Here is a 72,089-nt window from a genome sequence, read left to right as displayed (position 1 = left end):
ACTGATCCCGCTTTAACAAATGCATATTCGCTATTCATGAATCTTTGGACAATGACGTCACACCTATAAAAAGTGAAGGTCAAGCAAAACATACAATTGTAATTATTTCAATATTTCTGTTTCATAAGCAAAGTTTGACCGTAGTCATACCACATAGGTAAACTGTATGCAGCGTACCTTCATTTCAGTGTAATGAGATTCAGTCATTATATAGCATATATATAATAAAACAGATTTCAACTGAGTTCAATATTTGCATACCATACTAAAGAAAAATATTCATATATAATAAATCAGTTAAATAATTTATAACAAATATATAAAAGCAAACAAGTACTCATTTTAATATGCAATCTGAATAAGTCACAAAAGCAAGAAACCTTTTCATATACAGACGACAATTGTAACAAGGAAAATCTTTTAAAAAGCCCTTCTCTACATAAAAGACTCTTATCACACCCTTATTCATGTGATACGCAGACCGTATTCAGCTCTTTGTTTAATTTGATATATGTTGGTATTTGAACAGGTTTTTATCATATTTATTAAACTTACTTATCATTTTGAGATATATCAATATTCTTGCTAAATATACTGAGCCAAAGTTAGCTTTAAAACTGTGAACAGCGTCGTTTAGGATAAACGCTTTGTCTACATTTCACTCAGCGTAGCACAATCAACAGAGTGAAAGAAATTGACACTTTTGTCCAATCAGGAAGAGTGTTGCATAAATCTTCCATTTTGATAAATTATCTATAATGCGTTATCAAGTAGTTTGATTTGCAAACTGAAGTCACGTGGCATAGGTAACGTAATACTGATAATTTGCTGACAATAACCAGACTTTGTCTTTTCCTACACTCTTTAATTTGGACATATTTAAAGCAGAAGAAATGATTCATTATGTTATTGTGTTATGTGAGGAATAAGCCACGCTCATAACATGTAACTGCACTATATGCGCGGTAATGTATTTATTTCTTTTAATTGCTACTGTTCTTTATTTCTATAAATAAATATGCAAACTATTAATTGTAACACAATCTGTAAGAACTATTAATGAGTTTTATATGCTAACTTATATAAGAACTATTTACATTCAAACAAGCATATGCAATATTCTTTATGAATCCATATCTTAGAAGATGATAATTGAATACCTTTTTTATTGGCTTCTCCCAGTAAATTCAAAACGTAGTATCATATAAAACATCATTTATTGAGTTAAATTACTCGTTAATTCCGTCACATGTATTTTGCAAACTGTTAGAAAACTCTACGTGTATTAGATTTAGACATTTTCCTCGGCGAATCTTGTGCCATTTCCTAGATAATAACATCGGCAAGTGCATAGTAGGCGGTTACTACAGAATGATTGACTGAACTGTTACTATGTTACATGTAGATAACCTCAGCCACTCATCATGCATTTTGATGCTGATGTTATCTGTGAGAAGATTATTTTGAGTTTTAAGGGGCCAGTAGTTCTGTTTATAAATACGAATTAACATGTGGTTCTGATATTGCTGATAAAGAGAATTGTAAGACCATTTGTAAATTTGATCTACCTATGGAGGACTTAATGCATCCCAATAATTATGTTCTTATCATTACATCCAAAACTCTAAACAATAGCTTGGTAATACATATAAACATATATTTAGCAAAGTTTAATAATAATATATCTTATAATGTAAAACAGTACCTACAGAAAAAGATGTGTTTGCAAGTTATCAGAATTTTAGATCTTATTTCAGTAGAGTTTCAAGAGCTTGTATCTGATCGATTTCACAAGGTCACTTAATCATTATATATCAAATTATTAACATTCATATATTCTAAACTCTGAATAAAACGCTGAAATGATTTTCTTCTTAACTATTTGTTTGTATTACGCTTACGTTCATTAAATTGTTTCTGTCTTATAGTCTTTTCATAATCCGACATTGATTTAATAAGTTTTACTCTGTTACTATCTGACCTATTTTCTCAAAACCTATTTCAATCAAAATAAAATCTGTCTCTTTTTAATGAACATTCTTCATCAAACTATGTTTTATTTTAAATCCGTGGCGGAAGGTTTACGTAACTCCGATTTTATAATCTTTTTTAAAATGTGGTGCGCAAACACTCTGCATAATGTTTGAAAAATGTAAAAGATTTCTATCGATTGAAGATGGATTACTTTCATCATTTAAACAGCTTGTTAAATTATTCAATTCTGAGATGAAATTCTCGCTGTTTTATTTTCTTCATATTTTTCAGTTTTATTAGTATCCAATTTATAAGAGGTATCGGTTTTTCTGTTTTCATCTGTAGAGATAACACAATGTAAAGTAAAATTCTAAACACAATGATCGGACAAGATACATGGTCCCTGAACATTAAAACTCTGAAATAAGTCCACAATTGACGGACTACATATGACATAATCAACCAGACTACTTACGTTTCTACTAATATATTTTACCTTTCCAGCATTATTTTTGAAAATGTTTTAGCGCAAAAATGCCGTGTTAGTTCTTGGAACTGCCACGAGATACCTGGTAGCTATCATGATAATATTCTAAACTTTCCAGAAATGTTGTGCATTTTCCTGAAAACATTATCGTAATAAATTACTTTTTAAGATATTCTTTTCATTTTCTAGGAAACTAGACTATTGAGAGATGTTTTCAGGAAAGCTCGAAATATCAAGATAATTGCTGAAAGTATCGACATAGCTGTCTTGCTAAGTAACGGCAACTGTGGGCACTAACACACACACACACACACAAAATCGAGATACTAATTTAAATTATTGCATTGATATAGACTATTGAGATAATCTTTTAAGATAACTTCGCTTTATCAAGATAACTTCTTAAAAGAATTGCGCTGGCTACTTATTAGACTAGTTCCTAGACTATGATATATCTTTTTACATTTTTATGATTGAATGTAGTGAACTGAGCCAGTCTATATCCTATATCCAGTATCATAATTTAATATGATAATTGAAACACCATTCCTCTGTGTAATTCTCTAAAATGTACTGGATTTTGTCCGTATGAAATCGATTTATACAAAAAAGGGAATAATGTAGAAATATATTTATTACCAGTCTAGTGGCTAGTGTAGCTACCTATCATCTCATGTTAAAAATGTGCCACCATACTCAACAGTTATTAATTTTTATTAGTTAACCCATGCCATTTAGTTTTAAAGGGGAATAAATTTTTCAGAATATTTCAAGGATCCATCGTACGGGACAGCACTGCAGTACATGTAATGTAGACTGTCGGTAAAGCTGTTGTTTGTTGATCAACTATTTCTTTGTTTGATAAACTATTTACTCCTTAACCTTTAAGACCAACCAAAAGCTAATAATCACATGAACGTAGTTTTATGCCTTTACCGCGTTAACTTGTTTTTAAAACATTATGTGCTAGCTTTTTTACATTTGTTATTCAGTCAAATTGTTTTACTGTTTTCCGTTTGGATCATCATTTTTTATTACTTAGCCACATATCTCGAAAGCCGAAATCACGACACTACGATGAGATGATAATAACAGTCGAATCACTACTTTGAAAACTCAAAACTACGATAGTGAAAGTCGATAACTTTTCTCGTTTTGACTATCGTGGTTTCATGTTTCCATCATCATGCTTTCGACTTTCGTTATCGAAGTTTCGATTTTCAACATCTTAATTTCGATTTTCAAGTCGAAACAACGATGTTGAAATTCGAAACTACAAGGATGAAAGTTGAAAGTTCGATTGTGAAAGTTGAAACCACGCTGATGAAAACACTTAAGATGGTTGCTACCTACACATGCAACCCAACTTAGGCCAATTAAAGCGAAGTGTTCTGGCAGACTGCAAATAGTTGCATATCTTCTCAGATTCTTCAAAAACAGAATCATATAAATACAATACTTATATCAAATTTCTGTTCTTGATTCTGCTATCAGTAGGAAAGTAGAAACTGATTAACATAGTTATGTTAAAAATATTAATGCTTAATACTTTTTCTTTTCTCATCGGTGGTATTAATTATATGTGAATATTATTGAATTTATTGTAGTTGTCTGATTTCCCGTACAAATTAAATAACATATATGCCTAAACACCAGAGAAAGATATCATTTCTGGGATATCTAGATGTCTTCATATAGTTCACTCATTAATGATATCATGACTTAACTTGATATTTCATGTTCATTTTTTGATATCACAAATGATTTATATATCTATATCGTAACATGCAATTAAAGATGTCCTTGAAATGGAAAATTAAAGCTATTTACATTCTGATATTTTAAACCTGTTTTCTGTGTGCTGATAGCTTTGATTATTTAGTTCTTCATGTAAAAGAATGAAGTTTAGATAGCATAAGAAAAAAAAAACATTGAGAAAACTATATAATAGAATATATCAACTAATATTTCGCAAATTGTTAATTGATATCTAAATTGACTTCACTTTCTATGCGTCTATGTATGTAAGAAAACACATTTTTTAAGTGAAAAGGGTATCAAAATATACTAACTGAAAAACATCAAAACAACATACATTTTTACAATACGTGTTCCAGCTGGTTAATGATAATATGGCCGAAATCGTCCTAAAATGTTGACCTAGTTGCCACACTGTAAACATGAAGTCATTGGGCCAACGACGAAACCCGTCAAAGGATAATCGTGGTTGGGCCACTGTTGGCCCAACAATGATTAATAAGTATTTAAATACAGCTGTTGGGCCAACGTTGAACCAACTTTGAATTTCAGTCACAGATATATTTACATTGGGACAATATTGATTTTCAGATAATTATATATTTTACAGGAGACTGTTTTATCACAAGCCCCTACAGGTATACACGTTATGTGTGTGTGTAACATGCAATATTTAATTAATAATTAAATACTTTTCTGCACCAATTCGTAAACAGTTAAATTTGGGCTAATTAAACCTTAAACTTATCTGCAGCCGTAATGACATTTTAAACTATTTCAAATCTACTACCTTGAAAAAAAATTGTGAAAAAATTGAAAAAAAAAACAAAACAAACTCACTACTAACTCTATAACAAATATCTAATTTTATACAGTCATAAAATGTTTACAATAAATCTGTTGAGTATTCCAGAACATGAACTCTAGTTAACCCAGGTTATGTAAGAAATCCCAGAAAATGTGGTTAATTTTACTCTCTAGGCCAGATTTCTAGCTGCATATATGTGAAGTAAAGGAAACTATTATACATGTGATAGATCTAGAGTTAACAAAAACCCGGTCTACCAGCTATAAACTGTAAGTAGAAATTTTTGAATATTATTGATAAAGACAAAGAAAAATATCAAACAGGGAATGTCACGCGCCAAAAGCGCAGCCTCCTCAAAACGAACCCCCCAGCACGCAAACGCGTGCACCACACAAACACACACACACTCAAAGCTTACACATCAGGAAAAAACGAACATCACACACACACACACACACTCAAAGCCAACACATAAGGACAAGACGAACAATAAGCATACACACACGCGCGCACACAAAGTCAACACACAAGGACAAAACGAACAAACAAAGGAACACAGTGGGGCACCGCCTTGGAACGGTCAGTGGCAAAAACACCACTGGGGAGCTTAAACCGGTTTATGGTGCGCACCCAACCTCACTCTTACCCCCACCATGTTCCAAAGACATGGGACAGTGTAAATAAAAGTAATCCCCTCCAGGTGAATCTCTAACACACGTAATGGAAACAAAAAGGCATAGCATGTAAAACACAAAAATGCTCGTATATAAATATATAAAAGCAAACCTTAAGAACCAAAAACGTATGTACTCAATGCCTTTTCAAAAGACAGAGCAACAAGAAAAACACCCTTAAGGGCCCGACGAAACAGGCCAGAAGACAAATATCAAAACAGTTCAGTCCTGGTAAGATTTAAAAACTGCTCATCATAGAGTCCTCCCCCTCTTCCGTCAGACGCAATCGAAGAGGGAAGCGTAGTGTCCAACTGTAAACGGGTTGAACACTAAACATGCGGTATGTCTCAAAACAGTTGGGTCGTAACCTCTTTTAATAAAACGTTTGATAATCTTTCCAAATACATTTGGAAAATTACCATGACCCAAGATCTTACGAAGTTTGTAAACCACATCCCCATAAAAGACGGGTTTAGAAATACCTTCTCGCAGAAGTGTCTTAAAATTACTATTGAATTTTAAAACTAAATCAGAATTACGATAATAAAATTTAGTAAAATATTTACGCAATTTGTAATAACGGTAGCCTTGCTGAAGAAGTTTACTTGTAATATATTGATTACGTTCATTGAAATGCTTGACATGACTACACGCTCTGGCAAACCGAATTAATTGAGAAATATATACCCCATAAGATGTAGCCTGAGGTACATCCCCATCCAAATGGGGAAAATTTACAATACTAAAATTAAAATCATCCCTCTTGTCATAAATTTTGGTATGTATAATATTGTCATAAATAGAGAGATGTAAATCTAAAAATGAAGCATCAGTATCCGAATTGTTAGTTTTAATTAACTAAAGCTCCCTAGGATGAATAGTACCCACCAAATGACCAAAAAACGGATTATCCATATTAAGAATATCATCCAGATAGCGTGATGTATTATTAAATGCAGTTATAAAGTTGTGGAATCTTGTAAACAGAGAATTTCTTAATTTTATCCTATATGCAAGTAATATTCATGTGACTTGAACATATGTTAAATACTTTTATCTAAAGCTAGCGGATGGCACTTGTGTTGAGTATTAAATTCTTTAAATAAAATAACTCATATTCTCGTTAATTCTAACATATTTTTCTCAGTTAAATACAGACAAAAATAAATTTCATACATTTTACGCAAGTTTATGTCCAGAGGTTTATGTGCATTTCTTTAGTTATATTGTTATCAATTTGACGTAGATGGTTTAATCAACATTATAATTTTTTTTACAGGGTGCTGTTCAAGAGAGTAATAATGGAGTGCCTAGCACTGTGGTGCACAAGAAAAAACAAGAAGAAAAGAAAAGAAAGCAGCAACGTCAGTGAGAAAAAAAAAACAATCAAACAGAACTTGGATATATAATGAATTAATATACAGACAGTAATTCACTTTAGTAGGATTTAATCAGTGACTGAAAAAAAGAAAAAATATTTAGATTTATAAAAGGCTGGGATCAATATTTGACATGTTGTAGTTATGAAATGTTCTGTTATATTTCTTCAGGAAAATTGCAAACAAACTTTAAATAAATGTTAGATTTCTTTTTGTTAAACTTTAACAAAATCACAACTATTTGAAAATAAAATACGTAATAAATAATGCTAGTTTTAGTCTTTTTTTCAGTTTCGTAATCGTTGGGACAGCGTTGCCCCAACGCTGGACCAACCATGATAGACGAAAAAATGCTGTTGGCCCAATGGAGAGCCAACGATAAGTGCAGGATACAAGTTGTTGGCCCAATGGAGGGTCAACGATAAGTGTAGGATTCCAGTCGTTGGACCAACGATGTACCAACCGTTGGGCCAACGTTGCGCCAGTTAGCAAAATGGCATTGGGCCAACGTTTGAAATCTTCGTTGGGCCAACGAAGAGTCTGCCGTTGGCCCAACGTTGGGCTAACGCATGTCTGCTATCTGGGCAGTATATGACACAAGTTTTCAAGTGGTCCTGTTAGTGTAACACATATAGTATATACGTTTTAAACTATTAACAGAATGAACACATCTGTGCTTACTGTGCATGATAAGATATTGTGGATTCTATTTTGCAATTCAATTATATAAACGTCTTAGGATTCTAATAGCGTCAATTTGTCATTCTTCTGAATTAATAATTGCTCCTCGGAACTCAGTTTAAAAAAAAACAAACAAATTTATTGATACAGGGGAGAATCAAAAAAGAATTATCAACATTCAAACACGCAAGGCAATTATTTCGAAAAAGGTAAGTTTCGATTATCAGAGTAGAGTAGCTAGGACAACTGTCTTTTATATCTAAATCTAGTGAATGGATCCAGTCTATGCTCTCCGTGATAGACTAGCTCCTAGACCATGATATATCGTTTTATATATTTCTGCCTTACTGACCTGAACGATGAAAAGACGGTTACTATTTTGGCAACGAACATTGTATAAAATTGACTGACTAGATTGTACAATATTATATTAAGAGAACTACAGACAAAAATGAATTCGGGTAACCCGAGGTAACTTTAATAGAAAAGCGTGTTTATAAGGGAAATATTAATTTTCAAATAAAAAACATTTCAGACAAAACACTAACAAAAATGCAAATATTATGCAAAAGAAGACAATGCTGTTTTTGTTATTTGGCGTCACACTGGCGAAAGGAAAGGATTTGAGACTATTTATCTCAGACCTTTAATAACTTCATAATATCATACATATTTAAACACAAATGATAACATGGAAAAGGAAATGTACAAACTTCCTGATCTATTTGAGTATCTTAGACATGAAAACAACAGTATAATGTTTTTATAATTGCAAATAACAGATTATCAACATTAAGAAGCCACTCAATGAGCTCATTGTTTGCAGTAGTTATGCAATTAAATGAGCTCTCTCCAGGCAATAGTTATTTAATTGAGAGAGCTCTTTCTATGCAGTAGTAATACAAAGCAGTGAGCTCTTTCTACTGAGTACTTTTCCAATTCAGTAATATTTTCATGCAGTAGATATTCAATTCAGTGAGCTTTTTTATGCATTGGTTAGTTAATTCGGTTAGATCGTTCTAGACTGTAATCATTCACTTCAGTGAGATGAGTAATTATTTTTTTTCAATTTAGTGAGCTCTTATTGTGCAGTAGATATTCAGTTCAGTGAGATCTTTCTAGGCAGTAATTATTCCAGTAGATGAGCTATTTCTATGCAGTAAGTTCTTTCTATGCTGTAGTAATTCAATTCAGTGATATCTAGATCTTTCTATGCGGTAGTTAGTCAATTCGGTGATATCTTTCTAGACAATCGTTATCTAATTCAGTGAGATCCTTCTACGCAGTGGTACATTAAATTCAGTGTGATCTTAATCTTTCTATGCGGTTTTTATTCCATTCAGTGGCATCTTTCCAGGCAGTATAGTTATTCAATTCTGTGAGCTCGTTCTATGCAGTAGTATATCAAATTCAGTGTGATCTAAATCTTTATATGATGTTTTAATCCATTAAGTAATATCTTTCTAGGCAATAGTTAATCAGTTCAGTGAGATCTTTTTATGCCATAGTAATTCAATTCAGTGTGATCTAAATCTTTCTATGCGGAAGTTATTCCATTCTGTGATATCTTTCTAGACAGTAGTTACTCAATTCAAAGAGCTCATTCTATGCAGTAGTTGTTTTAATACAATTTCTATATGTAAGCTATCTCATGTGTTTCTCACACAATACAAACATTAATGTTTGGTATACAGAACAGAACAAAATGTACATAATACCGGTGTACCCCATAAATAATATCATATTGTATTGATATCTCGTTTCTTTTCTATATTTTGTTGCTGATTATTGTTTTATAGAGAATAACAGGCTACTGTCTTTTAATATCAATGTTATCAGATCGAGGTTGATTTGGGCTGGAAGCAGTGAGAGAACCTAACCCCTTCCGCCCATTATCATCCGAGACCTGATCCAGACTCAGGTCAGGGATACTTTAAAGTTTTAAAAAATCACTAAAGGACCATATATGATAAGGGTGTTTTGGGCCCCCGATCCAATTCTGTTTTTTTAATGCATCATTAGATTATAAAATATGTCTATTTTCTTGATTTAGTTGCCAAATATCTTAATTTGGTCAGTATTTTTAGAAAAAAAAATACTGATTTATATATACATGCGTCCAAGAGTGTGAATATTTGGTTTATGAGGGGGTATGCTTAAAAAGTGCCATACTGAAGTTATTATTTACTTAAATTAGAACTTGACCTGATCATTTATTGCTAATACAGTGTACAATTCATTTTGACATTTAATACCCATTAGAATACTTTAATAAGAAAAACAATAAAAAGGGAGATAACTCTTCTTTACTCAAAACAGCTGAAAAGTAAGGTAAAAGTTGTATTTTCTCAATTTTCCAAAATAAAGACACATCAAGAAATGTTTATTGTTTTATATCTATTTTATCTTATTTTGTAAGTTTAAAACTTGTCATGGTTACAAATCTAATTATTTGTTACCATGGTAACAGACTGACTTTTTATGCATTGTTTGTTAAAAGGATCCATTATTTCTCCTCAAATGCTTGTAAATGACCTTGTCAAATCAAGGTAAAACAAACAGCAGGTTGACCTGATACTATAAGATTTTCAGCAAAGCATTTGATAAAGTGAGCCAGGAGAAAAGTGTCAGCTGGACTTGGACAAGGAATTCAATTCTTCCAAGTGTCAAGTTATCTGCGTCAAAAGAAGGAAATATCCTATTCCCTCATAATACCACCTGCATAATACATTACTAGAATATGTCGCCTGAACAGATCTACCTTGTCGTGGATATCTCAAACGATCTGTCGTGGGACGCCAATATAAATAGGTCAACCAAAAAGACAAATCAAACTCCATGTCATATCAGACCCTCGTCAGACCACAGCTGGAATATAGTTCCGAGGTCTTGTCTCTATACACACAAACCAAAATAGACCAAAACAGAAGCGGTCCGAAGACGGGCAGCACGTTGGGCTATGTCTGACTTTGGCCGCAACTCCACAGTCACTGACATGCTATACAGTCTAAAATTGCACAGGCTATATCTCCGGCGCCTTTACAACCGACCCTCACTAATGTATAAAATCTCAAATCAACTGGTTGCATTCGCCATGGAAGATTATCTCATCCCCTTAACAAGGCAATAACGCCATTATCATTAGCTGTCTTACAGGGTAATCTCTGTCACCACTGGCAACCTCGAATATTCCTTTTTCCCATGACTATAGTCCTGTGGAATAATCTTCCACCTGACATTCCCTACCTTCCAACCCTTGAGTAGTTTAATGCCGCTGTTTGCAAAATTGAACACACAGATAGTGTCGGAAAATAGTTTGTATGAGCGGTTAGAACAGGACCTGACAAAAATATGAAAGGAGTTCATGTGACTTTAGCCAAAATTCGCTCAAAACACAAATCCAAGGGTACAACAAGATCTTACATAACAATTTTAACTTTTCAAAAGAGACATAATTAAACAATCCAAGCCCTTTGCGCTGTGTAGTTTTATAAAATGAAAAATAAGACAGGAAAGGTTTACAATATTAATAACAAAGTACGAAATATATTTTGTTTTCTGTCTATTATACATTGTAACTCAATAATTTACTATGAGATATGCATAAACAATATGAGATTGAAACACAACACTTAAACACTTGACCCAGCTTGTGGTGTAAAAGAGCAAAATGATATACGTTACCATTTACTTCCTGTTGCAATTCACGTTTAAAATAAGTGGTTGAAACTAGATGACTTGCTGTAAATACATACTGCATTGTCTTCATTTTATTCAAGTGCGCAAGAGAAGTCACTCTGTAATTTTATTGTACTCAGGAACTGACTCATGAAAATTAGGTAAAATTTATATAGTTATCTTTTTATATAGCAGTTTCACTCATTTGATGATCATCAATTAAGATCAGATTAAGTTTCATATATACATGCTTTTTGAAAACTTTGTTTTATGCTGAAAGGCTTTTCTAACTGGATACCTGGCCTTGTTGTTAGTGACATACATTGAATCCCACCAGGATTGTATTAATTCTTTAATCTATTATTTAGGATTTCAGTAATTAATGGTGTGTAAAAGATAAAACGAAAATGTTTATTCCCATCCCAAAGTGCAAGTATTTCAATTTATTTTTAAGTATATTTAATTGTTCAAATTTCTTCTTTTTAGAATACCACATGCATTTGTATTCTTTGTACTATTTGTCATTCTTTCAGACAATTAGTCTATACGGACATTTGACATAGGGATAGGACACCAGCACTTGAGATGCATCGTGTTTAAAAGCCATCTTCTTAGAATACCACACTTGTCTTCCTTGTTTTACTATTTGTCATAGTTAAAGACAATTAGTCTTACCCCCACCATGTTCCAAAGACATGGGACAGTGTAAATAAAAGTAATCCCCTCCAGGTGAATCTCTAACACACGTAATGGAAACAAAAAGGCATGGCATGTAAAACACAAAAATGCTCGTATATAAATATATAAAAGCAAACCTTAAGAACCAAAAACGTATGTACTCAATGCCTTTTCAAAAGACAGAGCAACAAGAAAAACACCCTTAAGGGCCCGACGAAACAGGCCAGAAGACAAATATCAAAACAGTTCAGTCCTGGTAAGATTTAAAAACTGCTCATCATAGAGTCCTCCCCCTCTTCCGTCAGACGCAATCGAAGAGGGAAGCGTAGTGTCCAACTGTAAACGGGTTGAACACTAAACATGCGGTATGTCTCAAAACAGTTGGGTCGTAACCTCTTTTAATAAAACGTTTGATAATCTTTCCAAATACATTTGGAAAATTACCATGACCCAAGATCTTACGAAGTTTGTAAACCACATCCCCATAAAAAACGGGTTTAGAAATACCTTCTCGCAGAAGTGTCTTAAAATTACTATTGAATTTTAAAACTAAATCAGAATTACGATAATAAAATTTAGTAAAATATTTACGCAATTTGTAATAACGGTAGCCTTGCTGAAGAAGTTTACTTGTAATATATTGATTACGTTCATTGAAATGCTTGACATGACTACACGCTCTGGCAAACCGAATTAATTGAGAAATATATACCCCATAAGATGTAGCCTGAGGTACATCCCCATCCAAATGGGGAAAATTTACAATACTAAAATTAAAATCATCCCTCTTGTCATAAATTTTGGTATGTATAATATTGTCATAAATAGAGAGATGTAAATCTAAAAATGAAGCATCAGTATCCGAATTGTTAGTTTTAATTAACTAAAGCTCCCTAGGATGAATAGTACCACCAAATGACCAAAAAAACGGATTATCCATATTAAGAATATCATCCAGATAGCGTGATGTATTATTAAATGCAGTTATAAAGTTGTGGAATCTTGTAAACAGAGAATTTCTTAATTTTATCCTATATGCAAGTAATATTCATGTGACTTGAACATATGTTAAATACTTTTATCTAAAGCTAGCGGATGGCACTTGTGTTGAGTATTAAATTCTTTAAATAAAATAACTCATATTCTCGTTAATTCTAACATATTTTTCTCGGTTAAATACAGACAAAAATAAATTTCATACATTTTACGCAAGTTTATGTCCAGAGGTTTATGTGCATTTCTTTAGTTATATTGTTATCAATTTGACGTAGATGGTTTAATCAACATTATAATTTTTTTTACAGGGTGCTGTTCAAGAGAGTAATAATGGAGTGCCTAGCACTGTGGTGCACAAGAAAAAACAAGAAGAAAAGAAAAGAAAGCAGCAACGTCAGTGAGAAAAAAAAAACAATCAAACAGAACTTGGATATATAATGAATTAATATACAGACAGTAATTCACTTTAGTAGGATTTAATCAGTGACTGAAAAAAAGAAAAATATTTAGATTTATAAAGGCTGGGATCAATATTTGACATGTTGTAGTTATGAAATGTTCTGTTATATTTCTTCAGGAAAATTGCAAACAAACTTAAATAAATGTTAGATTTCTTTTTGTTAAACTTTAACAAAATCACAACTATTTGAAAATAAAATACGTAATAAATAATGCTAGTTTTAGTCTTTTTTCAGTTTCGTAATCGTTGGGACAGCGTTGCCCCAACGCTGGACCAACCATGATAGACGAAAAAATGCTGTTGGCCCAATGGAGAGCCAACGATAAGTGCAGGATACAAGTTGTTGGCCCAATGGAGGGTCAACGATAAGTGTAGGATTCCAGTCGTTGGACCAACGATGTACCAACCGTTGGGCCAACGTTGCGCCAGTTAGCAAAATGGCATTGGGCCAACGTTTGAAATCTTCGTTGGGCCAACGAAGAGTCTGCCGTTGGCCCAACGTTGGGCTAACGCATGTCTGCTATCTGGGCAGTATATGACACAAGTTTTCAAGTGGTCCTGTTAGTGTAACACATATAGTATATACGTTTTAAACTATTAACAGAATGAACACATCTGTGCTTACTGTGCATGATAAGATATTGTGGATTCTATTTTGCAATTCAATTATATAAACGTCTTAGGATTCTAATAGCGTCAATTTGTCATTCTTCTGAATTAATAATTGCTCCTCGGAACTCAGTTTAAAAAAAAAACAAACAAATTTATTGATACAGGGGAGAATCAAAAAAGAATTATCAACATTCAAACACGCAAGGCAATTATTTCGAAAAAGGTAAGTTTCGATTATCAGAGTAGAGTAGCTAGGACAACTGTCTTTTATATCTAAATCTAGTGAATGGATCCAGTCTATGCTCTCCGTGATAGACTAGCTCCTAGACCATGATATATCGTTTTATATATTTCTGCTTACTGACCTGAACGATGAAAAGACGGTTACTATTTTGGCAACGAACATTGTATAAAATTGACTGACTAGATTGTACAATATTATATTAAGTGAACTACAGACAAAAATGAATTCGGGTAACCCGAGGTAACTTTAATAGAAAAGCGTGTTTATAAGGGAAACATTAATTTTCAAACAAAAAACATTTCAGACAAAACACTAACAAAAATGCAAATATTATGCAAAAGAAGACAATCCTGTTTTTGTTATTTGGCGTCACACTGGCGAAAGGAAAGGATTTGAGACTATTTATCTCAGACCTTTAATAACTTCATAATATCATACATATTTAAACACAAATGATAACATGGAAAAGGAAATGTACAAACTTCCTGATCTATTTGAGTATCTTAGACATGAAAACAACAGTATAATGTTTTTATAATTGCAAATAACAGATTATCAACATTAAGAAGCCACTCAATGAGCTCATTGTTTGCAGTAGTTATGCAATTAAATGAGCTCTCTCCAGGCAATAGTTATTTAATTGAGAGAGCTCTTTCTATGCAGTAGTAATACAAAGCAGTGAGCTCTTTCTACTGAGTACTTTTCCAATTCAGTAATATTTTCATGCAGTAGATATTCAATTCAGTGAGCTTTTTTATGCATTGGTTAGTTAATTCGGTTAGATCGTTCTAGACTGTAATCATTCACTTCAGTGAGATGAGTAATTATTTTTTTCAATTTAGTGAGCTCTTATTGTGCAGTAGATATTCAGTTCAGTGAGATCTTTCTAGGCAGTAATTATTCCAGTAGATGAGCTATTTCTATGCAGTAAGTTCTTTCTATGCTGTAGTAATTCATTCAGTGATATCTAGATCTTTCTATGCGGTAGTTAGTCAATTCGGTGATATCTTTCTAGACAATCGTTATCTAATTCAGTGAGATCCTTCTACGCAGTGGTACATTAAATTCAGTGTGATCTTAATCTTTCTATGCGGTTTTTATTCCATTCAGTGGCATCTTTCTAGGCAGTATAGTTATTCAATTCTGTGAGCTCGTTCTATGCAGTAGTATATCAAATTCAGTGTGATCTAAATCTTTATATGATGTTTTAATCCATTAAGTAATATCTTTCTAGGCAATAGTTAATCAGTTCAGTGAGATCTTTTTATGCCATAGTAATTCAATTCAGTGTGATCTAAATCTTTCTATGCGGAAGTTATTCCATTTTGTGATATCTTTCTAGACAGTAGTTACTCAATTCAAAGAGCTCATTCTATGCAGTAGTTGTTTTAATACAATTTCTATATGTAAGCTATCTCATGTGTTTCTCACACAATACAAACATTAATGTTTGGTATACAGAACAGAACAAAATGTACATAATACCGGTGTACCCCATAAATAATATCATATTGTATTGATATCTCGTTTCTTTTCTATATTTTGTTGCTGATTATTGTTTTATAGAGAATAACAGGCTACTGTCTTTTAATATCAATGTTATCAGATCGAGGTTGATTTGGGCTGGAAGCAGTGAGAGAACCTAACCCCTTCCGCCCATTATCATCCGAGACCTGATCCAGACTCAGGTCAGGGATACTTTAAAGTTTTTAAAAATCACTAAAGGACCATATATGATAAGGGGTGTTTTGGGCCCCCGATCCAATTCTGTTTTTTTAATGCATCATTAGATTATAAAATATGTCTATTTTCTTGATTTAGTTGCCAAATATCTTAATTTGGTCAGTATTTTTAGAAAAAAAAATACTGATTTATATATACATGCGTCCAAGAGTGTGAATATTTGGTTTATGACGGGGTATGCTTAAAAAGTGCCATACTGAAGTTATTATTTACTTAAATTAGAACTTGACCTGATCATTTATTGCTAATACAGTGTACAATTCATTTTGACATTTAATACCCATTATAATACTTTAATAAGAAAAACAATAAAAAGGGAGATAACTCTTCTTTACTCAAAACAGCTGAAAAGTAAGGTAAAAGTTGTATTTTCTCAATTTTCCAAAATAAAGACACATCAAGAAATGTTTATTGTTTTATATCTATTTTATCTTATTTTGTAAGTTTAAAACTTGTCATGGTTACAAATCTAATTACTTGTTACCATGGTAACAGACTGACTTTTTATGCATTGTTTGTTAAAAGGATCCATTATTTCTCCTCAGATGCTTGTAAATGACCTTGTCAAATCAAGGTAAAACAAACAGCAGGTTGACCTGATACTATAAGATTTTCAGCAAAGCATTTGATAAAGTGAGCCAGGAGAAAAGTGTCAGCTGGACTTGGACAAGGAATTCAATTCTTCCAAGTGTCAAGTTATCTGCGTCAAAAGAAGGAAATATCCTATTCCCTCATAATACCACCTGCATAATACATTACTAGAATATGTCGCCTGAACAGATCTACCTTGTCGTGGATATCTCAAACGATCTGTCGTGGGACGCCAATATAAATAGGTCAACCAAAAAGACAAATCAAACTCCATGTCATATCAGACCCTCGTCAGACCACAGCTGGAATATAGTTCCGAAGTCTTGTCTCTATACACACAAACCAAAATAGACCAAAACAGAAGCGGTCCGAAGACGGGCAGCACGTTGGGCTATGTCTGACTTTGGCCGCAACTCCACAGTCACTGACATGCTATACAGTCTAAAATTGCACAGGCTATATCTCCGGCGCCTTTACACCCGACCCTCACTAATGTATAAAATCTCAAATCAACTGGTTGCATTCGCCATGGAAGATTATCTCATCCCCTTAACAAGGCAATAACGCCATTATCATTAGCTGTCTTACAGGGTTAATCTCTGTCACCACTGACTACCTCAAATATTTCTTTCTCCCCAGGACCAGTTCTGTGGAATAATCTTCCACCTGACATTCCCTACCTTCCAACCCTTGAGTAGTTTAATGCCGCTGTTTGCAAAATTGAACACACAGATAGTGTCGGAAAATAGTTTGTATGAGCGGTTAGAACAGGACCTGACAAAAATATAAAAGGAGTTCATGTGACTTTAGCCAAAATTCGCTCAAAACACAAATCCAAGGGTACAACAAGATCTTACATAACAATTTTAACTTTTCAAAAGAGACATAATTAAACAATCCAAGCCCTTTGCGCTGTGTAGTTTTATAAAATGAAAAATAAGACAGGAAAGGTTTACAATATTAATAACAAAGTACGAAATATATTTTGTTTTCTGTCTATTATACATTGTAACTCAATAATTTACTATGAAATATGCATAAACAATATGAGATTGAAACACAACACTTAAACACTTGACCCAGCTTGTGGTGTAAAAGAGCAAAATTATATACGTTACCATTTACTTCCTGTTGCAATTCACGTTTAAAATAAGTGGTTGAAACTAGATGACTTGCTGTAAATACATACTGCATTGTCTTCATTTTATTCAAGTGCGCAAGAGAAGTCACTCTGTAATTTTATTGTACTCAGGAACTGACTCATGAAAATTAGGTAAAATTCATATAGTTATCTTTTTATATAGCAGTTTCACTCATTTGATGATCATCAATTAAGATCAGATTAAGTTTCATATATACATGCTTTCTGAAAACTTTGTTTTATGCTGAAAGGCTTTTCTAACTGGATACCTGGCCTTGTTGTTAGTGACATACATTGAATCCCACCAGGATTGTATTAATTCTTTAATCTATTATTTAGGATTTCAGTAATTAATGGTGTGTAAAAGATAAAACGAAAATGTTTATTCCCATCCCAAAGTGCAAGTATTTCAATTTATTTTTAAGTATATTTAATTGTTCAAATTTCTTCTTTTTAGAATACCACATGCATTTGTATTCTTTGTACTATTTGTCATTCTTTCAGACAATTAGTCTATACGGACATTTGACATAGGGATAGGACACCAGCACTTGAGATGCATCGTGTTTAAAAGCCATCTTCTTAGAATACCACACTTGTCTTCCTTGTTTTACTATTTGTCATAGTTAAAGACAATTAGTCCATACGGACTTTTGAAATAGGGACAGGACACCAGCACTTGAGATGCATTGTGTTTAAACGCCGTTACTTCCAGTTAATGATCACGAATTCTTCGAAAGAAGAAATCTAAATTTAATAGATTGTTCTCGGTCATTTAAAGTCAACTGAGATGATTGTTTTCCCTTGAACGGAACAAGGGACTTCTAAATAACGTATTGGCTCTTGAGACATCGCATGTTGTAAAATATTTTAATATCTTATTTCCTGATATAAAGATGCAGAAGAATTTTCGAAAGTAAACTAGTTAAATACTTATTAAAAGTCTAATGTGTAATTGTTGCTGACACCACTTGATTATTTATAATATCATTTACTTTTGTTTAAACTGTTACGCCCTGAAATATATTTTTATAATACCGATCATTTCGTTTTTCAATCATTTGAAACTATCTTTGCGATGTCTGTATCTTGATGGCCAATGGAATGCCTAATGGCCAAACATTTGAAATGTGAAATGTTTTCTACAGGCAACAAGTTATCTACATGTACAATGTATATATGAAGAGATTTTACATACTTTGTTATTTTACTCTGACATCATTCTGTGATAGCATATTGCATCAATAATAAATCACACGTTATCCTTATTTTAGACCATTAGTATACTTCTTACTATCGTGGCTGAAACCGACTTCTTACCAATCAACCAAGCTTTGAAGGACATCTGCCAAAGTACTGTGGTAAGAGGCGGTAGGGTATGGCATTTCAAAAGCGCTGCCTTTCTAATTTAGTACAGTTTTCCAGATTTATTGCATACAAAATATAAATAAGGACTTCCTTTTGTTTGTTAATCAATTATGAAGCAACAAAGAAAGAAAACATCATGATGACCCTGTATCGCTCATCTGAGCATATTGAACCACATGTTTCAAACTGATTCTAAAATATTAGAAAGTAGGTCACATTTATGGTCAATGAAAGACAGTTTAAAGATTGGTGTGCAAAACTGTACACAAGCAAAAGTTTACGCATGGACACACGGGCGATGTAGACCTACTGACCTAGTTTTTGATCGCAGTTGACCCAGTTTTGAATTTGACCTAGATATCATCAAGATAGATATTCAGACCAACTTTCATACAGATCCCATGAAAAATATCGCCTCTAGAGAGGTCACAAGGTTTTTCTATTATTTGATCCACTGACCTAGTTTTTGAAGGCACGTGACCTCGTTTTGAACTTGAACTAGATATCATCAAAGTGAACGTTCTGACCAATTTTCATAAAGATCTATTGAGTATGGATTCTAGAGAAGTCACAAGGTTTTTCTATTTTATGACCTATTGACCTAGTTTTTGATCGCACGCGACCCAGTTTCAAAAGAAATGACTTACGCATGACGCCACAAGATGTTTTACGTACCATTACACCAAGCTATTCAAGTAAACTAAAGCAAGAGTTTTGTCCCTTTATATGGCTATTTTTAGAGTAAAAATGTTTGGAAAAAATACCGTATTTGTTCAAAATTTACTACGAGCGCACCTTAGAACAATTTTCTTTCATGTATTATTCACCGTGTTTTTGTAATCCTCAACACATCCGAAAACTAAAATTGTTCTCCCCTGCGCTCGTATCGTACTTTGCTGATAAAGGGCATGAAAACATCTAAAAATGTACAAAATCTGTGTTGATGACATGAAACTAGACTATGGATCATGACTTTTAACGCAAAACTAATACATTTTATTTTCAAAAAATGTAAGATTAAGCCTTTTTCTTTCAAATAATCCAAATCGAGATGTATTTTTACTTTCTTTTTCTTCGAAATTTAGGGCTAAAATTGTGCCTTATGATACATGTTCCTTTACACTGATGCATGAATTTTAATTAACTGAACCGAGAATAATAATTTACACAAACATTTAGAAAAACATTTTTCTAACTAGAAAAATCTCACTGAAGTGAATCCTAGACTTAAACTTAATAAAATGTGCATGCCTTAAATTTGGCATAAATCAAGAATAAGTATATCATACAGTGTATTGTGTGTATTGTAAACCTTTCGAAGAACCGATCCATGTAAATTTTGTGATGTCATCATGAACGTTTCACAATGACGTCATTCAGTGCTATTGTCTGTGTGGTAAAAGTAGAGACAACCATATTCAAGGAAATTTGTTAAGATTACATAATCTGTTTAGAAAAAAAAAGTTGTGCAACATCGAAACTGGACTCTGTAATAAAATTCAGTCTGGAAAGAAACTGATGTAAAAATGAGTCCGTCAATATGGTAGGAGCTTAATTCTGATATCAGGTCAATGACGTTTGTTTTATGACTGTGACCTTGACCTCTGAGATTGGGTTAAGGATGTTGCATCACACCCTATGGGAAACATTTGTACCAAGTAATATTACAAATGTATTGAAGGCAAAAAAACTTTTGAATTCCATCTGTGACATTGAACATGAAATAGGTTTTGTTTACTTAAAATGACAAGTCGTCTGATTATCGTAATATTGTTAAATTATCCCTTGATGGACGGCAGAGCTGTCGACCGGGCACGAAACCGATCCTGTTCATGCCATGTTAGCATTTTACTGCCAAGTGTGATCTTGGCCATTTAAAGTTAGGAGTTTGAAAGATGTGCATGACACATTGTCTTATTATTGAGTAATTTGTGCCAAGTAATATTGAAATCCCATGATGAATGAAATATGGACAAGGCGGACGGACCTGAAAACGAAATGACGGTCGAAAAAAGCGCAATCATATAGTTCCCTAAGCTGGGTTTGATCAGTCTGCGAGTAATAACATCTTCAGTCTGCTAACTATATTACTGCTGAGAAAAAATTAAAATATTAGTTTCATGACATAAAATTTGAGGGCAAAAAATGATCCCACACTTAAGTGGCAGGGGCCAGTTTCGTATGTTGGTTAATGTATTATGCGCTGATACCAGTGCGGAGGAAAAGTGATAATAAATTCTTTTTTGACAAATTCCAGGGAAGTGTTGAGCGAATATATTGTATATTCTTAGCACTTTATCGTGTGACATTTTAAGCGTGATAAATCCGTTGTTTCTATGATGATGATGATGAAAACGAGTAAAACACCGGTTCAGGGCACCTTGCCCTACCGGTACCATATTATTCACAAATGACTGACCTAGACAGACGTATATCGTATAAGTTCTTTCTTCCGTGGGCTTAATATACAGTTTTTTTTTTTTCAAAAAATGTGGTGGTATTAAATTTCAGCGTACCTTACTTTTGTGGTGTCTGTCTTCTCACGTTGATGGGATCTATTTCTGCGGTTCTGTATTCACCGATTGTTTCATTAATTTTAAACCGGATTATAATGGCGGCTTGTATTTTCTGCGAATTTCAAATATGCAGTCTTATTGTCTTGTGCATAAATTGCAGAAGATTAATTTCTCAAGCGCCTAGAGAATTGTTGCAGGTTATTTTATACACTTAACAAAATTGTTGTGCAGTGAAAAATCAGAAAAATTATTAAAAAATCAGATAGCACAAAAATGTATATCTTTTAACATAGAAAGCACAATAAGGATAAATTATTCAATAAGTTTATGTTGCTAAAATTTTAAATAACGAAAATTCTTTTTATGTTTTCATGACACTTGTCAAAACTTTATTGTTGTCTCAACTTTGACACATTTATGCACTTTAATCTTTGATAGTCCAGAATGTGCTAAAAGGCTTCTAAATCTATTTGTGATAGGGTCATTGTGACTGACTTGATAATTTAAATGTTTAAACTTCCTGACTGATAAGGTGTTGATTGCTGTCAAATCTTCTTAATATTTCAAATACTTGTAATTTTATTACCCTGTATGCTTTCTTGAATTTGATTGGTTATTACTGTTAATTGCACTTACAATAAGGATCATTTCAATTGGTCTGTAATGATATGCTGAGAAAAATATATTTTGAAGACAGCAAGTTTGAGAGAATAGATTTGGATTTCCAAGTAGAAACATCGTGGTTTTCCACTAGAACATATGATGTTTTAATATTTAAAGCTTTTTACTTATTGTTATATTCTACGGATATCCGTGTGAAAACTGTTAATTGTGACTTTAAACTGTGTGGTTTTCCACTGAAGAAAAATAAAGAAGATAATCTGGAACTGTGTTTTATCATTTGGACATAATTAGTATTGCCATAATACCTACAACATTACAGCAAACTACGGCATTACAAAATTCCTAATTGGTCAGTTTATATTATATTACTATTTTGTTATTAATGCATGTATTTACACGAAATTTCACATACCGACATTTGAATAGATACTTCAGTTGATTATTGATTTATTTTTCGCCGACTCACGGCCAGCGTAACCGCATTAGGCGTTTTAACCAATATTGCATATTTTGCACGCGCAGAGCATGCACACCAATATGCACTTGTTAGTGAACATATTTTGGCATTACTGACGAAAGTCCTACTAGAAAAAAACACATTTTATTGTGAAATTGACACAAGGCAACGCGCCCGGCTGTAGGAATTTTACAACAAAACTCAAAATCGGTCATTTCAATGAATTGTCCTTGGGTTAAATTTTGCCAAAAGAGCACGGATGATAGATAATCAACGATTGAAGGTTCTTGTAAACGGAAATAAGGTTAAAAATGGAAATAACCATCAAAGTAACAGCTATAAACAAATTGTATCAAAATTCTTTTGAAATTGCAAAAATAATTACACACGTGTCGTAAATGTGTCCCGGCTAGCAATATTTCGGCAGCTTGATCGTGTTGCTTTTGTGTCAATTTCACCATGATATGTGTTTTTCTAAGAGGACTTTCGTCAGTAATGCCAAAAGTGTAAACGAATACGTGCATGTTGGTGCACATGCTCTGCACGTGCAAAAAATGCAATGTTAGTCAAAACGCCTAATGCGGTTACTTTGGCAGTGAGTCGCCAAAAATAAATCAACTAGCTGCAGTACCTATTCAAATGTCGGTATGTGAAATTTCGTGTGAATACATGCATTATCAACAAAATAGTAATAAAATATAAACTGACCAAATAAATTAGAAATTTTGTTGAGTGTACATACGGTCATGCAAAACAGACACGAAAAAGTAGACTAGCCACTAGACTGATAATAACTATATTTCTATATTTTTCCCTTTTCTGACAAATTCAATTTCATAGAGACAAAAGCCAGTCTATTTTAAAGATTTTCACACAGGACTGATGTTGAAATTATGATATTGGACATAGGATATAGACTGGCTCAGTTCACTACATTCAATCATAAAAATGTAAAAAGATATATCATAGTCTATGAGCTAGTCTAACGAAAAAGGTACTTATACGATATTTTTAACGCATGAATATTTGTGGCCAGACGTAAATAATCTTGGGAAAAAAGTGCCTCAAAACCGTTTTTTTTTTCACAAATTTGAGCTAAATCTGGATGGATGGATGAATGACAGTTTCCATTCCGTTTAATTTCCTTTAACTCATGTACGATTTTAGACCCGGCCGTTTGGAAAATGGATTCAAGCATATATTTATTTTACACAAGAATTACTTGTATGAAGGAATCCTTAGTTCTATAAACACCATTAACAACAAGTTGAATATAAATGCTTTTAAAGTATATCTACCTGTTTCATTCTAAATATGTACTCGGGTCAAATACCAAATTGGACCCTGCCACTTGATTTTGCAATTAATAAAATTGAGAGTTTTTCTAGTTTCTGAACTTTTGTATATCTTTCTGCAAATTTAACCAGTCTGAGATAAATATGTTTTCAATAGCATGAAAAAATGTTTGTATAAGAGCGTCTAAACTTGCCTACCCTCACGCGCAAAATGAGCCAAAATTTACAATTTGTCTCTATGAGATAAAGAATGTAAAGTAAATCTGTTTTTTTAGGTTTCTAGCGTAATTTAATATATTTCGTAATTAGGAATGATATAAGGACAGTTCGCATCATTTTGTGAAAATGAAATGTCCCATCTCCCTATTTGCATATCTTATGAGGTCCACACACTCTAAACGTCCCCTGAATGACGAAATGCCAAATATGCGCTACGATGGTTTAAAATATAAAAATGAATCTTTTACGTTACTAAGTTGAAGATTTTTTTTTAAAAAAACAGCAACAATTTTGCTGCTGTGACGTCAATTAGCGTTTGTAGTCCCCAGAAATTTTAAAATATCAAATTATATACAAACGCGCAAAATATTTCACTTATGATTTTGCTATTGATGAACAAAAGCAAGTTTTACTGGTTTTAACTTCTATATATCATTCGCAAATTAAACCAGATGCAAGTGATTTCTATAGCACGATAAGATGTCTCTATGTGAGCGTCTAAACTTGCCCACCCCTCATGCATAAAATGAGCCAAAAATTAAAATTTGTCGCTATGAGACAAAAATGTAAATGTTTTAATCATTTTCTGGCGTGATTTAACGTATAATAATATATGGGCATGTTCGCATCATTTTGAAAATATAAAAAATGTCCCCATCCTCTAAATAATAAAAATGATGCTTTTACGGTACTATTGTACTATTTAATTGACCTGTCAAAACATGTTCCCGACTTTCATGTTAATCTTATATAGGCTCGAACAGAAAATAAGGAAAACCGGGTCCATGTTTTGACAGGTCAAATAAATTGTACAATAAAACACTGTTAATTGTGGTAGAGTTAAACAGACATGTTTCAATATTGGACTTTTTTATGATTTTTTTTCGCACGTATCAGTGTTATTTTTGGAATATTCAAACTTACTGCCCCTTGCTCAAATAGGTGATTTTTTTCAAAAAAATAAAAAATAAATAAATAAAAATAATAATTTGAGCTTTGATGGTTGATTTTAGATATCTCAGGAAATTTGGACAGGTCTGTCTCTTGGGAACAATGTCCAAGCATTCATCCATTTTTCACAACATTTACTAATTCGTGGGAGTCCCCTTTTCAAAAAGCACCATAGATAATCAGTTGAATACAAAATCTTATAACAAACATCCGGCTCTTGTATTCAAGTAACGATACAAGTAACAATACAAAATCGGCCATTTCTACTTACGAAACCTGATGTACATGTTTTTCATGTCAGTTCGAAAATAACAGAATGATTAATTTTCCCCATGAAAGGAAAGCTTTTTCTCTCTTCGGTCAGAACTGTCAATACCTGATGGTTGGAAATATATGAAAACTGTTCGCTGCATAACACTTTGAGGTAGTTTGGTTTCAAACATGTTCCACATTAACTGTGGTAATCAAATGCCGATTATGTCTTTTCAGAGCATTTCAGACAAGACTGATAAACCTTACAATCATTTCCCTAGGGAATATCTCCAGAACTGACTGGCTTTTGACTCCTGTGCAACTACATAATATTGTTTATAAAATTAAAGTTTTAATATCTTTGTTTATTTTCAGTCTAGTGTCTAGTTAATGGCTAAAAGAATTTACTTTGCTCTGCTTTATTTTCATTGACAATACAATGATATATGATTTATAGCACACTTGTTGCAGTACCATTTAAAATACCAAAGTTGGATATCATATGTTCCGGTAGTTATTATCTTGATTTGAATTGTTTCAGTAAAAGAAATATTATAAGGAACAAACATCCAATTAGGATTAGCCAGGTATAATACAAGAAATAATGAAACGAAATAAATACCTAAAAAGTAATAAGAAATCATTTTTATTAAGGATACAATTCGAAATGATGATAGATTATATAGTTACATTGTACACTGTCAGTGTTGATTTAGGACGATCCATCGGAATGTTTATTTACACACGGATATGAACATTATACCATGGGAAATCGTAGCACATAATATTTAGACTCAAGTCGGAAACATTATCCTGAAACGATTATTTTTCGTGTTAAACCTTGTGCTTCCACAGATAATAACTAAGATGTTTATTTACAAGATTCTTATCATTACTTTAAACCAACGGACACTAGCTCATGTTCCCAAAATGTAAACAAAATAAGAAAATCAACTGAAATTTATTTTGTAAATTAGGGCGCCAATATAAATTGAATTGATAAGAAAGTGCTAACTACAATAAACGCACTGGAAAGCTATTTCGGATAAAATACATCGGTTTTAGCGGACATTATTTATGCAGAATTACAGGAAATCGTTATTTGTTCTTGTCGTTTCTGAGCATGGATATTTTTTGGAAGGTTTGTATCCCTACATGTATATGTAATTAGATACTTTTTCTAGTAAATTTAGAAGAAAAGTTTGTTTTCCGTAAAATATTTTAAAATGAAGTATGTATCACTTAGTTATTTAAATGTTCATTATTTATTTGTACTGATCTGTTGTTCAAAAAGTGGGACTAATAATTATTAGCTTTCATTTAGTAAAAATCCATTGCTAGGACGCTGTATTTGTTACTTTGTGATTTGTGAAAGGTGTACTGTTAAATTTCAGAGTTCGCATGCTAGTTCCCACATACTGGATTCAGATTCATTGGTAATGGAGGCCTAGTGTACTATGCAATACTAAGGTAAGAAATTACAACTAGTGATCGTTTGATGCAAATAAAAATTGTACTTGTATAACAATTATTAAATAAAGAAATAAAGAACATATGGAGAAAAAAAAAATGAATTAAAATATTTTGTACCATAGCTTCATTTATTTTCGGATCTACTAAAAAATTCCAGAACCTAAATTTACTAGTTAACTAGCTATATTAACAGTGTATGTAAAGGTTATACCAGAGAAAACAATATTGCCTTATTAGCTATATACAACACTTACAAACCGATTTTATCACTGTTATTAGAAGTTAACATAAAGTGATAAAATCAAATATATATTGTGTTTCATCTATAGTTAAAGTTGCAGTGTATGGTTTTTAATCTAATTCAAAGTACTGTTAAATCAGTGTATGCATTAACTTGGTAATATTATGTTTACATAGACTATAAGTTAGAGCGGTTGTTGATATTTTCAAATTTGGTTGCGTTATCTATTATGCCTTATCTGAAATGTTAACACAATATAATGTATTATGAATGTATAAATAATTTGAGATTATAGAAAAATCTTTTAAATGTAAACAATGAAAACAAGAAATATATGTATAACATAGTGTTTCTGTCAATCTGCAAATTTCATTTTTAAAATCTAAGACAAACATCCGATAAGAAGTATGTCTTTATTTTGGGAACAAAAAATACATCATAAACTCTTGGTGTTTTCTAACATCTTTCTAAATTTTTCACATACTTCAGAGTGTTAAAAAATACTAAAAAAAATTGAATGTATTTTATTTTCGCGTTTGCGCAGAAATTCATTGAAGAATATCTCAATTTACATTCTTTTCAAACAATAGACATATTTTAGTAAAGAACTTGGCGTCTAATGAAATCATCAAGCATACTTCCTGAAATATGGAAGAAAAAAAGATGGCGTAGTTTGAAATCTTGATATATGTGTTTTGTTTAGAAATACGATATAATTAAAACATACACATGCGGCAGCTTCATATGTATTTGGTGCAGTTCAATACAGTTGCCGATAACACAAGAGTCAATAAACTACTGGAGCATGTAATACAAGAGTTGTAAAAATGATTACTCAACTGAATTTATTTATCTCAGATTAAAATGTTTAGTCCAGTTTTTCTATTACAAGATCTAAAAAACATACATGGTACAAAAAAAATAGCTGCTGTCTTCAAAACCAATTTCTTCCAGAATTTTGTACAAAAGTCAAAGGATATTTCCTGTATTGAACACGAAGCTATACATGTATTTTAATAATATATTGATGTGATTATTCTGTTCTAATTGTATTAAAATCATTGTTGCAGAAAACTACATTCATGTGTCAACATTTGCTGTTATTAACAGAGATATACACAGATCATTGTGGATTATAAATAAAAGTAAATAAAATGTCTTCCTCCTTTATATTACAGATTTTGTTGATTCACTTTTGTCCAATAATAACTTGACATTCACAAATTTTATTCGGGTGTATAATAAATGATTAAAAATGGTGTTTAGTCATTTTATTCAAAACGTTCATACTTCTGTAATAACATGTTTGCATTTATAGAATGAAAGTGTGATAGGTGAGAGAAAATCATGCAGTCATATAATAAGAAACCAGGAATTCTCAATCGTATAAATTGTCTTTATGAATATATATAAGGGTAAGGTATGTATTTTGGAAGTTAATACCCATGAATTCATTAGAGCCTATACATCAAAATAGCCGTATTATTCTTACCAACCGCGCATGATGAAACTGTGTTAAATTAAAGTAACTACTTTTCTTTTAAAAAATCATATTTAATATTATGTTTTTATTACTTTCAGGTTGGATCTTTAAAAGCGACCACGTTACCTAACTGGAATAGTGTTTTCAAGTAGATGTATTTTCGTATTACTTTGAATATTACAAATATATGGACATTTGTTTTCGTAATGTGAAATGATAACGTTTCTCGAAAATGTCAGGACAGAAACATTCAATAATTACATTCTAACCATATCAAGTTGTGTAAGATGTGCAAACAGTGACAAAAATCATGATGGAATATATTGAAAATCTTGTAATCTTTCACAATTTGTAATTATTTCTATGATGACTAATGGCAATACGTGCAAACAACATGTATTTTGTCTGTTTTCAGAAAGTTGAATGCATAAGGACTTGTATTCTATTTCACACAGTATCAGTTACCTTGGACATTCAGTTTTCTGAAACTTATCAGAATTTTACCCGTTATCTTAGCTTTCCTGTACATTTTTATTCTTTATTCAATGAATATACATGTATGATTACATAACACAGTGCTTAACACAGTGTTTGAATTCTGATAGCAACAGCAATACTCATCTTTTCATCAGATTTCAGAATGTCTAGAATTTTGAGTGCAATGTTATCACTCATTTTATTTATCTGATTTAAGATAGATGAATACAATATCAACATACATGTAGGTCGCTTGTAATGGCTTATCGGAATTCGGATAGCAACATTGACACATTTATTGATTATTTATTTCCTCTGTTTAGAGTTATATAATTCAGATAGTTAAGTCAATGCTGTTTTTTCTACTGCCTGCTCTCAAATGGTGTTTATCTGAATTCGGCTAGCAAACGCAAAGCACAGTTTCTCTTCTATTCGGTTCCAGATCGTTTTACGCTATGGCTTAGGCGAATTCGGATAACAACGATAATACATACACAAGATCTATTTCATATATTCCTGATGAGATGCAAAACTTATAGTTATTTCAATTCAAATAGCAGAGCCAATGCTAGGTTTTTGAACTGCATAATTGCTTATCTGAATTTGGATAGTAAAAACGAAACACAATTTTTATTCTGTCCAACTTTAGATAGTCAATATTGTATGGACTTGTCTGAATTCGGATAAAAATACAAACTCACAATTTGGTCAAGTGTATTCTTCCGTAAATTATCGTATTTGGTAAAGTGTATATTAGCTCAGGACAGAGTAGCATAATGAATATTGGATTTAATCTGACAATATTTTGTATTTGTATATTAATATAAAATGAATTGAAGTTAATCAAAGTCTGCCTTTTATCTGTTTTCGGATAGAGCAGTTTTCTTATACATACTTAGATATGTGGTTTCCTGTTGCCTGCTCGAGGTGTCTTGTATTATATTCATGATCATTAAAGTTATGAAACATTTACTTGTTCTTTTTGTGACTTTCTGATAAGTTCTCGATAAATCAAGCATTTTGACAGTTTGGAAACTGTCAAATACAATTGGAACGTGTTGTTTGTAAAACGCCATTGAATATGTTTTACGTAAAAATAGGCGTTTAATCAACAGTTTCAGTTTTTCAGTTTCAGTAAAACAACCATGAACATCTTAATATTCATTTTCTATATTACAACAGTCGTTTGAAATTTGTTTCGTAGGAAAGATGTTGGCACATTTAGCTAAACGGGCGAGGAAATGATATTTCATAAAAGTGCGACGGTCAGTTTTCCGTGATTTTATGGACATAAGTGATAGTTACAAACAGTCTGTGGAAAATTTCAATATAAGATCTACAAAAACTATTAGTTTAATGACATATAACGGTTTATTTAATGTTCTTTTGTAGACATTAATTTCTTGACACTAATTAGACACAGCTTCAGCTGTGGTCGAAACCTTCAAATAGTAAGTGAATATTTGTGTTGTGATTAGAGGAAAAATATGATTCTCAAATTGGATTATTACCAACACGGTGAACTCTTTCAAAGAATATACGCAGTACTAAATCACCGCAACTTTTGAAAACTTTTCAGGAGAAGCAAAAAATCAGTATAATTATGTTCTATATAAATTTATTTCATAAACAACTTTATACATACAAACTGGAAATAACATATTCTATATTCAGTTTAAGCAATTTGTCAATACAGTTAGTAATTGATGAGTAGTAAGCAAAACTTGTTTCGAACTAACATTTTGTATTAATTTCAGATAAAATGTGCAATAACCCGATATATTTAAAAAGGATGTTTTTGCTTGAACATATACTGGAAAATGCAAACGAAATATAACATGCAAAACATTGCAGTTGAACACAAAGCAAAATTCAAGCATGCGGCAAGCTTGTGAGAAGTTTGTCATAAGCTTGCGCATGCTTACTGCAATCTTTGAAATATTGCAGTCATGTAATATAATGCTTGCTGATGCTTGCATAGAAAATAAGTTTGCAGCGAGCATCCTGCGATCCTGCGATCTTAATACTATTGAAGGTTGCGACTATCTTGCGATCCTGTTACCTTTTAAAGATCTTTTAGTTCATTGATACGTAAAAAGGGAGGTAACACATTTAACCAATTATCATTCTTTTATGTCAAAATACGTTGTTTTAAAAAATGTTGTCCCTGATTTTTGAGGCTTTTTCTTCGTATCACTACCAATAACATTTCATTGAAAATGCGGAAGTTTTATAAACTGTGCCGTTCGTCAAGTTAAAGGAAGTACACATGCAATGTTTAGACTCGGGTCATTTAGACTGCTCACAAACCTAAATAATATCACCTTGAATAGGTTGACTAAGATACTCCTTGCTTTGAAAGCTTGCGCGATCATAAAAAATTTGCGAAAGATTTACAAGTGTCTTTTTTCTCCACACTTATGTAAGTGTGCGTAAGCTTACAAGATTATGCAAGCTTGCCATCTTGTTATGATTTTGACAACTCGCAAGGTCGCAATTAAGAGTGCTAGAGTTTCAATCGCAAGCGTGCATAACCTTATAAGCTTGCTAGATTTAATGCACGAAGATTTCGAAACCGCTAGCTTAATAAGTTTACGCAAGCTTAAATAATGGTTTCGATATTTCCAATTGCAATCTTGCTACACGCTGAAATAAGTTTGCCGCACACTTGTTAAGATTGCAACTACCGTCTTGCTACGGCCTTAAAGCAAGCTTAATTAAGCTTGCCATTTTGGTTTGGAAAGATACAGGCTTTTGCTGGCATACTTATGTTAATTCCTTTCCAAATACACCCTGCACATGTAAACACAGGATTTTCGCTGTCGCAGTTTGATTATATTCACCACTTATTTATTGCGCAAGATCATTGCTAAGTTTACTGAGTGGCTTTTTCACTGAACGAATTGATATAAAGTACTCTGTGAAAACTGTGTAGAGACATAGTATATTCAGATACGATATTTTGCTGTAACAAATACAGAAGATTTTAAGATAAAACGTAATGTCAAATTATATTATATACATATACAATATCTTTGCTCAATGTATTGTCTATCAAACAGTGTCAAACAAAGCAAAATAACAGTATCTGAATTACATTTACGAATTATAGAGTAATTATTATACGAGTTATCTGGTCTAATTTCAATCTATATTACTGGCAAAACTAGTCAGTAAATAACTTATTGTTCCATTTCCTTCTAAAATAGTTCACACTACTTACTAACTCAGCATCTATGTCTACATCGCATTTCACAAAGCCAGGGTCTGCGAGCACTTTCTTTGCCTGTTAAATGATACTTGTAATAGTTATGATTTGGAAACAAAATTGATTTCGTTGCAAATAGTTAAGAGTTACTTTGTTTTTGGTTATTGATAGGGAAAGCTTGCAGACAGCTTTGGGAGTGGGTCTCTGGCTGATAGTTGTGTATCGTTTGTGAGTTGTATTCCCTTAAAATTCAAAACATTAATACAACATGTTACGTAACAATCTTTTGGATCATTTTAAGTAAACTTGACCCATTTTATTTTCATCCAGTTTACATTTAATCCACTGTCCAGTTGTATGATCTTATCGTTCTTTGATTTAAATTGTTTGAAATTAAAACAGTATCCATATTTTAACAACAGTGAATAGCTAACCGTGTCTAGCCATGGTTACCACAGTTTCAAACTGGCTTGGGACATTAATTTGAGTACTCCTTTTTTGGCAAACTCAGTTGCAGTGTGCATGCTGTCGCACTCCATAATTATGTGCTCGAACATATTATAAATAATTGAGATCAATTTGTTTAATGTTCTTGATTGTGTTTACCAAATGAATCCGACTTGATGGCATAAATTGACTTCTGGTCTGTCATGTACATGCATTAGAATATAACACCATAGTTTCAACTGATTGTGATAGATATTGCGCTTAAGGGTATATAATCGTCAAAATCTCACAGAGACCCTTCTTTCTATTTGCTTATCACCACCCGTAATATGAGCCGTTGCCGTTTCCCAAACCACAACTTCTTCATACAATACATTACACTGATCTAGCAATTGGAAATCAAAAGCATATATGTAGCTTACTGCCTTGTTTTGGCTTGTTTTGTCCTTTTCCTTTTTTCCCGAGCTGTTATTTGAATTGTTGTTGCTTTTGGAATTTCTATTCTATTTGTTAACACAGCGTCCTGTTCATCTACATCTTTTTACATATGATATTGACTTCCGCTGACGGTATCCATCACAACATTACAATTTACATCATAATTTAATTTTTACTAGCATTTTCAGGCGCTATCTTACTTGTCCCATGCACCATTTTGACTGCTGTCTTTGTTTGTTTTGGGTTTAACGCCGTTTTTCAACAGTATTACAGTCATGTAACGGCGGTCAGTTAACCTAACCAGTGTTCCTGGATTCTGTACCAGTACAAACCTGTTCTCCGAAAATAACTGCCAACTTCCCCACATGAATCAGTGGTGGAGGACTAATAATTTCAGACACAATGTCGTTTATAAAATAGCCACGGAGAACATACGCCCCGCCCAAGGGTCGAACTCACGATCCCGCGATCCGTAGACCAACGCTGTTACCTACTGAGCTAAGCGGGCGGGTTGACTGTTGTCCCACAGTAATATGTTGTGCTGCTCTATCACTAGTATACGTATTTTTTGGTGTTATTCCGTCGTTTCGCACATACTTTTGACTGTTATTGACAATATTATCAATCACTACTTTACACTGCATTGTGCTATCAATATTGCTTTAGTTTCCTGATGTAATTTCATTGTGACACGTATTTTATGAACGTCTTCAACGTTAGTGTCCATTACACTGTTATGTTGCACTGCGACATCATTATTACTCATAATTCTTGGTGTTAAATACAAGCAACATTTTGACAGTCTTCAACATTAGTATCTATCACTATGATAAATTGCAATGTGTCATCAATATGGCTTGTATTTCTAGGTGTTATTTTATTGAACCAAGCACTATTTTAACCGTCGTCATCAACGTTAGTATCCATCACTTTGTTAAGTTGTATTATGTCATCAATTCTGCTTGTATTTTGTGGTATTATTTCACTATCACACGCATATCTTGACCGTTTCGAACATACTGCTCATCACTATGGAACGTTGCACTGCGTCATCATTATTGCTTGTATTTACTGGTGTTATTTCATCGTCACACGTGCTATTTTTACCGATATTATCGTTACTGTTACTTTGCACTTTGTCTTTATTATTGCGTGTAACCCATGCCGTTATTTCATTGTTAAACTGTTATAACAATAATAGTCAACATTATAATCCATCACTGTGTTACGCTGCATTGATTTATCATTTTTTGCTTTCGGGTAAAATACAGTTGTAACAAGCATCATTTGCATCATCCTTGATTTCATTATTCACTGTATCTGTAACGCCTTCACCACAATGCTGCTGATTTTCTATATATGAAATTCCACCAGGCGTGGCACCACACTCAGTTTGGCACCTTTTGAATTGTTTGTATTTGTTTCCTATTTCTATTTTGCGTTTAAGTGTTGTATTTAATGAAGACATATAATAAGTTTGAAGCTATTTTCTCAAGTTTGATTTTGTTTAAAATACAATAATCTTACCTTTGCCAGTTTGCAGGAAATAAAAAGTTTAAATACAGTAATCACATGATTGATTACACCTTCCCAAAAATGAAAGTCAGAACTTAACACTACAGATTGAAATTTAATATAATTGTTTTTGTAACCTTTTTGATGCTAAACTTTGATGAATGTTCGGAGCAAAAATTGTCATTTCTGCTTATACAGTGATTGGGCTTATATTTAAACAATTGAATTTGAAATCTGTTAGTGCAAAAGTTTAGCAGTTTTACATACTTGGTTTCTGCACCAACTGATAGTAAAAATATTACTGATGTGTTGCATTGCATCTTTTTAAACATTATTTTTGCTTCAACTTTATACACAATTACACTCCGTTTTGCTCCAGCAAAAAGTCTGCATTTGTAAAACCGTGGGTTTTTGCTCTAATAAATGAGTCAAGTTTAGAAGAAATTGTTTATGCCCATAGTAGTAGTTGTAGTATTTTAAATACGTGCATTTGCTGATTTGTTTTACTATATATGCGTGACTATATAGGCAGCATATCATAATACGGGGTTATTATCCTGGAAATTCAGTAGAAAATAAATACTTAATTTGATCACATATCAATATCTCTAAAGCAAACCAAAATGCATTACTGTATTTATGCCAAAAATGTCATTTTATCAAAAATGTGTAAAAATGTTTTCGCTGTAACCCGTCGAAATGTTTCGGTATCGTGGAGTATTTCATCTTTCTTCATAAAGACTCCACGATACGATATTTTTCAGAGAAAACAAAGACTATACTGAAACTTGTATAAACAATGTATTCAATTCTTACAAACTTTTATATTGACTCTTTTTATAATGATCCTAGGGAAATCTCTCAACTGGAACAACAAAGCAACTTCGGCGTTTGTGATAATTGTTCTAGCCTATATTGTCGGGCAGTTAATGGTCTGTGATTTAGAGCTATAGCCAGTTGCTTATGTATTGGCTAAATACCAACAGACATAAACGCTTTTAATAGCACGTTTTATGACTCAACCAAGTATATAACGTAGACCACCTTGAAATGAGCTTTTTAAATACGTTGTTGCAGAAGTGGCTCTAAATGACGAATACATATTCAAACAAAAATAAAATGCGTTAAACTGAACTATTGTGAAGACATTTCACATATTGGTACTTGTCATTACATAAGAAGAATCTTGCGAGATTAATTGTTGCCCATGTAACATAACCCGAGTGATTCAGTAAATGCTTTACTTGAAAACATGCACGCTTTCAAATGTTTCTGACTAACATCATACAATCAACTATTTCCATTGTCACTGAACGCTAATTTTCTGAAATCTTTTGTTATAAGCATAAGCCTTTATTACGTTACATTTTACCATGGAAACCATAGAAAATAACCACCTTTAGCAAAGCGTTACTGTCCTATTTAATCACACATTGAACACTACAATATCAACAGTTTTATGCTGGACTGGGTATTGATGGAAACATTTTCTCAACGTTGTCTCAGCTATATACAGGTTTGGCTACTAGTACACGGAAATAGCTTAAAGAAATTATCATTTAATTTTCAAGCCATAATTTATGAATGTCATCTATAATGCCAAACCAAGTTATCCAAAATGCAAATTAACTGCGTTCCTAAGTTGGTGGTATACATTAACATTTGTATGAGTGCATGCCCAACCGGAAGCTTACATGTGGATTTTCGACAACGTTTATGACAAACTAAATATGTTTGTTTATTTATTATACTGAAACAAAATCATGAACCTGTCTCTGGGTTCATAATCTGGTCCTATATTAGAACTATACCTTTTTTTTCAATTTCAGAAGAAAATGGTGTTTTCTTGCATTAGATTAATGTTTCAATGGAAATGAATCCCGTTACTTACATATCAAAATGTAAAATTCAAAGGGCGTTCATGCTGGTCTATTTAGGAAACGCAGCTTCAGCATTTTCCTGTATTTGATCACTATCAATGAAAACTATAATTACAAGCACAATAAATTTTCCATACAAATGTCTGATGGAGAGTACTGCTGTAAGTAGTTTAAGGCAAAAGACCCATGATAATAGTGTACCTGCTTTTGGAGAGTATTTGTAAACCTACTTATTCACATACGTTGACTAATATTTCAGGAGGGCGTAGGACCATGTTTGTCTTTATATTTCTTCTTTTTCTTTCTTGTAAGTGGAACTGTTTTAAAAGACTTATTATTGATTTATTGTACAAAAGTGGAAAAGTTGGAAGTTTTTCATTTGATAAGACACGTTTTGCTGTTTAAAGTGAATTTTATCTCTGACACAGAAGAGTGCAGGGTTAAACAATTTTGAAAATACTGCGTTACGTGTGGTAAAAATTCTTCATTTAGCCTTTACTCTTTAGTTTTCATATTGGTAAAGAAATGAGGTAGGTTTTACCATGGTTATTTTTTAATGTAGAGAGCACAATTTGAAACAGTTTCACAGGACTTGGCCATAAGTTTTTAGTGATGGAGCTAAATTTCTGTCTGACTATATCCTTTTACTTAAAGCTTCTTGAAACAAAAATGTTAATATATATATATTGATAGTTTTAATGTTGTGCTTTATTATTGCTTAATAATACTTTGAGCTTTCATTTATCAGAAGTATTGGTGAAATTAATTCACTGCGAACGTTTTGTTCAGTGGTTAACCTTGAAATTTTCTTTAGTTGAGCTTGAGCAAATATCATAAATTATACAAAATTAAAAAGGAAAACGGTAAAAGTTTTCTAAAAACTGCAATACAGTGCGATACAATGTTAACTTTAAAACGCAATTTATTGAACATTCATTTTACGAGTTTACTACCTACAGCTTTGCTATTTGTTTAAATAAATGCAAATAGCACGAACATATTACTTACTAAAGAAATATTTTTGAAGCTACATTAAACAAGAAAGATAATCTTATTTAATAAATTTCTAAGATATTACGATAAAAAGCAAGATATGGGATATTTTGAACATTTCTGTAGTCATCGATATTTTACACTTTAAGATAAATAGTGTACCATGTGAAGTGCTTAGTATTCTGCTAATGATATTGCCCTAATATTTGGAGTTAGTAATTTACAGACTGGCTTTGAAGCCGTCGAGAAAACCTTTATCATATTTAACTGTTTAAAATGTTAGAAAACGCATTACCATGGAAACAGGAACCCCGCAAAATATACATTGTAGCTTATAGTATAGGGATGATACCTACCCAATAAAACCTAAGGGGAACAATTCTGAACTGACCAATAAACTGAAGCTAACATAAAATAATTGGTCAAAAGTAGAGAAAAATAAGGTCATTTCCCAACAACTGATCAGTCAGACAAAGCATGACCTACATTTGTTTAAAACTTTTATGTACTCGATATATATCATGCACACATTTCTCCTGGCTTACACTGTCAACAAGTTGTGCTGAGGCCCAGCTGGAAAATTTTGTAGTGCATCAAATTAAAATAAAATAAAATAATGCATGCATTCCTTTCAAGAAATATTACGACCTTATAATTAAGAATTGTTACCTCAGATATTTAAGTTTTGGCTTTTTAGCTAAAGTTACTTTTATTCTCAATTATGCTAAATTAGTTTACACAAAATGTGATGTATTAAAATGTAAAATGTATAATCAACAATGAGAATGTACATAAGATAATGAAATTGGTATCACATTAGTGTAATAACATAGCTAGTTTGATGTTACATTCGTCATTTCAATTAATCCTTTTGAAAGTGTTTCTTATGCTTTATTCATTTTGAAGCATTTGTATGACTGCTCAGGAAAGCTGTGCTGCAAAAAAAGTGTAACACAAAAAGTTACTGTCATCAAATGTAGTTACAATATCTTAAGGTAGTGGATGGGAAATAACTCTCTACAATTTTCTTTTATTAATGTATATGTAAGCAAATCGACATTCTCTGGACGTAATAGTAGCTTCACACGATCATAGTTTTCCACAGTAAAATGAAAAATGCTGAAAACACATAATGCAGGATACGTTATTTGATGATCTTCGTTACATGTCCACTACGTGCACCAAACTATAAGGTTTTTTATTCAATGTTGTAAACAAGGTAAACTGGTAACTTCAGATATTCGAATTAATTTACAGTATTAATTATTTAGAACACTTGAAAACAAATTGATTGGATCCTCATTTACAATTATATCAACAACTTTGCATTCATGAGTGGAAGATATTGGTGGTAAAATGTTTTAGGGGTTTGTTTACTTTATAAAATATTTCATAACTTCTTTCAGGTCAATGTTTGGTATGATTTGGTAAGCTTATGGTAAATAGCAGGTCATTCTCTTTCACTCAGAATTCGTTCATGAGTTTTAGACTTTCGGCTAGTCACGGATTTTGAATTTATTAAAAGACAAAATGTTTCAGTATAGGCTTTTGTTATAGTGATGAAAGCAGACTAAACTTACACTACACTATATTTAATTTATTTAGCTGTGGAGACTTTTGGTAAAGAATATAATTTGGTAAATACCCAAACCAATGAAAAACTGTCAATACAAGAGTTGTCCATTTTGCTTCAGTATTTTTAAGAAGGTCATTTTCATTAACATAAAATATTTCTATTTTTACATGCAAAGGTGGGAAAACATAAATATACTTTGTAAATTTATGCATTAAGCTATCATTTCACACTGGAAAAAACTGTAAGGATAAATTAGAATTTTAAGGTACTATCTATATCATATTAGAAAGCAAACGCGCTTACTAATAAAATTATAAACTGCTCAGACTTCTACGGATAACAGTGAAACCAAAATACAAACAAAATATTTCCTTACTTAGTTTACCTTCGGTTACATCAAACCTTGCTAAAATTTGTACTTGTAGTAACAGAGAAAAATTATACATAAATTCAGTTGTTTTTACTCGGTTCGAGGAAATAATTGTCCAAAAAAGATATGTTCTCTATTAAATATTTCTCATTTGATGGATTCATTCTGTATGGATGTTGCCTGATTAGAGTAGAATCTATAACTTCAATGTCATGAAAGATTTTATCAGTTCTGGTAGGTACATCGAGATACAAATTTCCTACACGTGAATAATTTGTTTCAGTTCATCATTTTTGTTTAGGTTCCGAATGGGAAAGATTTTCTTCCGGGTGTTATATATTGACTGAATTCTGAAGTTCAAATTGACCATTGATGGTGATGTTATCAAGTTCAGTATCAAATTCACTTCAATTATAGATTTCCTCTAACAGCCAAATCAAGCTGACAGAATGTGAGAAAGAACCATGATTTTGTCCGCCAGCCTTCGACTTTTGTTTTTTTCTGCTTATAAGTGCGTGTATGTGTATCTGAGCGTGTTTGTCATGGGCGATGTCCCAAAGTGTTGTTTATTTTTACTTTTGTGTATGTTAGTTGTTTGTGTTTGTCTTATGTACGTGCGTCTGCGACGTTGTAAGAATACTGCGTTTAAGTAACGTGTCTTTCCCTGTTGTATATTCGTCCTTGCTCGACCTTCCCCAACACCCGACCCTTTTTTCCACCCCTTACTACCCACCACATTTATCTGTATTTTGCATATATTTATAATGTACTTGTTGTTGGATTTTCGAAGCAACCCGTCTGCACTTAGTTTTCCGTTATAGCTTCTTTTTTTGGGAGCCTACTTTGCGATACATGTCTCTATGACTGTGTTTGGTGTGCTCTGTGCTTCTGGAAAATCTAGCCATACCTTTTATCTTTTACTTCTAAAGTCAACTAAGGAAGTTAAAAGAAGTGTCATCTTCTGAAAGGAATTGATCTTAAAGTAATTTTAAAGGGTCCAAGGATGGTGCAATCTGCCTTTTATTCAAAAGGACTGAAGCAAAGTGCTTCTTGTACATAATCTCTGACGGCAAATATTTATCAATTAAAACCATCATTTTAGTCATTCTCTGTATCATAACAATATGCCTTAATTGTATGTTTCAATGTTTGATGAAATCTTTCTAAAAGACATTGAATGTCCAAATGATAGCCTGAAAATTTGAATCTTTTTATGCCTAAGTTATGAAGTACGTTTTGAAATATGTTAGACATAAAATTTAAACCTTGTTCAAACAGTACAGATTTCGGGAAACTTACACATGATAAAAATGTTACTAAGACCATGACAATGAATTTGACATTAATGTTTCTTAAAGGGACAACTTCAGAAAATCATCTTGAAGAACATATAATTGTCAAAAGATACTGGTTTCTAGATTTACCTTTGCCCAACACAGTCCACTATAATTCTACCAAAAAGGCTCATCAGGTTTGTATATTGGTCTTTGCTGAAGCTGTGATCATTTCTGATAATATTTACCTGCCATGAGACGACATGTATGACAGGACTTACACATCAGATTTTAAAATAGGCGTTTTATCAGACAGTGTCAGAATTTTCTGACGATAAAAATTTTGACAATAAGTTGGTTATCGTCAGTCCATCTTCATCAGAAGGGACACACGTTGGCCACCATTTTCTCATTCAATTCCCATGTTTAACAAAATAAAGAAAAACAGGGACGTTTGAACCTTCTTCTTTCTTCACTAACAGCCTTTTGTAACAATAACAAATTTCAGGATGACTGTATTGTTCCTGAATAAGCTGCGAAAACAAGATGTTTCAGTTACAAGCGGATGTATCACTGCCTTTTTTCAAGCTAGGTTAATTTATCACAGTAAATGGACACCTTTAAATTTGAATCAGGTCTGACACCGAGAGCCACAAGGTCATTTGAATGTTATAAAGGTTAACAGAAAGACAGCCACACTCCACCACTTGAATAAGTACATTTTTTCTAGAAGAAGTCTTCTCAGAAAAAGGTAGGAAATCTTCACAAATTAAAAATTGGGAAGCTCCTGTATCCCGTAAGATTTAAACAGTAGTATTTTTAACAGTAGTATATTTGCTAAATCACCAATTAGTGATACAAAACCAATAGATATAAAGGGCTTATTAACCTAAATGATAGAACTTGAATTGGTGTCATTAACCTCTAAACAATATAAATATCGGTAAAAGACTTGGGTTAATCTCTTAGAGTGGTAAGGCCTGCAAGTGTTGTGTCATCTCTTTCCGGCTCTCATTTCAGTGAACATTCAGAGATAATGAGTTCATGTTTCTTGCAAGTACATATATAGGTAGAGATACGTGTTTTCCAGAAGGTTTATTATATGCAAATTTTGATTTTTTTTTAATTTCCCACATTATTTTTCATTAGATGTGAACCTTGAAGTATTTAGTGACAAAGATGGTTTCTTTTTGAAAACATTTTAACCAAACTTATAGTAGATATTCCGTCAAAGATGTTTGCTATAAATGAAGGTATTTCGTATGAAAATAATGAAACACACCTGCTATAATTAGATTCTATAATTGTTTAATCTAATTTTTAAAATAAACTACTATTATAGTTGCAACCTTGGAGCAAAGGTTTAACTTTCGCTTCTAGCAAATGGAGCATTTGGTTAAACGTATGACATTTGTAAATGAAGCATTTAGTATTTAAGTATATACAGCATCATGTTTATGAAAATTACCATAAACAGTCAAATGTTATACTAGAAGTAACAAAACAGCATACGTTGAGCGATTGTTTGAAAACAAATATAATAAACTATATGTTTTCTTTTTATTTCTATTAAACTTCAAACTGATTTTGTTAGTTTTAATTCCAATTCTTGCGGTCATTTAATGACAGTACAGTAGCGTCAATTAGAAACGTCCTAGGCGATGAAAATGTCACGATTAAATTATCCTTCAAAAGCGTCCACAATTAAATACAACCACACGCGTGTAAGTAAATTTGATTTGTAACACGTTTGTATACTTTCGTATTGCCGATCGCAGTTTCCTTAGGGCTACTCCCTGTATGATTTTGAGCTAAAACAACACAACGTTCCGATTGTTACGAAATGAAGCAAGATGAGCAATATTTAAAACCAAGTTAAATAACGTTCGAAAAACGCATGCCAGGTAAGAAAGCCAGTATTATTTCCTATTACTGTTACATTATTCATCAAATTGAAAATCTTAAAATATAAATTATAGACATATCTATCTACCTATATATAGGGGAAAAAATATGTGGAGAAAGATGCTCAAGTCTTTACAATTTAATATTGTCTATAAACATTTAAAAATCAATAAAAACAAAGAAATAAATAACCGATTTCACCCGTTCAACGCGGGATCTTCAGATAAATGACGTTGTCTCTAGGCGTCGACGTCATGATGTTATTAATGTCGCTTGCGTTTTAGAAATGACGCCGCTTATTTTTTATACAATTATTTATTTAATTTATTGGCAGGTCTTATGTTAAAGCGTTAAGAGATGGTTGAAACAATTTAATAAAGTGGTGTTCTTTGATTCTTCGTAAAGCACTGTTATTTTCTGGTGGTCGGTATATAGGGGAAATCTTGTATTTTGTGTTGCAATCTTTAGCGCATTGCGCGATATATCTGCTAACTGGAATGGGTGCATCTTTACCTTGTCGGATATGCTGTTTATGTAATATAACCCTGTTTCTCAAATTTCCCGTTTCTGCAATATAATCTTTGTTGCATCCGTTACATTTTATTGCATATATAACATTAGCGGCATCGCATGTTCCTGAAAAAATGTTTTGAACGACTGTCCATTATAAAATTTGTACTCGTTCCCTTCTATTATGTGTGTAGGCCGTTCACATTTTCTTATTGTAGCCTGTTTGATCTTCACATCGTATCTTGCTCGCGTAAGGATCCTCTTCAAAATTTGTGGCTGTCTTTTGCTTTTAATAATAGAAGTTTTTCTTAAGATTTTCGCCATCTTTTGGTCGTTTTCAAGGATAGGTAAATTAGTTCTAATATAATTGAATAATTCAGGGTTTCGAGTGTTAAATGTTGAAACATACGGAATTACTTCTTCTTCATATTTCTTTACCTCTAGTAATTTCGTTCTTTCAAGTTTCAAAGCTATTGCTATTCCTTGTTCTATCAGGTTATTCGGGTAGTTGCGTCTTTTTAGATATGATCTTAATTCGTCTAAGCGCACCATTAGTGTTTCCTTTTTATAAATAATTGTACACAGTCTTCTAGCTTAACAAAATGGGATGTTATTATGAGTGTGTTTTGGATGACACGAATTAAATGTCAAGTACTGCTTACTGTCTGTCTCTTTATAAAAGATGTCTGTTTGAATATTTTCGTCTTCTTTGATGACCATGATATCTAGAAATGGTAGTGATGTGTTGCTTTCCTGAAAAGTAAATTTCAAATCGGGATGAAGTGTGTTTATGATGTCATTTAGGATTGTGAGTTCTTCTGGTGGCTTTGTGAAAATAATGAAAATGTCATCTAAAAACCTTTTCCAAAGCTTCTGAAATTCATTGTTATATTCTGTACCATAGTTTTTATCAATTTCCTTTATATTAATCCTTCTCTTGATTTTTTCATCCAATAAGTTATTGTATATCCATCACATGTTAATTGTCCTTACTGAAAATGATTTGTTATTAGGACATACAGAAAAGTTGTTCAATAAGTTCTACTTAGGTTTTGCCTTGTCATCAGATAGCTTCTTCGTTAAAGCGTAGTAGGTTCCAGCACTTTTAATGTATATCTAAAAATAAAAAATGAACAAATCTGGAAAAATAATCCAGTAAAGGCCAGACTTTCAAATAAACTTAACATCATGTTTACGGTACGTTCTAGAAAATCACAGTCTATAAATAAATTATTGCCATACATGATGCCGTAAAACTAGGTCAAGTTTTACTGACAAAATGAGTCATCAATACAAATAATAATAAAAAAATAGTATAAGGGGGAATTGCATGCACAAAATACCTCACCACAAGGTTTCCAGATTTACCTTTGCCCAACACAGTCCACTATAATTCTACTAAAAATGCTCATCAGGTTTGTTTATTGGTCTTTGCTTTGCTGAAGCTGTGATAATTTCTGATAATATTTACCTGCAAAGAGACGACATGTATGACAGGACTTACACATCAGATTTTAAAGTAGGCGTATCATCAGACAGTGTCAGAATTTCCTGACGATAAACATTTTGACAATGAGTTGGTTATTTTCAGTTCATCTTCATCAGAAGGGACACCCGTTGGCCACCATTTTCTCATTCAATTCCCATGTTTAACAAAATAAAGAAAAACAGGGACGTTTGAACCTTCTTTTTTCTTCACTAACAGCCTTTTACAACAATAACAAATTTCAGACTGACTGTATTGTTCCTGAATAAGCTGCGAAAACAAGATGTTTCAGTTACAAGTTACTGCCTTATTTCAAGCTAGGTTAATTTATCACAGTAAATGGACACCTTTAAATTTGAACCAGGCCTGACACCGGGAGCCACAAGGTCATTTGAATGTTATAAAGGTTTACAGGAAGACAGCCTCACTCCACCACTTGAATAAGTACATTTGTTCTAGAAGAAGTCTTCTCAGAAAAGGTAGAAAATCTTCACAAGTTAAAAATTGGGAAGCTCCGGTATCCCGTAAGATTTTAACAGTAGTATATTTGCTGAATCACCAATAAGTGATACGAAACCAATAGATATAAACGGCTCATTAACCTAAATGATATAACTTGAATTGGTGTCATTAACCTCTAAAACAATATAAATATCGGTAAAAGACTTATATCTTAGAGTGGTAAGGCCTGCAAGTGTTGTGTCATCTCTTTCCGGCTCTCATTTCAGTGAACATTCAGAGATAATGAGTTCATGTTTCTTGCAAGTACATATATAGGAAGAGATACATGTTTTTCCAGAAGGTTTATTACATGCAAGTTTGGATTTTTTTTTTAATTTCCCACATTAGATTTATCATTAGATGTGAACCTTGAAGTATTTAGTGACAAAGATGGTTTCTTTTTGAAAACATGTTAACCAAACTTATAGAAGATATTCCGTCAAAGATGTTTGGTATAAATGAATGTATTTCGTATAAATTTTATGAAACACACCTGCTTTAATTAGATTCTATAATTGTTTAACCTAATTTTTAAAATAAACTACTATTATAGTTGCAACCTTGGAGCAATGGTTTAACTTTCGCTTCTAGAAAATAGAGCATTTGGTTAAACGTATGACATTTGTAAATGAAGCATTTAGTATTTAAATATATACAGCATCATGTTTATGAAAATTACCATAAATACTCACATTTTATACTAGAAGTAACAAAACAGCATACGTTGAGCGATTGTTTGAAAACAAATATAATAAACTATATGTTTTCTTTTTATTTCTATTAAACTTCAAACTGATTTTGTTAGTTTTCATTCCAATTCTTGCGGTCATTTAATGACAGTACAGTAGCGTCAATTAGAAACGTGCTAGGCGATAAAAATGTCACGACTGAACTATCCTTCATAAGCGTTCACAATTAAATACAACCACACGCGTGTAAGTGAATTTGATTTGTAACACGTTTTGTATACTTTCGTATTGCCGATCGCAGTTTTCTTAGGGATACTCCCTATATGCTTTTGACAACACAACGTTCCGATTGTTAAGAAATGAAGCAAGATGAGCAATATTTAAAACCAAGTAAAATAACGTTCGCAAAACGCATGCCAGGTAAGAAAGGTTTTCTTTATATATTAGAAGTATTTGGTATAACATATACGCACGTTTTTGTGTTTTTGAATAGCTGTTTAGTTGTTAAATTTGCATCGCCACGATCGTTTCTGACTGAGGCAATTGTTAAATTATTTGGCCATATCTGTTTTGGTCTAAATTGACAGCGTGGAACGAAGGGCGTCGTGATATTCATCAACTCCGAATTGAATAGCTTTATTTAGTTAATAAATGCATACAGTAAATGGATGCGGGATATTATTGGGTCCTGGACTGTCAATTGATTTCTTATGATATAAAGCATCATATTTTCCCTATGACGACATCAAATACAAACATAAAGTGACGATACTATGTGAGCAAATTTAAAACGTAATTATCCTCATTGCATAATTTCACTTGCAAGCTTCAACTCAATAAAATGATTAAGTGACGATAGAATGTGAAGAAAATGAAAATGTGAATATATGCAAGGGTCATAACGCCACTCCAAACACCAGACCATTTCCTCTGCAGTTTCCCTTTATCACTTAATCTTATATGTAGTTCAACATATGCATGTATGAATACACAATTTGGAGACATATTTTAAGCAGAAAGAGACAATATTGCTCATTTTCAAATGAGGCATATACTATTGACTTTTAAGGAGGAACAATACTATAATTCTTTTCAGAGCCCACGTTACTGACTTGTACCAACAAAAACTGGAAGATATTTTTTATTTAGATTTGTGTATATTTTAACGTTCAATGCATCAGTGACATTTCTATACGGGGACAAAATCTGCCTTGAAATTATTGTACCGGCAATATTTTTAAACTTTAATCCATAAATTATACATGAAATGAAAGCTGCCATGAATATCGAGACAATGATTTAATCGGAATTGCTCTACGTTTTCGCTTAATAAAATGAGAGCCAGAAAACGAGTTTTCTATTTACTTAAATTTTCCAAAAAACATAGCTTCGCTCAGCATTAAAAAAAATATCCATCCGCATTTTTTTTTACCAAACTTGAATATGTTTTACACTAATACGTCTCGAAAATATATAGTAAAATCAGAAAGTTTTATCGTGCCGTTTTCTGGCTATAAGAACCTGTTAAGCATCACTACAGTACCATTTTTCGACGCTGATGTAAATATATGGCCCTTATTTAAGGTCGAGTGCGCCTAGTTTGAAGTTATTGGGTTTCGTTTCGAAATTCTGATCCATATAAAATTCAGCATATTCCTCAATGACTGTGTATTTTACTCTTTTTTTTCTGTAACCTTTTAAAAACGACCATTGACGTCCATTTTTGATGATCAGCGATTTCACGTCCATCAGACGGTTTTTGTAAATCGTTCTGTGAATTCTACAAAAATCGATTTCATTACTCTACCCCATCCCAGATAAAAAAAGCATTATTCAATAGATGTTTTTATGTCTTGTGATAAGACAAACACATTTTGAGTTTTTAACAATTTTTCAATGATTTCATCCACTATTAAGCAAGGGGCAGGACGTGAATGGTTGCACACTTGGTTCAAGCGAGCGAAATGGTTGCAAACTTGCAAAATAGCGGATATTTTCTGAAATCATCGCGTGTTCGCTTGTTTTTTATCGTTCAAAAATCGTCTGATGCACGTGAAATCGTGGTTCATAAAAAATGGACGTCAATAGCCGTTTTTGAAGGTTTGCAGAGAAAAAAGTTACAGAAAAGAAAAAAAAAGAGTAAAATACACAGTCTATGAGGAATATGCTGAATTTTTAAATTAATCAAAATTTCGAAACGAAACCCAATAACTTCAAATTAGGCGCATTCCACCTTAATTAAGGGTCATATATTCATATCAGCGTCGAAAAATGTTACTGTAGTGATGCTTACAAGGTTCTTAAGCCACAAAACGGCAAGGTAAAACTTCCTGTTTTTACTATGTATTTACGGGACGTATTAGTGTAAAACACATTCAATTTTGGTAAAAAAATTACGAATGGATATTTTTTTAATGCTGAGCGAAGCTATTTGTTTTGTGGAAAATTTAAGTAAAAAGAAAACTCGTTGTTTGGCTCTCATTTTATAAAGCGAAAACGTAGAGCAATTCCGATTATATCATCGTCTGGAGAGTCATGTCAGGTTTCATTTCATGTATAATTTATGGATTTACGTTAAAAACATTGCCGGTAGAATAATTTCAAGGCAGATTTTGTCCCCGTATATCTGATGTCAAAAGTGCGCGAAGTGGTCATTTTTGCGACGTCATGAAAACGTCACTGATGCACTTAACGTAAAAATATATACAGATCTAAATCAGAAATATCTTCCAGTTTTTGTTGGTACCAGTCAATAACGTGGGCTCTTAAAAAGGTTATAGTACGGTTCCTCCTTAAACAATATGAAATCAGTGTAATTTACGATGAGAACAGAACAAAGGATATCGCATTCTTTCACTGAAATAATTTGTTAAATACGTATGCATGGGAATATGATTTTCAAGAGCCATTCTTTTTCGGATGACACTGGCCATTTTTCTGTTGCAAAACGAAAAGTACTAACATTTTGCACATCTACTAATACTAAAATAGTTAAATAGAACGAATGGAATAAACAATTATGTATTGTGTCATTTAAAAAGAAAAATAGTTGCATTACAATAGACGTGGAAACATCAAAATGAGATTACGAAGGCTCTAAGAAAATGTAAATTCATATTTAATATAAGCAATAACAACGTTCACATGTAGATAGATAGAGAAAGGTTTTGACATATTCTTTTATAACAAGACGTTTTTGGACCTTTCGTTTACGAATTCTGTAACCGGTTCAATTTTTTTTAGGTTTTAAGGCTTTTATTGGAATAAATTATGTAACATGGGTATTATGTGGTACCCGCTGCTTGGCTGTTTTCTTTGTAACCAGCACCAGTCAGAGAGTATGAGTGAAGGTGTAGATACATGGCGTTCATTCCATAAATGGACGTAAATATTATTCTACACCGTTAACTTTGGTTCTACGATGTACGTTATGGCCTCTCAAGTATTCTACAATGTATTAACTTAGCAAGCATTATTAAAAGGAAACTGTGGACCTACCCTCGGTTAAGTCGTCTGTACAAACAGAACTTTATGGACAGTTTATACCAAAATAAACATTATGCAAAATGCCAAATACTACAAGATTATTTTTTACTTTGACTTAAACATTATTTTGCCACTTCGCATGTATATATTGTTTTGTTTAATAGTTAAATCTTATCAAAATCATGTCCTGTAAACGATGAGCTTACATTAAGGCTTAAGGCTTTTGTAATGGTGAAACTACGATGGCAAATAATTGTTTATATACATATGTGTTAGCCTTTAATCATCCTTTGACCTTGATCTGGAAGTTAAAGCCTGTTCTGAAAATATTGTTTGAAATTTTGTTACAGTCGTATGAAATGATACTTTAAACACACCTGAAAAACGGTGCAGTAGGTAAGAACGTGTTAGATCATTGACAGTTATAGAGACGGACAGACAAACGATCTGAATCATAAAAAGGTATGGTTTCATAACTCATTAGCAAGTCCTTTACTTCTTATAACATCGTTTTCAAAAATATCATGAACAAACCTATTCAAAAACTGAAAATTTAACGCACTATCAAAATTATTTTCCATCAATATCTGAGCATCAAGACTGATTAATCACTTACTACGACGAACATTACGAATGGCATGGTGGTTCATTTGTACTAAACAAATAAGAATAAGCTTTGTAGACGAATGCCTTTTATAAATGATTTTAAGGGACACAACTCAGAATCTTCTACTTTATCGTAAAAGGGTATGCTGAGTTGGTTTCTACATATATAATGTTTCATATAATTCATAGATTACATTACTGAATCAGAAAAAGATCGAAACTGTTCTACATCTTGCAGACTTTTAACCGCCACTATCTAGTGTAATCACCGAACAAACTCCTTCACTACATTGTCCAATTTTATTGCTAAATTTGAAACTTTAACTTACTTTTAAACTGCTACAATGTTGAGAGTCATATCGTTTGTTTAAACTTCGAGAGTGGTTCTTGTATTTTTCTTCAAATAATTTGTTTGATTTCGTTTATTTATCTATTCATATTTTTTATTTTGCTGTTGATATCATCGTAACCCGTACGTTTACGAATAACTGTAATAAATTTCTGTTCCTTTAGAATCAAACAAACTATTCAGTGCCACGCTCAAGCTAGATGACGTAGTGCTGTACGTTTTATTCAATCTCATGAACATAGCTTGTTTCTTCTTTTTTTTTTTTTTGGTTAGGTTTAATACAGTGTAAATTAGTTTTAGAAGATTTTATTATGTGCGTTTATTTAAAACTTATCTTTTTTAATAAACTGTCATATTTTTTTACATTTCAGGTACGGTAATATCACGACTAGAAAACTTCCACTTGATTGCTATGCTTATGGTGTATGGTATATGCTTAATGATGAAGAAAGCCGAAAGACTAAACCAGCAATGATAAGTAATAATTACATTGAATGTAAATTTTTGCCTTATTTTGTCAGTTGCCAGACCTTTCAGGAAGAAAATAGAAAAACATAAATATATTTTTGTTCATAAGTAGGCTTAATTCAAAAAGGAAAATACACATTTACGGAATACAACAACAAAGTCCGTGGAAACGCAACAAAAAGCAGAACCAAGAGAAATGAAACAAAAACTAGTCAGGGCACTGTTATTAAACTATATCAGGTGTAAAGGGTCAACACTTCATACATAGACTCGAAGCTTGTTTTTTTCCTACATAACTGCAGGAGTAACTCATTTTGTCACGTTTGTTTGACAGACAATTCATAATATTCAGGAACTAATCGTCAGTTATAAATTGTTGTGTTTTTTTTTCTTGTATGTTATTGCAATAGATCAATATTAATATGTATATAGACCAAGAATTAACGATAAGATTGTCCGAAAAGGCCTTAAGATGAGTCATAAAGTCAGCTTAAGCAATGTTAAATTGTTCTTCTATTGGCATTAAATTTTGTTCCCTTTAAGAAGAAAAAAAAGAGCATATATATTTTTCTTTTTCAGGAAATATCAATTAAATAAAAAGGGCTAAATTATTGGAGCACTGGTTTCTTCTAGAAATTTGCACGTGTGATATTCAAGCTGTTTGGAAAATTTAAAGAGGAGCAATCCAATGAATATACAGATTAATTTGCAAATAAAAAAAAAATGCATTCTTTATATTAAGGTTCAGATATAGCTAAACCCTTTTTTTTGTTCATTTTGTAAATTTTCTAGCCCCATGAACTTACGCAGCAATAATTTATTTTGAAGAATAATTCACATGAAAGTTGTTAAAAATGATTTCGATCTGTTGAAAAACATGGCCGTTAGAGTCTTTTGTCACTCTTTCCTACATGAATATAAAAAAAACTTGAAAATTAATATTGTTAGAAACTGCTGGCCTAGTTTAATATTAATTTCACACAAATGATCCAGTCGTGACCCTTTCCGAAGATCATTCAAAATATTGCCCGGGAACAACGTAAGTTTTCCTTATATTTATATGCCGAGACATTTAAATACGTACTTGCCAGAAACTCTGGCCCAATTTAAAAGTGATTTCACAAAAATGTTCTTTTGGTGATCCTTTACCAAAAAATTTGGAATTAATTTGATTAAAAACACGGTTGCAGTTCCCAATTTTTATAGATTAGACACACTTCTTACCAAAAACAGCTTGGACAATTATAAAGAAATTGGCACATATCATACTTCTTTGAAGAAGCGTTTGTCACTATTAATTTAGATTTATTTGTCATGGGAATATAGGAAGATTGTTCATATTATTCATTTTCCTTGAAATCCGTTGGCTAGTTTTTCTAAAATGAAATGTTTATACCTGTCATAACTGTTGAACTCTTGTGAGTGATAAGGGGCTATGCACGCCCTATTGTTTCTGATTTATAACATTTTCTTAATATTCTACCTAAAAGCGTTAGTGTTTAAGTGTTTCAAGATTCTTTTTGAAGGAAAGAAAATAAATGCTGGACAGTTTTGTGCTTACATTTCTGCTTTTTTTTGTTTGATCCGGTTTTACGCCTGCTTTAAGTCCCCTATCTGTTAACCCTAATGGGGATTTATGGTTCCCTTCCACACCCCCATCCTCCCTGTCAATTTGTCACACAAATTAAGATCCTGCAACAAATTTAAAAGTATTAGCCTCTTTTATGAACCATTGAAATAGACAGATGACAATACTGATGATATAAAAGATGCTTTTATTATGTTGTTAGCAACAAGGTTTGAAAATATGACAAAAGTTCATGCAATGTGGGATCCTGCAACAACTTCAAAAGTACATATTATTTCATGAAACTTGGAATATGGATAGACTGCAATATAGAGAGACTACGTGCATCTATTATGTTGCTATAGCAAGAAATGTGAGACCATCTTATCAAAATCGTAACTTTATGAGGAACTTGCGATGTCCATTTCTCTTAAATCTTATATTATCTAAGGTAATTGTTTCTAAACATATAATATTCGATCATATAACGGAAAAAAAATTGTGTTTGTTTAACACTGCAATCCATCTTATTGATATCTATGAATATGTAAAGTTTGAGGTTGATAGCTTATATAGTATTCAATTAATGACCAGGACCGGATTTTCAAAAAGGGAGATAATTAAAAATATGGACCACATTATTTATGGTTCCTTATCAGTCCGATCCCTCTAATTAACCTGTATCATTATGTAAAGTATGATGTTAATATCTTACATAGTATTCAAATTATGACTCTGTCAAGTTTTTCAAGAAAGGAGATAATTAAAAAAATGTGATCAACCCAGAATTATCAAAACCCTAGGCCCTGTGGTTTTCAACATGAACATCGTCAAAGTCTTTTCTCTATATAAGTACATATAAACCAAGTGACACCCTGGACTGGGTCATATTTGACCCTGGTGACGTACCTTGAACAATCTTGAATGAGGCCCACTAGATGATGCTACACGCCAAATATCGAAGCGCTACTCTACGTGGTTTTGGACAAGAGGATTTTCAAGGTTTTCTCTATATAATTCTGTATAAACGCTATTACCCACAGGGCCGAATCATATGTGACCCTAGGGGATAATCTGAAAAATATTGGTAGGTGACCTGTATATTATGCTACATACCAAATATCATAGCCCTAAGCCTTGTGTTTTTTTTGACAAGAATATTTTCAAACTTTTTTCCTATATAAGTCTATATAAACCATGTGATCCCCTAAGGCGGGGCAATATTTGACCCTTGGGTCAACTATTTGATTTTTTTTTAAAGAAGACCGTTCAAGGACCATCCCTATGAAGTCTCGTCAAAATTGGTCTAGTGGTTTAGAAGGAGGTGATATTTAATCGACAGATATGACAGATGGACAGTGAGCAATCACAGTAGCTCTCCCCGTCTCCCCGAGCACTTGGTGCTAAGGTGACTAAAAGAGATGATTCAAAAAAGGGACCACATACAGTTATGGTTCCTTGTTAATGACTTGAAAAACAGCTACCTATCTAGCGGCTTAGTTCATTCCTTGAAAAAGATCCTATACAGTTCTAGAGGTTTTCATAACTTCCATCAGAGACTGACTTTAATAAAACCACATTTTTTTTATAAATCTCGAGATTCCCGCTATGTACTAATGATTGAGTCTCCACCATATTTTCTTCTTTACTCCACGCATGACTTTCTTTCTATTTCTAAATAGCCCCACATTTTTTGGTAAACTGAAAGACACTCTCTGTCCTTTAGCGTTTTCTGTATTTCTCCGTATGTTGTTGAAATTGACTTATATTAAGCAAAGGTAATGTGTTTGAATGTGTAAACATTCCTTTGAATATAGTAATATTTACAATAGTTAATGTATTAAGCTGACCTTAGATCAGGTCTTTTTTCTACATGGTAAAATAGTTGTTTATTCATGCTTTTCAAAGCTGTACTGAAAAGAGATTACTGATGAAAGAAATTGCAGAGGAAGGTTGTACAACCTATTATTTTAGGGTGGGACTGAATTTTCCATCTGTCAACTGGTAGTAAAGCTGTATTTTACCAGTGTTATCAGAATTATTTGTATGAACTCTATATGGGAGGCAAAAATAGGTCACTAGGTTGTGATGGGTCTTTAAATTACTGATTTGCATTATTTAAATTGAACATGAACAACAAAAGGGTACAATAATAACGAAACATATTTTTCAGAGATACTGGAGCCTGAATAAGGTACATCTAACTTTCAAATTTGAAAAAATGTGTTGCAAGAGTTAAAAAACTGCATAAGAAAATTTAATTTTTCATGCATGACCTACGATTGGGAAAACTGGAAGGAGATGATAATTCGCCATATGAGGGCAAAAACTGGATAACTGATTTTTTTTTTCAAAAATCACTTTTTTGCATATTTTAGTCCAAAATGATGTCATACATATGCCCACCATTTAGTTTTTCAAGTTTTTTAACAAAAAAAAAACCCCTTCTTTCAAAAGTCTGCACAAACCTTCTGTCTGCAAACCAATTTTTAATAAGATCAAAAACAGGACAAGTGCAATTGGCTTGTTTTGCACTCATAAAATATCATATAAATCCATAAATTTTAAATGCAGAAACAAGATATGTAGACTTAACTTGTTTTTGCAGCAACAATTTGTTAAAAGACAATATAACAGATTGGCAAACAAAAGAGTAAATTTGCATTTTATTATAGTTTTAAAATTAAGTGAGTTTGAACACCAATCTGTACTGCTTACTGATCTTAATTTGTTGTTTTAGCTCAAAATATTTTTTTATACTTATGTTATTCAAAGCTAACAAACGCAATAAATGGGTACATTCAGTATACTGAATAATTTGCCTAAGTACAAATAAAATAGCTAAATGCAAGTCTTTTTTATTAGAGCATAGTAATAAACTTCTCTGAGCAAAAATGGTAAAGAAATGGTTTTCAGTTTTCATATACATTAATTATATAATTGATACCTAAAAGATAAATGAACCCAAAGGGACAAAGCCAGCCAAAACTCGATTTTGACCGGGTCATAAGGGTGCTCGAGGTGCATGCTCCCATGGAAGAAAATAATTTTAGATCTAAGCTATGATGTATTTCAGTGTATATTTGACCCATTTATGGAGTTTTTTTATATGATAATTATACCTTTCAACATCATCAGTATACCGTGGGTATCTGAAAAATGCAAGCAAAAATGTCTAATAAAGTTTACCAGTGTATTTGAATAATAACTGCCTTCCTAATACAAGGCCCTAGCAGTCTGACGGGTAGAGAAAGGGTGAAAAAGCAAAATATATTGTTTAAATTAGAGGACAGTAGGTCTGTTTTCCTCTCTCTCTTGGACTTCAGCTTAATTTAACACTATTGATACCAGATTTGCGAGCGTTAGGAGCAGAATTTTCTAAAGAATTGCTCTGGGATCTAAATTCTATGCTTAAAAACATGTATGCTTGCAGTTTTTAGTAGCAATGGTTCATTGGGTGCATTCCTGACTCAGATGGTGTATACAAAGTAATAATTATATATGCATGTATGTATGTATGTATACTAAGGTGTAGGAGGGTGTGGAAAACCTCTCCTGCAGTTTTTTTGTTTTTTAAACATAAAATCCTATATTCTGCTGAGTTTTTAAGAGAAAGTCATTTCTATCATTTATAGAAGTTTCACAGGATTATTGTTTCTGTTGAGAAAAGTTTGTATTTTGAGGAAATTTTTATCATTTAACAAAGAAAAAATCAAAACAATGAAGGGTGCTGGTGATGTTGGACTGCTTAAGGTATTAGGCCTGTAATAGAGTACCTCCTTTTTGAAGCCAAGAGTATTCAATTCCTACCATATAACTACTTTGACTGCAGTTTTCATGGGTTGGGGAGTGTATGTTCAAGCCAAAGGGGTACATCACATAAAGGTTTGCTTCTTTTCGTTTTGGGCTTACAATGCAAATTGTCCGCCTCGGTAGCCTAGTGGTAGAGCGTCCGCTTCGAGTGCGGGAGGTCGTGGGTTCGATCCCCGGCCGCGTCATACCAAAGACGTAAAAAATGGTACTAGCAGCTTCCTCGCTTGGCACTCAGTATTAAGAGGATAGTGCTAGGACTGGTCAGCCAGGTGTCAGTATAATGTGACTGGGTGGAGTATCATGCCACGTGTCTACGGCGTGATAATCCAGTGAGGCAGCACTGTAAAGTTGGGCATTGCGCTCACTGCTACAAGTAGACACCGTCGTTTATATGACTGAAAAATTGTTGACAAAGACGTTAAACCCGAACACACACACACACACACACACACACACACACACACATACAATGCAAATTGCGTGGCTCCGTGTTTTTGGTGCTCTGTGCTTCTGAGAAATCTACCCTTACCTATTATCTTTTGGGGTGGTTGGTGGTATATTAACCCCTATTTTTGTCTATAAATAGGGGTTACTATACCCCAGACCACCCCAAAACCTTTAAAATTAAATGATGTGCCCCTTTGGTTCAAGCCCCACTGGGACCAAATTTTTTTCCTCCTTATTTTCATTTTTTTTTTCTTTTAAGTTTTTACTTCTTTAAAGACTTATTGTTGATTAATTGTACATATTAATATATATTGTACTCTGAAATAGAAGGGGTAGAGTTAGACACCTTTAAAAATACTGAGTTAAATGCGATAAAAGTTCTCTATTTTACATTCACTCTTTAGATTACATATTATGGAAGAAATGTAGGTAGGTTTTACTTCTGGCCCAAGATTATTTTTGAATGAAGTGAGCAAATGTCAAAACAGGCCGCAGGATTCGACCTTAATTTTTCAATGTTGGAGTTAGAATTCTGTCTCATTAACTCAGTTTACTTAAGGTACCCTAGAAAAAAGATATATTGACAGTTTTATTTTGTGTTTTATAATTCTTTACCAATAGTTTGATGTTTCTTTTCTTTTATCAAAATTAATGGTAAAATGAATTCTCTGCGAACATTTTGGATAGCGGCCATCACTTTGAAATGTGTCTCTATATTGTAATTGAGGAAAAATCATGAATTATATACAATGTATATCCACACTATCTATTTAAATGAATTGTTTCCTCGTGATCAGGTTGACTTTAGAGATCAATCCCCGGATGAGGATATACTTGGAAATATCGTAGTTTCTCGCGGTAAATAGGTTTGTAGTGGTACCCAATCTTTAATCACTGTATAGCTTAACTTGCCGCTGTTACATAACGGAAATATTGTTGAAAAAACAGCGTTAAACCCAAAACAAACAAAAATATACAAAACTCTATACATTCATTTTTAACTTCGCAATCCTGTTAACTTTCAGAGAGAGAATAAATAGCTTTTCGGGTCCAAAAATACATAAAAAAAGACTTAAATATCACTGTAATGTCAACATAGATTTGAGTACATTTGGAAATATTGAACTAGCACAGTTTGTGCGTGTATGTAAAGTAGCGTCGAAAGTAATGTATATTAATCTATATTGTTGTTGAACATTCACGCTCGTTTGTACAACCAAGCGACTTGATTTTCAGAAAGAGAATATTATTTTTATATTGTTTCTTTTATTTTATTATACTAAAAAATCTCAATTGACACAGCTTATTGAGACATGATGGCAGATTGGTGTGCCAAAACCAGTGTGTAATAAAATTAGAAAATGTATATGAAGCTTCATCGAAGAATGTCTTATTTGTGTTAGTGAATTTATTGTGGAACATGCACACTCGATTCCACTTCTAGGCGCATGACTTTATAATGCACACCTTAATTCCCTATATCAAGCTGAATTGAAACTATTCTTACAATTTATACAGAACCTGCGCTTCTTTGTGTGCTCCAGCTAGTTGCTCTGGTATATAGTTTGATTGGATTGAATATTTTTAATGCGAACTCATATTAACTTCTAACTGTTTCTAATTGAATTGTATCTCTTGACGCACACGTATTCAATCAATTTAATGAATATAAAATTATTGAAAAATATATTGATTCCCTCGTCCCAATTAATGAAATTGACAAAAATGACACTGGTGATTTGAGAATATGCAAGTTTAAGTTTAGAACGTACCTGTAGTAAAAATAGCTCTAAAATATAGTCTCCTCTTTGTAACTACCGTTCTCAGTATTCATATTGATTACCGGACCTCTAGCCAGCCCTTAATCAGTAATATACAGAAGAGCTAGTATGACTGAGGAACATTTATTATAATGTAACAATACAGTACTGGGACTTTTCTCTGTACTTATTTGTGATAATCTGGTATGCTTGTTGAGTGATGCCTCCTGATAATTAGTTTGTGAGTTTAAGTCTCATTTGGGTTGAACTTGAAACCAAAGGTGATATTCTCAAACCTCTAGCAGAAAATGCAAGCAATTGACCATCAGGTACTGATTAAAACAGAGGTTTCAGTCATTGAAATTTGATTTATGTGGAATTGAAATATGTTTCAATTCAATGTATACAGTAAACAAGTTTGATACAGCAGGTGATTAGTTTAAGATTGATCAAATATGTGACTAGTTCTAGACATAGTTTCATGTTGCAAGTTGTGTTGCTCAATAAAGATTCATTATTTGGAAGTGCAGAGATTGTCAGTCAGAATTCTTTCTGGCATTTTTGAATTCGTCAAGAAAAAAATAAGGTTGCACAGGTAACCGAAACCATGGAGGACTATTTCTTTCTTCTTTGTTTTTGCCTTAGGTCACACCAAATTGAAAAGTTGTTCATCTGATTTTTTTTTGTTGCAAAGAAAATGAGGCGGCGAGCGAAAAAATATTTTTTTTTTTGAGGAAATCGGCGAACGAAGAGCGAAGAAATATATTTGTCTTGTTTGGCTCTCAATTGACTTATACAAACCTTAAAATAGAATGTACAGCCCTTTTACATTAAAAATAATTCACTTTGGATTGAGAAACATTGACCTGCAGATGCACAACAAAGCAATCTCAAAAGGTAATAACATTGGCATACAGTACAGTGTAATCAAATAATGTATGCCTTTGAAACTGCTGTTAGAAAATGTGTAATAAACAACAATGAATAACCTTAAAACATAATCATGACATATATGTGACTTGAATATTTTTTGCTATGAAAATGTAGCATTTTTAGCTCTGCTTTTCGAAGTTTTTGATCAAATATTTTTGTTACTATTTAAGCTATTGTCTTGTAAGTTAAAATAGTTATTTTCTATCAAAGTCTACACCAGGAGAAACTATCCACATAACCTGAATTTTGACCGAGTTGTGCCCCTTTTTACCTAAGAATAATTTTGTATCAGTGTTGTATAACGTCCAAAGGCTCTGTTACTTTCAAAGCTTTTGACTATTATGCCCCTTTTACTGGCAAATCTCTTATTCAGAGTCAAGCACTTAGAAGGGTTAATTGTGCTGTCTTACGGACAGCTCTTGTTCTAACTTTAAACTTTCTTAACAGATTTATCATTAAATTTGTTGAAACAAGGTCTCAATTAAAGTCTGGAATGGATATAAACGTGGATTAACATTATTCTACTCGAGGACTGGAAAACTTGACGATCTAAACTGGTCTGAGCACAACTCGTAATATAAATTCCTTACCCCACCTACTTTCGCATAAAAATGCTGATCATTTGGACAGGAAAAACAAAACAAAAAACCGAAATATGGCATGCATCCATACGTATTTACCCTTACCAAAATAATGTAGATCGATGTTATCAAAAATATTAGTATGTTTCTTTCATCCGATTTTCAATGAAATCAATCCGATTTTTTTTGATGCAACATTTGAAAGAAATAGCGTAACTGCATCAAGGGGAAATAACTTTAATGCAAATAAATATAAACATTATGATATATTATAGACGATGTGTGCAAAGTATGTATTTATTGTGATTAATGTCCATTTTAGAACAATCTATGACTGGAAATATAAGCATTTGTACACTGTTACGTCCGTGAAACGTAGCGCACCAAAAAAATTGGCTTGATTTGTTTCAACAGGGCAAGCGCAAGTCAAAAATATTTTTTTGTGTGTGTGTTTCTGAAAATATACTAGCGGCAAATCCGATGAACAACTTTTTAATTTGGTGAGGCCTTATAAATGTAGATTTTATATAATGCTTTTCTGCATGATACCACTCACTCATTTGACTGACTGAGACATTGATTACGAATGTACAGAACTTTTTACCAGGAGGGGTAGGGGTCCACTTATTCAACCGATTTAGTCAACTATTAGTCTAAGTTGCTCATCTGTTTAGCTGATTTAATTTTAATGATAACGAATAAATCGTCTATTTAAGTGATTACAGTTATACATATTACATATTAACTGAACACTTTCAATAATGATACATGTGTTTATAATGAATAACCCTTGGATACTGTACAAGAAGTTTCTTTAGGATGTTGAAATAGTCTGAACATGGCTCATTTTCCTGATTTCGAAAAATCACTTGTGCAAGTGATTTTGATTTTATCAACTATGGCACCATTCCCCCTTCCGTAAGGGCCCAGCCACCATTCCTCCAAAACGTAAGAGAAACACTATACGTTATGTAAAGCAATTGATCAGATTCGCTAATATTCGTTGATTGATGCGGGAGTGTCTGATAACGATTCATCGCAAACATTCGCATTGTTCTAGCACTTGCTGTTGTAAGCAGCTCAGTCACTGTGTTAGACTGAGGGGGTTGCATTTGGTTCCGTAGAAGAAGTTTTAGACATACTTACAGCGAGTGCACCTTGCTTTAATAGTATATCAATCCTTTTGCATCATTCTGACGAAGATTCCATTTATTTTTTTTCTGCAAGAGTTCGCGTTGTGCAGCATAATGAAGCGCTTCGATGATGCTGATTTATCAAAGGAAGTTACTCCTCACTGGTATCGATGTAAACAAAACAAGAGATAGCTAGGCATCACGGTGGACTATTTTGTTTTATAAAAAATTGACAAAATGTAATGAATTGTGTTTCAATTGACTGGCGAGTTTTATACACCCGAAGGGTCATATTATGTTATACCCTCGATGTCCGTCTGTCCGCCCGCTAGCAATTCCGAGTCTGCTCTGTAAGTCTTGAGCCCCTTGAAAGATTTCAAAGTAACTTCACATAGATATTCACAAAATCAGGACGAGTTGCAGAGCGCATATTCTGGATGGCTGGCTTCAAGGCCAGGGTGAAACTTAGGGGTCAAATGTCATATAAGTGTGTTTCGTGTCCGGTCTGTAACTGAAAATCCTCGAGACGGGATTGTCCGTATATAGTTACTCGTCTTAGTTGTCTGCATATACCGAGGCAATATTTTCGATGTCTTCAAGTTCTGTTTTATGTACAGTCTGCAGTCTGGTTCTCTGCATGAGTAACAGAGCTACTCAAATCAGTAACGGAAATTTGTAAACAGTACCAACATGTTTCTTTTATTTCTTTTCTTCGATTTTTATATGGAAATGAAAATGTATATGCAACTGAAAATATTTATTAAAACGTACTGTAAGAAGGTGTAAAGGCCGTCTAGTTTCTGTGCGAAAAAAAACAAAAAAAAAAACTGAAGCCAGAACGAGAATGTGTCAGTGACACCGGCTTCCAGTAAATTTTGCAAAGTATGATATTCTCTGTAACAGATATGATGCCACTAAATGTAAAATAGATGTCTCAAGTGAATAGGTACTCGCGAATTTTCAATTTCTTTTGAGTAGTGAATAGTTTCTTTGTAATAGGATATTTTCAAGATATATCCCCATTCCCCTAATCGGTGCCTGAATTCATATTTTTGATTACAATGAAGTAATCGCCTAATTAACAGAGGTCTATTCAACCGCTGTCCTGTTAGCCCATGGTCAGTTGATTTTACCTCGGGCAAGCTGTACATCCAATAAGGTAGCCCGTCAGGACTGCTGAAAATTATGGAAGAGTTATAAAAATAAAAAAAAAATATAATGTTTCGCTCTGACAAATCCGTTCAGTCAGAAAACTTTAAAAACCGCATATTTCGCAATCGAGTGTGCCCAGTATTGACTTCCGCACACAAAACTGTAAACCAAAATTTGATTGGACAGCTACGCGAAAACAACCAGCCATACTCCGCGTATTAACGGCTTGGCAACTTATACAAAATGGCGACGTACAGTAAATATTAAAATCCCTAAAAGAAACATTGCGAAATGGAGCGTCTCCTAACAAATTACAACAGTGCCATCGGCAAGAAAGCGCAAAACTGATGATGTTGCCTTGTTGCATTAAAAAGTTTGGACCAGTGATGAACAGGTCGGGCCAGTAACTTTTCATTTCAGCTTGCCCTGCTGGCTAGTAGAAATATCAGCCTTAAGTCACCCCGTAAATTAAGTTCTTATTCTAACTGATACATCAGGCTTTTTTCTTCATAATAGGGGTGTTTAACAGGTCCCTTCCCCTCAGAACATTCCTTTTAATCATCCAGCTTTCCTCACAGATTGACTTTACATGAGGTTCTTTATTTTATTCCCATTTGCCCAAATATCGAGCAATTTTTCCCCATTCACAGGCCTGGACCCCTTCCTCTCCTTGTAAAATAATCCTGTACATTCATAATAAACAAACGTCGTAGTTCTTCGCAATCCAGTCTATTCTATTTTGAGTAAATGATATTTCATCTGGGCAGAATTGCCAGCATTATTTGGGTTTCAACCTGATTTGTCCCCAAAGTGGGGTGCGATATGCATGCGAAAACCTTTATTGAAAAAAATGTATCCCTGTATAACTACATTATCTGATACGAGTTTTTGAAAGAATAGACTAAAATGAATAAAGATGTGTTGATAGAGTATTAACATTTGTACTGACTGAAAAAAGTAGTTATCAACTTAGTATGGGAAACATATATGATACAGCATGATCCTTGAACTTTTGTACTTGTCACGGAGATCAGTTAGTATTTTCACGATGGTAAATGTTATTTTCCTATAACAGAAACGCGTCTTTTTTATACTTCATGATTTAGCGCAGTTTATGTCATAGAAGCACGCGCTTTTTTGCGTTCTTGCATAATTTGATAAGCTATTTTTTATAAGCTTTTTATAAGCTATTTCTTGCTGTTCAAAGTAAATTTACCTCTGAATCAGGAAGGGTAGAGTTAGACATCTTTAACAATACTGAGTTACATGCGGTAAAAGTTCTCTATTTTGCCTTCATTCTTTAGATAACATATTGTGGAAGAAATGCAGGTAGGTTTTACTTCTGCCCCAAGGTTATTTCTTAATGAAGTGAGCAAAATTTAAAACAGACCCACAGGATTCGACATTAATTTTTCCATGTTGGAGTTAGAATTCTGTCTCATTAAATCTGTTTACTTGAGGCACCCTAGATAAAATGATATTTACAGTTTTATTTTAAGTTTCATAAATGTTTAGCAATAGTTTGATGTTTCTTTTATCGAAATCAATGCTGTAATGAATTTTCTGCAAACGTTTTAGATAGTGGCCACCACAGTGGAATTTGTCTCTACTTTAGCTTGAGGAAATACCATAAATTATACAAAATTTACAAAAACGGCTCGGTAAAAGTTGTTTAACTCATTAAGGACGCAGGCCGCATTTATGCGTTCATTTTAACTCTTATCGAGTACCGCATGTCGTATTTATCCGTCAAAAGATAACAGGCGTGTATGCCGAGGATCGCATAAATACGCTATCTGCCTGATAGTACTGTATGCCGCGTGACGTGATTTTACCTTTATAAGAGTACTAACGATTGGACTGCTGTCAAAGTCAACCAATGAAATATTTTACACTAAAGATTAATAAAACCCGGAAGTGATCGAAACAATAAAACTATTTATTATTTAAGCATGTATTTTCAATATACTCATCACTAAATATCGAAACTAGAAAGTTATTTCTATGTTTTGCCTGTTTTATATTCTCATTCTGTTATACTGCAGAGTCTTTCTTTTTGATTCAGTATTTTTCTGTTCTTTTATAATGTCATTTGCTTTAAAGTTTAGCAATTAATGATATTTGAATAAATATAAAATAATCAAATTATGGCTGTTTTTCTATGTCAAATCTTTCTTGCATATTGCAGTTTTCCACATTCGTGTTACTTCAGTATGCCTGTGAAACAATTTTGCAAATTAAAATAATAGTAAATTTTAAATTATTGAATAGATCATAAATTGTAGTATCAGATGTGAAAATTTCAGTTTTATTCATCTGTTATAAACAGATGTTTGTCCCTAATATTGATCAAAGGATGCCTAGATCTTATCGATTATTGATTATCAGTGAAAATCCACAGGCATACAAAGCAGATAAATTAAAAAGTGGCTCAGGAATGTATCGGAAAATTGATGCCAGTAATTAAGCGGCGATATGGCTGCAGGTATTAATGAGCTAAAATTTGCAACACAGTGCGAAACATGGTCAACTTTAAGAATATACCAAGCAAATGCCATTTTTAAAACATTACTGTTAGGGGTCTAATACCTTAATAGAAAAAGAAACCTATATTTGCAGCTAGACAGGCTTTCAGCATAGTTGAATGATTCAGGTATGGATGGACATTTTTACAGATCTATATGGCCATGGTGAATGGTTCTTTTATATCAAAGTATTTGTGATTTATACTCTACAAGTTACAAATCTCATAGACGAGCCACTAGACCGATAACAATTAACAAAGAGTTAGTCAAACATTTTCAACCTTTGTCATTTTTCTTACTTTGATGTAATAGTGTCAGATGCCAGTCTAATTTAGTGATTTGTTTTAGAGACCTTAACGTAAACACAGGATGTAGACTAGCTATATTCACAATTTTAGAAAATTTATAAAAATTTAAAAATATATCATAATCTAAGAGCTAGTCTACAGATATCAGTGGGTTTACTGGCAAACATGCAATTAATGCATTATACAGGCATGATATTAAATTGTAGAGTCAGTATTACATACATTTTGAAAGGAAAAGTGTGACAGTAGGATTTGGAAAAACCTTTGCCCATATTCATCAAAGTTCTAGGAGTTTAAAATAATTCTTATGTTAAGATTTAGCCCCAGCTGACATAAAATATTTTTGATATTGCTAAATTTCTGTTATATGGAAATCTGGAGAACTTTCATGAATACCTTATTCCTTGAAATTGGAGTACTTACCAAAAATTTTGGAAATGTGTCTGTAGAACTGAGTCCATTCATTATTTGCTTTAATAATATGTTGTTGCTTTTTTTACCTCTGTGATTCATATTATCTTTGCGCTGTAGATTTTTCTCTTAAAAGTAATCTAAAAATATACTTCCAGACAATGAAATAGAAGAGCTTCATGCTAACACTTGCATCAGTGGAAGTACTTCATATTGGGTAGAGAACTTTGCAAGGTCAGAGATATTTGTAATGTTTTATATCAATATTTTTTTGCCCTTTCTATACGTCTATTTGAAAGACGGGACGTATTATGGGAACGCCCCTGGCGGGTAGGCAGGCTTCGTCCACAAACTTTTTCGGAGCATATCTTCTTCATGCATGGAGGGATTTTGATTTGGCACAAATGTTAACCACTACAAGACGGAGTGTCATGCACAAGAACCATGTCCCAAGGTCTAAGGTCAAGGTTACAGTTAGAGGTCAAAGGTCAAATTCAAGAATGACTTTGTATGGAGCATATCATATTCTTCACGCATGGAGGGATTTTGATATAACTTGGCGTAATTGTTCACCATCATGAGACGGAGTGTCATGCGCAAGAACGTGATTCCTAGGTCTTAGGTCAAGGTCACACTTAGAGGTAAAACAAATACAAGAATGAAAACTTTGTCTGCAGCATTTCTTCTTCATGCATGGAGGGATTTTTATATAACTTGGCACAACTGTTCACCACTATAAAATGGAGTGTCTTGCGCAAGAACCAGGTCCCTAGGTCTTAGGTCAAGGTCACACTTAGAGGTCAAATGTCAAATTCAAGAATGACTTTGTCCGGAGCATATCTTTTTTATGCATGGAGGGATTTTGATGTAACTAGGCACAATTGTTTACCATCATGAGACGGAGTGTCACGAACAAGAACCAGGTCCATCGGTCTAAGATCAAGGTCACATTTGGATGTCAAATTATTCAAGAATGAAAACATTGTCCGGAACATTTCTTCTTCATGCATAGTGGGATTTTGATATAACTTGGCACTAATGTTCACCACCACGAGGCGGAGTGTCATGCAAAAGGACAATGTCCCTAGTTCTAAGGTCAATGTCACACTTAGACGCCAAAGGTCAAATACAAGAATGACTTTGTTCAGAGCATTTTTTCTTCATGCATGGAGGGATTATCATGTAACCGGGCACAATTGTTCACCATGATGAGGTGGAGTGTCATGTGCCGGTCCCTTTAGAATTATTTCTCTTTTGTTGTTTCTATAAATAACTTATATTGTAACTTTTTCATTAGTAGTCGTAGGGAAAAATAGAGACCACTTTTCTGTAGTAAAACATGCACGTTGCATCCAATTATGAGGTGTATTTTGACCTATATCTTCCTAGTAAGGATTTTTGTGGACTTAAATTTTTAGGGGGATTTTTTTATAAAGATTATATTCCTTTAGTTGTTACTATAAATAACTTATGTTTTAACTTTCTTAAAATTGACTGTAGGGAAAATCCAAGACCACTTTTCTTTGGTACAACATAAATGTTCCTTTCAAAATTTAGGTGTATTTTAAGGTATATCTACCTTGTAATTGTTTTTTGTGGACTTAGAAAAACAAAAGACTTATAATAATTACTCAACAGCCACAAAATTAAAATTCCGTTTGCAAATACAGGTTCTAGTGTAAAGAAATACGCTGTGACAGGCGTAAATTGTGACATCCTGGCACTCTTGTTAGCTCAATTTAATGGAGCTGTGAGCTGCATGGGTGGATGATCCAGCATACACAATGTTTAGCTCGACTACTCACCCTAGCGACTACTCACCCTGGCGTAAGCATTGGATAAAGTTTTTGTCTTAAGTTAAATATCTTTTAACTATCAAAGATATTCAACGTAGACTCAGAATGCGTGCATGTAGTGACAGTATGCACATGTTTGACAAGGGGCGTTATACATTGTCAGCAATATTTTCAGAGTTAAGTCCCTTTTTTATTTAGAAAATTGATTGACATTATCAATAATGATAACTATCTCTGCAATGCATTGCATTAAGGGCCAATATACAAGGCTGGACTATTGATAGACTAGCTTCTGTTTTTCATAATAAACTACTGTAAAGCTACTGTGCAGCACACAGTTTACATGTCACATTTTTGCATCTTTATAGCAAACCAGTTCTCACCTTTATAAAAAGTTTAGAAAGCCTGATAAAATTAGGGCTTAACAAACAGTGATAAGATACAATGTGTTTTCATTTTAGATAATAAATCAACTTTTATTACAATGATATTTAATTAAAATGCAATGGAATGCTTCATTAATTTCAAATAAAATCCAGCAGTGATATTTTTCTGGTTTTATTTTGTTACTTAGATAAGTCATAATAATTGAATAAAAAATACTTGCCATTTCTCTTATTCTGTTTTAAATACATTTTGATTATTTTTATTAGATAAAGGTAAGGTTTTTCTAAAAGGATGAGAACTGCTTTGCTGTAAGAGTTAAATTTTAATTTGTCGGGACATTACTCAGCATGACTGGGAATTACAATTAGTATATCATCAACTAAATTGTGTATATTCTGAAAAAAAAGCTGCATTTCAATCAATAAGATGCAGAACACTGGAAATAAGGAATTATATGTACATATCACTAAAATTTATGATTCTCTGACATGGACTACTTGTCAAGTCCACAGGTGTTTTATGGACCCTTATCAAATTAGACCAGACAGGATCCTGTTTATTGGGATTATAAATATGTAGAATATACCCGGTATAGGGAATACAATTTATGCTAGTTGACCTATAAGAAAATTTAGGGTAAAATTGTCCAGATATTGATAAAAATAAACTAGTTTGATCAGATTCTGTAGAAAATGAGCATTTATTTAAGATCTATTCATCAAACCTACCAAAAAAAAAAAAAAAAAAAAAAAAAAAAAAAAAAAAAAAAACAAGTGAGGTAACTCTTGGTTGAAATGTTTTTGAATTATGGTCATTTTTGGCTTAAAAAATTGAGCACCTGAACTAACATTATCATGAGTTATATCAAGATTATCTCCCTTTTCATACTAAATATTTCTTGGGTTTAAAACAAGGCTTTAGTTATAAATCACATTCTGGGATAGCTCAAGTTACATTTCAGCCATTCATCTTTCTGTATTTTTGTCGGTCAGAAATAGTTGAAAATGCCCTTTATTTTGTTAAAGATCTATATAATTGATAAATATATTATTCTTGTTCTTTTTTTTTTGCTACATTTAAATGTTGAATGTCCTCAAGCAGTGGACTTTTATTTCTCTACAACAGATTTGTGACCTTCATATAAAGTAGTATATTATTAAGCAAAAAGCAGATTTGTGTAAAAGAATGATTTTAAAAGGAAAATGTATTGGATAAAACCAAACTTAGCTATTTCAGTATTCAATATATTTGTCATTTGATATTGCAATTTAGTGACATCATTATAAAATATCTTTCTATCTATTTTAGGTCAGACACCGGCTTTTGAAGTTGCTTTCTTGTTAGAATAATTGAAAAATAAGGAGAGCTATCCTACTTACCGTCGCATCGGCGTTGGCGTCACATCTGTTTTTCTTACCAGTCCATATTTTAACAGAACCTTTTGAAATATAGTTTTGAAACTTACAACACTTATGTATCTTCATCATACCCAGTTTTAGGCAAGAGTAGATAACTCCATCAAGGATTTGACAGAATTATGTCCCCTTATAACTTACTAATCTTGGTTAAGTTTTTCAGAACAGTTCATATTTTGTGTTAACTGTTTGACATTTGGCTTTGAAACTTTTGTCACTTGTTTATAATAATAGTATATGTAGGCAAGAGTCCATAACACTATAAAGTATTTTGGATGAATTATGGCCCTTTTAGACTTTAAAATTGGTTCAGTTTTTGTACAAGTCCACATTTTGACAAAACCTTCTGACATACAGCTTTGAATCGTTAAACACTTACCATTACTATGCCAAGTTTTAAGCAAGAGAACATAACTCCATCAAGGATTTTGTAAATTATTTGACATGTGTGTTTGAAACTTCTATCACTTCTTATTTATCAGTTGGAAGAAATTATTTAACAATTTGACTCCATACCTACAAATAGTTTTGAAAAGTCTAGCTCACTGTCAACAGACAACCCTTGTCACAGGTCGACACACGTTTTTTTTTTTATTTCTATTATTTGCCTTTAATTAACATAGTAATATGCTTAAAGGGACATTGTGAGTTCAGATTTTTAGCTCGACTATACGAAGTATAGAGAGAGCTATCCTACTCCACCCGGCGTCGGGGTCGATGTCTTTCCACGTCCCCACCTTGGTTAAAGTTTTTAGCTCACCTGTCACGTAGTGACAGGGTGAGCTTTTGTGATCGCCCTTTGTCCGTCGTGCATCCATCCGTCGTCTATCCACAATTTCTTGTGAACACCATAGAGACCACATTATGCAAGCAATTTTAATCAAACTTGTACAAAACTTGAATTGGCTTGATATCTCAGTTCCGTTCGAAAACTTGCCAGATCCCATCATGGGTTCTAGAGTTATTGCCCCTTAGAGGGCCCGAATTTGCTATTGTGCGTACGTCAACAATTTCTTGTCTGCACAATAGTGGTTTCATTTATGATTTTGTTTTAATCAAACATGCACACAACTTGTATCACCATAAGATCTTGGTTCCTTTCTTGATCAAAATTTGCTATTTAGGCTTTTGCAGCCATATAGAGACTTCGTTAATGCAATCAGATGGACTCTTGACTGAATGTATGACAAATTACCACCCTTTATTTTATGTAAATGAATATAAATGGTTTTAAATGTTATTTAAGTCTTCTAGGGTAAGAAATAAGCATGCTAGTACAAAAATGCTGCATTTGAGCCTAGGTTCCTCAATTTTGATATGGAGATTGACCCTGTCTAGTATGTGACACATAGGTCAAAAGGGACAGTTACAAGATATTTTTTTATCCTGGTGATCTTTAATTGTATGCCCATGTTATCTATGTCAAAACCTGGCCTTATCATTAAGAGTGATGATTCTCAGATGCGCGATTTAGGGCCATCATTGCGCTTTTGTTTTGAAAAGAATTAGCAGCACTCTCGTTTAACATATTTTTGATTTATTAGGAAAACAACAATTTTGGATAGAATTCGATGAAAAATACATTGTTAGAACTTAAGATGTGCAACATAAAGGTGAATATAGGTAAATTTATAAACTCTCACCACACAATGTGTGGGTTAGTGGCTTTGATTTGAGTGAATTCTGTACATATAACCTTAGCCTGCTGAGATTTTTTCCCATAAATAATGGATAAGTCTTTGATATTGAAATAAATTTGCATCTGCGATTCTATGGCATTATTAGGAAATACACGTTATTATACATTATACATTGTAATAGTTGGTGTTTAGGTCCTATAGTTTGTTGATCTATTAATAATGAAACATAAAAAAAATCTTGAAAGTTTCATAAAAAATCGTTTCTTATGGTTTTCCATTTAACTCCCATCCAGTTTAAACCCATTCAGTTTGTTAAACACTTCTTGAAAAATATTTTTTAAAGATGCTTCTTAGAGTTTCATACCTGAATACTATATTATTTGATTGACATATTTAGATAAATATTATGTTGGACTTCATTTACCCGAGGAGTAATGTATCGGACGTCATGCTGTAATTTGACGTCATAATTGACATCATAATGGTGTCTTACCGGTCCATGCGACAAGTGATGCTTGTGCAATTACTGATCAAGGGGGGAAGGGGGGGGGGAGCATTTTGCGTTCTACGAGCTCTTGTTTAATAAATATTATGCTGGACTTGATTTAAACAAGGAGTAATTTATCGGACTTTACTAGGCATTTGACGTCATAATTGACGTCAGAATCCTCTCATACCGGTCTGCGCTTCAACCGATGCTTATCACAGAATATACAAAGCTTGATTTACTTCTTTGTTTAACAACCACGTTAGACTGTTTGTTTATTATTGGTTAATATCTTTTCTGAACATTCCTTTCATTTATGTATTCGCGGATTAACAACTATTCTCTACAAGTAACTGCCGACTTCTCTTCATGGATCTGAGGGAGGATAAATGATTTCATACATAATGTACACCATCAAGTCATCAAGGAGAACAAACGCCAACCCTTATCGAGCTTCGCAGTTAGGACAAAATTTATATACACAATAGACGCAGTAATTGGACGTTGGTGGTTCTACCCACCCGATGAAATAATACACAGAGAGACACCTGGAGTCTTCTCCGTCAGAGCTGGAAAGTTGCCGTATTATGACCTTTAATTGTGTCAATGCGACGTTAAACCCGCCCGCTTAGCTCAGTAGGTTGAGCGTCGGTCTACGGATCGCGGGGTCGCGAGTTCGATCCTTGGGCGGGACGTATGTTCTCAGTGGCTATTTGATAAACGACATTGTGTTTGAAATCATTAGTCCTCCACCTCAGATTCATGTGAGGAAG

General features: G+C 32.9%; 1 long non-coding RNA gene across 2 annotated transcripts; it reads left to right on the top strand.

Moving 5' to 3' along the window:
• Window positions 1-14,144: 14,144 nt before the first annotated feature.
• On the top strand, window positions 14,145-30,232 carry LOC123533949 (uncharacterized). Of its 2 annotated transcripts, none has more exons than XR_008369431.1 (4): window positions 14,145-14,408; window positions 26,981-27,056; window positions 28,371-28,445; window positions 28,882-30,232. It is a non-coding gene; the product is annotated as an uncharacterized LOC123533949 (long non-coding RNA). The 2 variants fall into 2 exon arrangements; XR_008369432.1 differs by lacking the exon at window positions 14,145-14,408 and adding an exon at window positions 25,800-26,727.
• Window positions 30,233-72,089: the final 41,857 nt, after the last annotated feature.

This window comes from Mercenaria mercenaria, unplaced genomic scaffold (assembly GCF_021730395.1).
Source record: "Mercenaria mercenaria strain notata unplaced genomic scaffold, MADL_Memer_1 contig_4276, whole genome shotgun sequence".
Lineage (NCBI taxonomy): Eukaryota > Metazoa > Mollusca > Bivalvia > Venerida > Veneridae > Mercenaria > Mercenaria mercenaria.
Note: the sequence above shows the minus strand (reverse complement) of the source record. Positions and strands in the feature narration are given on the sequence as shown.